We start from the raw sequence: 65,526 nt of genomic DNA, 5'->3' as shown, positions 1-65,526 counted from the left end.
CTCACCACATTGCCAGGGACTAATTTCACAATCTTCAAATAGCATCCAAAATAAGTCTTTTGGGGCGCCTGGGTGACTCAGTTGGCAAAGTATCTGCCTTCTGCTCAGGTCATGATCTCAGGGTTCTGGGATCAAGCCCCAAGTTGAGTCCGTGTCTGGTTCCCTGCTCAGCAGGGAGTCTGCTTCTGCCTCTCCCTCTGCCCCTACCCCTCACCCACCCCCCGCTGTGTTCTCTCCCTTTTTTTCTCTCTCTCAAATAAATAAATAAAATCTTTAAAAAAGTAAGTCTTTACGACAGTGCACATGTATTCTTTACACACAGCAGTAAAAGCAGAGAGCAAATTTTTATAACCAAAATCAGCCACAATAATGCAAGTTTAAAGATAAGGATTCCGACAGCTTCTTCCAGGGACCCCCATGCCCGCCTGAAAGAGTCGGGCAGACCAGAGCACCAGCAGGATTTACCTGGGAGCAGACGAGTTTCCGTACTTAGTAACTTTACCAAGGAATTGTTTCCAAGATACTTTCATAAAACCCCATGTAACACAATCAAGGAGAACAGAGTTACACATGGACACAGCCAAAAACAGCTTCAAATAGGACTTCTGATATTCAGATCCATCAGCATTGTTTCAACTGTACACACACGCATGTGCACACGCACACACACACGCGCACACACACACAACACCCTGGTTGAAGCAAAAGCATAACCAGATCATTTTCCTCTGTGTCCACATTTGAACAACTCACCATATAAGTGATTTTACCCACTGCTTCTCTGTGGCCCCTTCACCTCCAGTGACAAACCCAGCATTCCTGAGATGTAGGAAAAACGGCCGGCTTTGCAGGGCCTGCAGAGCAGGTGCAAGGGTCCTGCAATGGGGTCCAGCAGAGAGGGCTGGAGCTGTACGGATGGTGAGCCTTCCACTCTGACAAGGGCCCTTGCAGGCACATCCCGATCCCCTGACAGGGAAGTGCACACTCAGTATTTAGGCTGAGCCAACACAACTCCTGAAGCCACAGCCTCAGAACCCAGGTTTGAGTACAGAAAGCAAAACGTGGCCTCTCAGAAAGCTTTGTGCTCTGCCCAGAACGAGAAACAGAGGTGGCTGATAAACTTGTTCGCTCTGGTCCTTCCCTGCAAACAGCCTGGGCACACAGACCCAGCATCTCCGGGACCCCACCCCATCTTCGTAATCAGACAAACCCCTGAAAGATGAAGCCTGGGCTGAGAAAATCCCCCCATGTCTCCACCTCACCCTGTGCTGCATCTGGCTCAGCAGGGAGGAATCAGCCACATAGGCCCGCTCCAACCCAGGAACTGGAGCGGTGGGGACTCCAGCGACGACCGCACCTCCCCGCGCAGCCCAGAGAACTGGGCGGCCGGGGGACCAGGTGCTTCGCCGGCAGGGCCTGGCCAGGGTCACTGGGGCGCGATCAGTTCCGCACCCCTTCTCAGGCACACACCTCTCGGCCACCGACCTCCTCGAGACCGTGAATGGCATTGTCGGGGAGCGCTGCCCCTGCCAGCGACTTTTGGAGACGCGGTGCCCTCGACGGTGCCCGCCCCAGCTCGGCGCCTCTGGGCCACAGACTTGGGATCCCCGGAGGGAGTGACGCGCCCCGAGGATGCGCGGGAGCGGCTCACCGTGCTCTGGCTTACCTGCCCGCCCTGGCCTCGTCTCTGCGCTGGGGTCCCGCCGCCTGGTGCCGGCAAAATCTTTGGCTGGCTCCCTTCCCGCTGCGCTGGGCGGTCGCGGCCTCCGGGCTCTTATGGTGTCGCCAGCCCGCCCCGCCCCTCCCGCCGTCGGGGGCGCCCGCCCGCCCGCCCCGGCCCCGCCCCCGTACCGCCCCGGGTGGGCGGAGGACCAGCCCCGGCAGCGCCCGCGTCCCCGCCCGGAGACCCGACAGCCTGTCGGAGGCGGTGGCCAGCGGCCGGAGGCCGGCGCAACTCTTCACCCGCCTGGGGTCTCGAGCATCCCAGAGCCTCGCGCGCGAGGGAGCGGGGACATCTCCGGGGCCCAGGAGTTGCCGGTCCGAGACGGTGGTTTCCCGGCGGAACCAGCCTAGGTGTCCCTGCTATCTTCGCCCGCACCCCCAGGGCGGTCCGCTCCTCTGCGGCGTCTGCCTTGGGGCGCCCGGTAGCCCTGGGCGCTGGGCCACAGAGAAGCCCCGCAGGGGCAGCTGGCTGGGGAGGGAGCGGGGTGGCGGGCGCGCAGGGTACGGCGCTGGGGCGCGCGGGCTGAGCGGGGCCCGCCGACCGCCCCCCCCCGCCCCAGTCCCACTGCTGCGCGGACCCCTCTCCCCAGCCGTCCAGCTGCACCGGCCCCTCCCCCTAGGGCCGCCCTTCCCTTGTCGGCCGCCCTGGGGGCTTCTCCCGGCCGAGTCTAACGCGGAGCAGGGGCGGCCGGTGAGGAACCTCAAGTCAAACCCGTCCCCGCTGGGGCGATCCCTGTCCCTGCTCTACCTGGCGGGCTCCGGACCCTTCCCGGGGCTCCTCGGGCCCTGTGCCAGGGCCCCTGGGCCCCCAGGCACCTGATGGTCGCCCAGGTCCTTCTGTGGCCCCGTGCGCCGCCCCCTAGCTGGACGTGGTGTCCCGGCGGGGTCGCCCCACTTTGCCTGTAGCGCCCAAGCTATGATTGGAACCATAGAGCTGGAACGATGTGCGGAGGAAAAGGATTTCCCGGACCAGTCTGGAAAGCCAGGGCGGTGGATACCCACTCCGGGGCGGAACAGACTTGGAATCCTTGCGGAAATGCCGCCAACAAGATTTTACATTCACGGAGTCCACAGGCCACCAAACAAGGCCCAGGATCCCGAGGTGTGCAGAATGCTGTCAAGGTGAGTGGCCACACACTGGCTTTGCCCTCCGGGTGACCCAGTCCCTGGGTGTTAACCTTCGTCCTGTGTATGCTTTGATTTTCCCACCGTGCATTTGCGGTGGTGGGGCATGCACACCAGTCCCCCGCTCTCCAGCCCGTCTGGACCACTTGCTCTTGCTCCGCAGTATCACGGAAGATGTGTCCCTTTGTCAGGGGACCTCAGAGTGCCCTTGCTCCTCAGTGCCATTTCCCCACTCACTCCAGCCTCACTGCCATTTACACAGCCTCCTGCCAACCGCGCTGTTGCCCAAGACAGGACCCCTGCCCAGGGAGAGCCCAGGAACTGCTCTTCCAGGCTGAATTAGAATCAAGCAGAAAGAGCCCTTGACGCAGTGTCTGCAGTAATAAAAATAAGAAAGAATGGGAGGCCTATAAACAAAAGAAATTTGTCACTGTTCTGGAGGCTGGAAATTCAGGATCAAGGTGCTCAGTGGATTGACAATCTGATGAGGCCTCCTTCCAGGTTCACAGAGGTCTTGTCTGTGTCCTCACCTGGTGCAAGTGGGAGGGAGTTGTCTGGGGTCTCCAATCCCATTGTTGAGGGCTCCACCCTCATGACCTAACCACCTCCCGAAGGCCCCACCTCCAGTACCATTGCATTGAGGGGTAGGACTTCAACGTAGGAATTTTAGGGGAGACACAACTCAGTCCCTAGAGCTCAGGGAAATGACAGGGATTTCAGAAGATGGTGACATACACCTTGAATCTGTAACTCAGGGGCTGTGTCTCCCCACACTGGCTCCATAACTCAGGTTTTAAGAAAAAGGGGCAGGGACGCCTGGGTGGCTCAGCCATTAAGCGTCTGCCTTCCGCTCAGGTCATGATCCCAAGGTCCTGGGATTGAGTCCCACATCGGGCTCCTTGCTCAGTGAGGAGCCTGCTTCTCCCTCTCCCTCTGCTGCTCCCCTTGCTTGTGCTCTCTCTCTCTCTGACAAATAAATAAATAAAAATCTTTAAAAAAGAAAAAGTGGCAATCCAATGATAAAGCTTTAATCAACAAAGCCAAGGAAATAAATGGCCACCAAAGAAAGATTTTCTTTTAAATAAGGGAACCCAAGGTACAACTGATGAGTTCAGATCTATATATTAAACACACACACATTTATTTCTCTCAGTTCTGGAGGCTGGAAGTCTGAGATCTGGGTGCTGTTGTGGTTTGGGTCTGGTGGGCCTCTCCTGGCTTGTCTTTGCATGGTGGGGGAGGGGGGCTGGGTGGAGGACGTAGAGAAAGCACACTTGCTGGTCTCTGTTCTTAAGGGCACTAATCCTATCATGGGGGCCCCACCCACATGACTTATTCTAAACCAAATTGCCTTCCCAAACCCCACCTTCTAATACAGGCCACTTCGGGTTAAGGCTTCCACCAGGAATTTTGGAGGAATGCGTTCAATGTATAATAGTTCCATACTGAGGTGTTTGTGTTATTCAAACTGAGCTGTAGTGTTCTAGGATCTCATCTCCTTTCTTGGAATTTTTTTGTTGTCCCTTGAGTTAATTGTTGCCTATATTTTCATTGGTTAATTTTCCATGTTCCTATCATTAATTCAACTCCAAACTGTCCAACAAATGTATAAATCTCCTTTAGATTTGTTAAAACATGGGAGCAGTGGTGCTTTAGAGGTCCTGCCTCTACTCCCATAAGGATAGCTGGCTCTCCAGTCTCGCCACCCAGCCTTTGTCCTGGCATTTCCTATGACCATGACTCTGGGAACTCTTGCAAACGCTTTCCTGCACCGAACCCTGGTTTCTAGGATCCCATGTGTGCTGCATTATATTTTATCATCTGGGCCTCACCACCACCTGCTTCTTAGATCTCCTCTGCACCACAAAGGAGAAACTAGGAAGTCTATCTCCTAGAATCCCTGCCCCATACAGTACTAGGTTAGAATCTGCCAATAAGAGACACTCATACCTGATTAGGTAGTTGGGAGAGAAGAGGAAGCCATTATTTCACTATTCCCAGAGGCATGTTGTCGGCTCTGATGGGAGACGTGAAATTTTTAGCAGCCTCCCAGAGAGCTTTTCAGAACCACCTGCTTTGCCTGAGGCAGTTGCTGGTCAAGGCTCAGCTCCAACTTCAGCTGCTGATCTCTTTAACTGGAGTAACTCAACTCAAATCCTGGTCTATGCAGCTCTTGGTGCAGTGAATGCCTCCCCACCCCAATGATTACTGGGAAAGACTGTAAGACCAGTTTCCCTTCACATGGCAGGGACAACAGCACCCCTCCCCCCATCTTATCTCAGCACTATGTCAACTCTCCAGCTCACTGTCATGTCTAGTCCAGAGACATTTATTGTCTGCCAGTCCACACCATACGACATTGGTCTCCTACACCACTGATGTCATGCTGAATCAACCTGGTGAGCAAGAAATAAACAATACCAAGATGCCTTGGTAAGACACATGCTTGCTAGAGATTGGGAAAAATATATACATATAAATGTAAATACACACACACACACACACACACACACACTCCAAAGCTTGCCATCTTGGGGAAGTTTCTATGGGTCCGCAGAGATTTGAGACTGGGTCAAGATACACATCCAAAGTGAAAGATAGCTTGCTGCATCTGGCTATCCTACTCTTGAGGAAGAATCACCATACCTGGTGAGTGTCGTTGGGTTTTGGAGCTTCTAATTGGGAATGCTTCTAAGACCCATTTACTGAGTTATCCATAATGTGTTCAATTTTTTCCCAGAGCAAAAAAGGTTCTGCAACAGTCTGGATTATTCTCAAACTTTAGCATGCATCTAAATCACCTAAGTAAACTCTATTGTGCATTAAACACAGATCTCACAGATCTGAATCTCAGAGATTCAGACTCAGTAGGTCTAAGGTGGAACCTGAGAACTGTCATTTCTAAGGAGTTCCCAGGTGGTGCTAATGCTGCTGGTTCAGGCACCCCACCCTGAGAAATATGGATCTAGCATTATCAATGGGGTGTGAAAGATCTCTGGAAGATAGGGATGCTGTGTGTAGCCTCTGGCATGCCTCTGCAGGTGACCCACAGTGCAGAGACTTAGAGTTTTGGAGAATAGCCAAATATTCTTCTGAAAATACTTATTCTCCTTTTGAATAAGTATGCTCCTGAGCCATAGTAGAAACTCATGGAACTCCAGGTTAACCACATAACCTGAGCAGCCCATCATAAACTAACCCACAAACCCATAAAGCTTGGTATTGACAGCAACTTGCCATCATGAAATGGAAGCAATCTATACAAAACCAGGCTCGAGCAGGTGTTGAAGACACACTAGGCTGCATGAACAAGTGTCCACTCTTGTTGCACAATTACCACCCCTTAACCCCTACCTCTAGCTTCATGGCTGCCTGAGGAAGCATATGGATTCCATGTGTTGTGCACTATATACTGACCCCACCAGGAGGTAGCAGGCTGCAGCATTACAGGGGCACTCAGAAGGCATGAGTAGGGGAAATGTTCTCTGTGGGTAGATAATCAAGCAGTGCATCAGGCTGTTATTTTGCCAAGAGGGCGAGAGAGAGGTCTCAATTGACTCACGGGCATTGGCTAATGGTTTGGCTGTATAGTAAGAGACTTCAAAGAAAATTAAGAAACTGGTGACAAAATCTTAATTGGCAGACTGCATAATTATGCAGAAAATCTTAAGGAATCCTCAGAACAACTACTAGAATTAGTAAGTGACTTCAGCAAGGTCATAGGATATAACAAAGGTCAATTATATTTCTATAGACCAGCAGCAATCAATTGTAAAATACATTTAAAATAATTTCATTTACAGTACCACCAAAACCAAAATGGTTATGCATAAAATATGTGCAAGACATTTGTGTTGAAAACTAGAATACATTGCTGAGAAACTACAAAGGCCTAAATTAGTGGAGAGGTATACCATGTTCATGGTTGAAAGGCTCACTATTAAGATGTTATTTCTTCTCAAATTGATAGCAGATTCAACTCAATCCTCACCAGAATTTTAACTTGCTTTTTTAAAATTTATTTTTTATTTTTTGAGAGAGAGAGCATGCAGGAGCATGCATGCACCAGTGGGAGGGGCAGAAGGAGAGGGAGAGAGAATCTTAAGCAGGCTCCATCTCACAACCTTGAGATCATGACCTGAGCTGAAATCAAGAGGTGGATGCTTAACCGATTGAGCCACGCAGGTGCTCCAAAGTGTCCTCTTTTTAAAAACAGCTTTGTTGAGCTATAAATGACACATAACAAACATATTTCAAGTGTAGAGTTTGGTAAGTTATTTGTGTGGCTGTGGAAACATGAACACAATCAGAATGATGAATGTGTTCATCCTTCTCAAACTGCCCCCTGCCCCTTGGCGATCCATTTTTACCCCACCCCATCCCCAGGCAACTACTGATGTGCCAGCTGTAGATTAGTTTATTTTTCCTAGAATCTTATATATATGGAACTATATAGTATGTACGGTGTTTTGAATCTGTTCTCTTCCACTCAGCATATTTGAGATGACTCTGTGTCATGGTGTGAATCAATAGTTAATTCCTTTTATGGCTGAGTAGTATGCCATCGTATACTTAGAACATTGTCCATTTATCCTTCACCTGTTGATGGACATTTGGCTATTCCAAATACAACTAGTATGAACACTTGCGTGCAAGTCTTTGTATGGACATACGCTTTCATTTCTCTTGGGTGAGTACTTAGTTGTGGAATGGCTGAGTCATCCGGTAGATTCTGTTTAACTGTTTTTAAAAACTGTCAGACTGTTTTGCAAAGTGGTTATACCATTTTACATTTCCGTGCATAAGAGTTTCAGTTGCTCCACATCCTTGCAACACTTGGTATGGTCAGTCTTTTTAATTTTAGCCATTCTGACAGGTGTGTAATAGTATTTCATGTCATTTCTCTAGTGACGGAGATGTTTTAGCAATCTCCCTGGGTGTGGTTGCCATCAGGGTTCTTGTCCGTGTCTGTTCAAATATTTTGCACATTAGATTGTTACATTATTCTTGAGTTTTGAGAGTTCTTGACATGCTTCACATATGAGTCCTTTATCAGATAGGTACTTTGCACATACTTTCCCCATCTTGGATTGTGTTTTCATTCTCTTTGTAGTCTTCCAAAAAACAAGTCATTAGGTTTGATGAACCCTAAGTAATCATTTTTTTCTTTTCAGATCTTGCTCTTTAGTGCTGTATTTGAGAAATCTTTACCTAACCCAAGATCAGAACAATTTTCTACCAAGTTTTCCTTTAAAATGTTTAAAATTTCAGGTTGTACATTTATGTATACGACCCATTTTAAATTAACATGGTCTGAGATATGGACCAAAGTTCATGATTTTACAGGTGGACATCCAGCTGTAAGACATCTTTTCTCCATTAACTTGGTTTTGCACCTTTGTTGAAAAATCAGTTGGCCTATATATGTGTGGGTTTATTTCTGGGGTGTTTCCTTGACCTATTCCTCTATTTTGATGTCGGTTCCACTCTTGCTATGGATGAATGCCCTAACCCTAGGGCATTGGAGGTGGGGTCTTTAGGAGGCAAAGCTAAAAGAGGTTATCAGGGTGGGGCTCTAATCCAGTGGGACTGTGGCCTCATAAGAAGGGAATGATCTCTCTCCCTGCCTGCCTTGTGAAGACATGGCCAGATAGCAGCCCTCTGCAAGCCAGGAGGAAAGGTCTCACCAGGAATGAATTGCACAGCACCTTGGTCTTGGACGTTCCAGCCTCCAGAGCTGTGAGAAAATAAATTGCTGTGGTTTGACCCATGCAGTCTATGGTTATTTTTGTTATGGTGGCTGAGCTGACTAGTATAGCACTGTCTTGATTACTGTTGTTTTGTAATGCATTCTTAAGTCAGGTGATGTAAGTCATATAATTTTGTTGTTTTTCCAAAGTTGTTTTGACTATTCTAGGTTCTTTGCATTTTTATATGAATTTTAGAACCGACTTTCCAGTTTCTATAAAAAGCCTGCTGGGATTGTTTTAGGTGGAGGCTGTCATTGATTTGTGACCTTAATTCTTTTCAAATTTAGGCATTCAGTGCAATAAATTCCCTTCTAAGTTCCACTTTAGTTGAATTTCCTGAAGTTTGATAAGTTTTTATTTACATTCAGTTCAAAATATTTCCTAATTTCCCTTTTGATTTCCTTTTTGAACCATTATTTATATATAATATCAATTAGTTTCCAAATATTTGAGGATTATCTGTATATATTTTATTATTTTCTGGGTATATTTCTCATACTGGTTCCTAATTTACTTGCTTTCTTCATTGGAGAACACACTAGAATCCTTTTAAGTTTATTGGGGCTCATTTTATACTCCAGAATATGGTTGATCTTGGTGGGTGTTTCATATGCATTTGAAAAGAAGGTGTATTTTGCTATCACTGGGTGATACGTCAACATCAAATAGGTCAAGTTAGTTGTACTGTTTTCAGGCCGTCTGTATCCTTACACACTTTGGTGCCCTTGTCCAATCATGATTGGGAGACAGGTGCTGAGCTCCCCAGGTGTGATTGTGTGGACCAGCCCATTTCTCCTGTGGCTCCACGTGTCTTTGCCACATTGATTGTGAAGCTCTGTGTTAGGTGCACTCACCCGTAGGACCATTCCATTCTCCCGGGGAACTGAATCCTAATAACCTCTGCTCTGAAATTGACTTTGATGTTAGAACCACCACTCCACTTCCCCTTTTGAGTAGAGTCGGCATCCATCCTTTCCCTTTAACCTATTATTTCAAGGGTGTTTCTTGTAGGCATCATATGTTAGGTCTCACTTTTATACCCAGTCTGGCGGTTTCTGCTGTTACTGGGGTGGAGGGGGTGTTTAGATCATTTACATTTAATGTGAATGTTGATATGGTTGGGTTTAAATCTACCATTTGCTATTTGTTTTCTATTTTCCCAATGTGTTCTCTGTTCCCTATTTCCTCTTTTTCTGCCACCTTTTGGATTGAGTAGTTTTGTAAAATTCAATTTCCCCTCTTTGGTTGGATCATTAGCTACATCTTTGTTGTGTTACTTTAGTGGTTGCTTTGGTGCTTGTGGTATGCATCTTGCGCCTGACCCCGTCTGCCCTCAAGTGACTTGATGCCACCGGCCACATCCTGTGAGGACTTCTGTTTACCCCTCCACCTGTTGCGATGTTGTTGTTGCTGTTTTGCCTCTGCATGCTGTGAACCCAAGAATATGGAATCAATTTTGCTTTAGACAATCAATCATCTTTTAAAAAGATTTAAATAATAGAAACAGAAGTGTAATTCCCATTTCTGGTCCTCATTCTCTGTGTAGATCAGGTTTCAAAATGGTACCATTTTCCTTCTGCTTTAAGTATTTATTTTAACATTTCTTGTAGTTAGGGTCTGCCAGTGATGAATTCTTTCAGCTTTTGCAAATCTAAAAACATCTTTATTTCTGTTTTGAAGGATATTTTTGCTGAGTAAAGAATTCTGGGTTGGCAGTCTTCTGTTTCTTTCCTATTTTAAACATGTCGCCCCACTGTCTTTTAACAAAGTGTGTTGTTTCTAACGAGATATCTGCTCTTCTGCATATCTTTGCTCCTTTGTATGAAATATGTCTCTTTTTTCCTTCAGCTGCTGACTTTCTCTTTACCATTCGTTTTTAGCATTTGATTATGATGTGTCTGGTATAGTTTCCATCATGGTTCCTGTGCTTAGAGCTCATGAGCACATTGGATCCGTGGGTTTATGGCTTGTATCAAATTTAGGAAGTTATTTCTTTGAATATTTTTTCTTTGTCCGTTCCCTTTGGGGACCCCATCAGGCAACTTGAGGTCCCACTGCTCACTGATGTAAAGTTAAATTTTTTCTTCTTTTTTTCTATTTCATTTTGAATAGTTTGCATGGTTTTATCTTCAAGATCACTTGCCACGTCTTCTGCCATGTCAAATCCACCCTTAATCCCAACCCATGCATTTGCATCTCAAACACTATAGTTTTCATCTCTAGAATTCAGATTCGTGTCTTTAAAAGATATTTTTCATTTCTCTACTGAACACGTTGCACATTGGCTCCACAGTTTCTGAGCAGGTGATACAGTCGAGTCGTGAAACAAGCTGTCAACCCTGGTCTATGGATGACCTCACTCCAGTCACTGCCTGGGCTGGCTCTGCTGAATAAAGATCTTTCTGGTTTCTTGCATCTTGGTCACTTCTGATTGGATGCCAGGCATTGTGAATTTTGCCCTGTTGAGTGCTGGATAATTTTGCATTCCTGAGAATATTCTGGAACTTTGTTTGGGGCTACAGGTAAGTAACTTGTAAACCATCTGGTCATTCTTCCAGGTCTTGCTTTTAAGCTTTGTTTGGTTGGGTCAGAGCAGTGTTTTGTCCAGGTCTGACATTCCTCATTGCTGAGGCAAAACCCATCGGTGTTTTCTACCTGAAGGCTTGTTCCAGGAGGGAGGGTCAACCCAGTCTTGGTTTGTCCCTCCTGACTAGAAGCAAAATTGTGGACTCATTAACTTCCATTAAGTTTAAAAGAATTAATCTGAATCTAACCAGCTTTTGTTGTTAGGGAGGCCCTGCTTGTCAGGGAGGAGTTCCCGCTCTGCTCCTTGGTGGATGCCCGGTCCCTGGTGCAGTCTGGTGGGCTACAGAGCTCAGTTCTGCTCCTACAGTGCGGGCAGAATTCACATTGTGCAGCTTCGTTTTGAGGAGGGCACATACTGCATATGATTTAAATATTTTGAAGTTTACAGAGATGTACTCTGTAGCCGAGGGTGTAGTCTGTTTTGTCAACTGCTTCGTGGGCCCTTGAAAGAGCAATTAAGTCAATTTGGTAAATGGGGTTGTTCAAATTTTCTACATAATTATGTTTCTTCTCCTGCCGGTTCCATTGATTACTGAGAGAACTGTGTTAAAATCTCCACCTATATTTTTTGATTTGTTTATTTCTCCTTTTACTTCTGTCAGTGCTTGCTAAATATATTTTAAGCAGTGTCAGTAGGTACATATACATATACCTTTAGGACTCTTGTGTCTTCCCGCTGAACGGAGCCCTCGGTGGTCGTGCAGGGGAATCTCCTTGTCTCCACATTCACTTGGTGGTTGATGGACATCAGTCTCACCACGTTGACCTCTTCATGGTTATGTTTGCATGGTATGGATATATTCCATTTTAAAAAATTTTCAGTATGCCTTTAAATAGCATATAGTTAGTTTTCTGAAAAGAATTGGTCTACCAACTGATTTAGGAGTTTTTTAGTCTCTATTTGATGTAATTACTAGTATGGTTGGATTGAAATTTACCACGCGTTGTTTGTTTTCTATCTGTATTGTCTGTCCTTTGTTCCTTTTTCTCAGTTTCCTGCCTAGTTTGGATAAATTATTATTTAAAAAATATCCTATTTCCCTTCTTCCATTGGCTTCTTAGTTGTATGTTTTTGTTTTCTTTGGGGGGCTTACAATATACACTTACCATTGTCTATTTTCGTCTGTTTTCACATGCTCACGACCCTCATGCACAGCCACTTTCCACGTGCACGCCATTCTCTGGCTTTTCCTCTGGCTGCTTGTAAGATTGTCTCTTTATAAGTGGCTCTCAGAGTTTTGTTTTTTTTTTAATAATGTGCCTTGCTGTATTTTTCTTATCATTGTTTTGCTTGTGGCTTATTGAGTTTCTTGGATGTCTGAATATAGATTTGGAAACATTCTGGCCATTATTTTGTCAAGTCATTTTTTTTTGCCCTGACTTACGTTTTCTGGGACTCAGTCACATGTGATAGAACACTGAGTATCTCTTTCGGTCAGTTCTCCTGGCTTGTGCCCCACTGGGAACACACACCCCTGTTTCCTCGTGGGTGTCTGATCTCTGGACCCTGGTCCAGGGCACGACACATGGGCTGGATGTCAGCCGCCTCTTCTCCCAGCCAGCCCAGTGGGGGCTTAACGACACTGCACAGAGTGGGGCTGGAAGGGGGGTTGAGATGAAGCACGGGTCAACATCGCAAGAGCCCCGCAGGCTGAGGTGCTCACACTGGATTCCCCCTTGACAGAAGCAGGTCCAGGATGTAGCCCCGGGGTGGTGCCATTCCCTGGGTGTCAGGATGGTGAGGCTGGATCCTCCCTCACCGAAGGGGGATCTGTCCTCGTTTTAATACGCTTATTCAGGAAATGGATTTGTCTTCTCTGCCCTTGGCAATTCTGCCGGCACCATCTGCAGACTTAATGAGGGGCTTCCTTCCCCACTGTCCATCGTGTACGGCACTGCGGAGGGGTGTGCTTTACCAAGGGCGCCTGCACTTGAGTCCGCCACTGTGACCAAGCCCCCCCCCCGCCCAGAAGCAGCTGGCCTTGCTGGCTGGAGGAGGACCCGGTGATGCTGCGGCCCGGGGACGGCACCTTATTGTGGGGCGTGTCCTAAGGGGTGGTGCCCAAGACGGGCAAGCTCTGCTTTGGGCTGTGGACCAATACATGGGCGGTTTCATGCACAACACACGTCTGTGACGTGGGCAGGGATGGCTCTTCTGACACCCAGCGGTTACTGGGGGCGGCTGGTGCTTTGTCTCGAAAACGTTCCTCGGCTTTCTGTTCCTCCCTCCTCCACGGGACAGATCTCTGTTGAGTTCAGCTGCCATGTGTCAGTCTCCCGGTGGACCGGCAGGGAGCAGGGCTGACGGTTTTATTTCCGTGGAGACCCAGCACCTCACACGCGGCAGTCACTGCCCCCTCCCGGCGCCGCTCGCCTGGCAGAGTCCCAGAAGACTGTGCTCTCGGAGCGGCGAGTGGCCCGCCCTCGAAGAGGTGAGGAGCGGGTCTGCCTGCTGCCCCCGCACCTGAGCAGCTTGCCCTCCTTGCCAGAGCCAGTCTTGGCAGCTTGGGGCTCTTTCTCTTTAAGATCATGGTTCCTACGTGGGGACGCAACTGACCCCTTGCTCTGAAGCTCAGACCCACCAGGACGTGGAGTGTTAGGAAGCTGACGAATGCAGGGAACGGTGCTGTTCTCTCTCTGGAGCCCGGTGGTCCTTTGGGCATGCTCCACTAAGGTTGTGGCTAATAAAGGCTCCACATTTGTTGGAATGAGAATCCTCCACTAGGTACAGAACCTTCACTTTCCGAGGGACTGGCTGCAGCCAAGGCCACGTGCACTGGGGGTGGGGAAGGAAGTTGTAAGTATGGGTCCCAACCCCATAAGCAGGTACAGGGCCTGGCTGGTGACAGCCACGGGGACGACTTCCTGGCCTGCTATGTGTGTGCATGTGGTGTGCACACACGAGAGCACGCACACTAGGTTGTCGACTGTTCACCCATCTCCCTCACCTCTTGCCTCCCCTGTATTTTGTGTAGGAATATTAGCGGTGTGAGTGGTAAATCCTGTAACTCACTTTCCACGGTGGGAAACATTCAGAGGGGTGTGACTAGCAGCATTAACGCTGCCCAGGGATGGACGTGAAGATCGCGTGGCGGTACATTTTTGGGGAGAAGGTAAAAAAGCACCTGTTTGGTGCAGGGAGCGTTGCATCGCGTTAGGAGGAAGCACCCGCTGGATGGGAGTCCTGCGTAGTCAGGGGGCGGGAACCCGCAGAGAGGATGGCCAGTGCCAAGGGCTGGGGTCTGACTTGCCTCTGTGGGTGGCTCCTGGGGCCCCGGTTGGACTAGCACAGGCAGGGAGGGCAGCAGGGCCCTGGCGGGGAGGGCAGGGATGCCTGTGCTGCTTCCGGTCTCCGATGGAATCTCCAGGAGCTTCCTCGTCCCGCGTGCACACGTCCCCTTCAAGCCTGTTCCCACCTGGGACGTGGGCGAGCCCAGCACGCACAGAAGTCGCTGGGGTCAGGCCATGCACCCTCAGGACTGCCTGCTTCTCCACGTGCTACTGAGCAGGACCAGCAAGTAATATTCGGTTCTTGCAGCGAGCGGCTACCTAACTGTTATTTCCTTTAGTTTTGGGGACTGTAATACTTAGTGGCCCCATTTTTTCTAATTCTAGGCCTTTTACTGCCTTGATGAGAGAAATGAATGCAAGATCCTGTCTTGTTTTAGCTTCATGAAGTGTGTTTAAGGTGTATGTGTTTGATAGAGAAATTCTAGAACCAACCCAGCATGCAAACAGCCATCCAAGTCTGAATGCCTTAAAATGCCTTAAAATGTCGGCCACTGTCCCATGATGCCGAACTGCTCCAGACCTTCCCTCTGAGATCAAGAAAGGTTTTTCTACAGAATTTCAATTATTGTGTTTTCCAAATATGCTGGGCGAGTTGCTGAGAAACCCCATTTTGATTGGTTCTCTGTCACGGCCTAAGAGATGTCTGCTGTTGTTTTTCTCTCTTTTCTTTTTGATTTATTTATTTTATTTTTTTAAGCAGGCTCCACACCCAGCGTGGAGCCCAGCGTGGGGCTTGAGCTCAGGACCCTGAGATCAAGACCTGAGCTGAGACGAAGAGTCGGGTGCTCACCAGACTGAGCGCCGCCAGCGCCCCTGCTGTTATCTTTCTAATAAAAAGCCACGCATAACAAAATACATCCTCAGGTGGGTAAGACTATGTTTTATTCATTCCACTGAAAATCCAAAGCTGTTTCATGGCACCCACCCTGGACCCCAAGTCCTCGTGGGGCCCCTTCCGTGCCCACCTCACACAAAAGGGATTTACCTCCCAAACTATATACATTCACAGTTGGGAACACCACTGACACTAAGTCACTGTGCAGAAGAGGATCAGGAGTAAACATCCATTCCAAGTCTGTTTATCAGGGGTTTTTTCCTGAAAATGCCCAGTGGCACTTCATTCAAAAAGCCCTTCATCCACAGACGCCAAGGCCAGGAGCCGCGAGCCGGACCCTTCCCTCAGAATATCTTAGTTTATTTACCTCCTTCATTGGTCACTTGTATGTTTTCTCTCCTAAAAATGAATTTCTATGCATTCTGCAGCTAGAAGTTGATTACCGTGAGCTCCCAAGCCCGCATCTGGGCTGCATGCGTGCGGGCAGTGCCTCCCCGAGGGGCGGACAACAGTGCAGGAACGGAGGCCGGGGCCTTCCCTTCGCTCCGGGAGGTTGCTGGAAGCGCACACCGGGCACGCCTTGGGAAGTCTGTAAACATTTTTTCTGGCGGCCCTGGCGGTCGCTTTCTATGGAGATGCCCAAATACAAAATCCAATTCATTTAGAAATTCAAAAGAATTTTCTTCCCCAAGCAAACCAGAGGCTTTGCTTCAGACCCAACTAGAGGCTGTGGTCCTTGTGCTTGAAGAGCAGACCTCTAATTGTGTCCGAAGGATGCCGTGCCTCGGGCCGAGCTCCGGGCGTGGAGGGGCAACACCAGGGCTTCCCCTCCTGTGTGTGGAGGCTCTGCTCCTCACCTGACTCGGGCGGCGGCCCCAACGCCTTCCCTGAGGCCGGGCCGGTGCCGGCCTCGTGCTCGGTGGCGGGCAGGCCCCGGTGGGCAGCGGCAGAGTGTGGGGCGCCAGCCTCCCGCCAGGACCTGCCCGTCGCCCGGGTGCTGGCCTCCAGGAGGCTCAGCACACCAGCCAGGGCTGCCCACTGCGACCTCCTGCTAACTCACCCACCTCCCCGCCGCGCAACGCTTCGGCTGGATTTGCGAGGCTCTGAAGTACATTACCTTATGTGTAACAGAAATGCCAAGCTGGTAACGTTTATAAAAAAGACGGGGATTTGAAAAGGATTAAAGAAGCAGAAAAGGCGTCTGGGCTGCGTGTGTGTGGCGGACCCAGACGGAGGAATGTACCTGGTAGAGAGAGGCCAGAAAGAGATTGAAGTCAAAGCCCCATACAGCCTCGGATTCTATCAAAAAAGGGCCTATAAATAGATATCCTCTGGCCCTCAAAGGAAAAATGACGTAGAAAACAATTTTTTTTTTAAAAAAATGCTGAATGCTTCCTGAAGTATCTAAATGAAGTTTATAAAATACTCATGAGTTCCCACAAATATAGAAATGTTTAAAAGTCAGACAGGCCTCTGCCATGCTGTGACCCCCACACAGGCTGGCAGAGAACTTGTGCTGGAATCGAAACACACGTGACATGTCTTGGTCTCCCGCGTGTCGCGTGTGCATGTGGAGTCCCGTCCACGTGCGCAAGCCACCGGGCACGGACTCCAACAGGGACGCGAGGAAAGACTGCGGGAAGTGAACCCGGGACCGTCCCCCGGGGGCCCACGCAGCCCCGCGGCTGGCGAGGCCCCGCCCTCACACGGGCGCTCCACAAAGGGACAGGGGCAGAAGGACGGACCTTCTGAAGGTCTCCCGGGTGTCGCAGAACTCGGCCCGCGGCCGGTACACGCACACAACACGCGGGAGAGCGAGGCCGAGCCACGCCACCGCGAACAGGCTCACAGCCAGGCGGAGGCGGGTGGTGACAGGGCCGCAGAGAGGCCTCCTCTCTCCAGAACCTTCTCTCCTAGTCCAGTTTCTTACGGAAAGGTTTCCTTCCAATGTCCAAGTTCTCAGGGCTGAAGTCCGCACAGAAGCCGTTGGGGGTTGGAGCGAGGGGTGTCTGTGCACTGCTGTCCGGATGGGTCTGTTTGGGGTACAGGTACTCCTCTGCAAAGTTGGGGAACATTTCTGCAAACCTGCAGAAGTCAGCTGGAAAGACAGAAGAGGCACCTGGGTTGGCAGGGGGCAGACGTCTGGAAGCTGGGGGCTCCTGTCCCTGGGCCTGCAGGGGCCACTGTGATCTCACAGTGGGCTTCAGGTAGGGCTGGAATCCGGGCCCTCGGAGGAGGGGGGAGGGGAGGGCGGGGGAGGGCAGGGGGGAGGAGAGAGGGGAGGCGGAGGGAAGGGGCAGAGGGCAGGGGAGGGGAATGGGGAGGAGGAGAGGAAGGAGGGCAGGGCGGCAGAGGGGGAGGGGGACGGGGGACCCTCTCCTTTAGGCTGTTCTGTCCTTTCAGCTGTTCCCGTTTGGGGGAACAGCTACAGAAAACGTGAGTTTGAATTCAACGGTGTATTCTGGGTCCTGTGTGTACGGGAGATGCTGTTCCTCAGAGGATCTGGTTTGGGGGCAGGACGAAGCGTCCACGGGAGGACCTGATCTCTGCGAGGCAGGTGTTGTTGAGGGACACGGCCACGCTCTGGAGAGACCAGGCACGCGTGCACGGGAGACAGGGCCACCGTCCGAGCTGGTCACAGGGCCCGAGCGGCTCTGAGCCCGTGCGTCTCCCCACAGCCCCGGGACCCAGTCCTGGGGTGCAGAGCGCCCTCCAAGAGCTTGGTGGCACCCACAGGCCTGGGTGTGGGAGACGACAGAGCCCAGGGAAACCGCCCGTGCTCCTCTGGGGGACACAGAACGACTCACTGGAGAATGTCTGCAGTTGGTCAGTGCTCACTATGAGCGACCCCACCACCACCACCACCACCACCACTACCCAAGCGCACCAGGACGCATGCCCTACTCTTTGTGCAGGTGTACACACACACACACACACACACACACACACACACACACACTAAATCAACACACACACTCGTGCCTGACATTTGGATGCAATTTTAAAAACACGTCCAAACAAGACATGAACAATGACCTTTTCTGAGCAAATGTCTACTCTTTTTTAGCGAGAATACATTCATTACCGAATGTGCACACTGGCGGGCCCGCCAAGGGGGGCTGTCTTCCAGGGATCCTACTGCCCCAGACCCCTTCACCTCAGCCTGCAAGTGGGTTTTTCAGGTCTGAGTCCCTGAGGATCACAGCTGTCCCAATCTGTGTGGCTAAAAGTGATGAGCCACCGCCCCCCAGCCCACGAGGACATGCCCACAGCAGTCAGTCCCGATGGGGCAGGCTCCCTGCTTCCACAGGGGACCCGGATCATGGACCCCCGTGGGCTGCCACAGCCCGGCCTCAGCACAGTCTGCAGCCCCCAGGGACGGTGTGGATCTGGGGCTCCAAGCTTGGGCGTTGGATCTGGCTCTATTCATCCCCTGCACAAATCAGACTCAAAATCCCCTAACCCATCCCTGCCAGGCTTGGGGAAGAATCTTCCTTCTGGGAATTTTGTGTTGCACAAGACAACACGGTGCCCTGGTGAGCACGCACGGGCTCCGCTTCCACTGTGTCCCCGAGCCCCTCCTCCTGGGCACACCCCCCGTACAACGGGGCCCTCCTCCCCCTGCTCTCAGGCCACTCACCAAATGTGATCCGCCCTGTCCCCTCCTGGTCGATGGCCCGGAAAAGGTTGGTCACGCTGAGCTCTGCCACCCCTAAGGCAGTCTTGAGGATGCGGGACAGGGTGTCCTCATCAATGTCTCCGTCCCGTGACCCGTACATCTGCAGGCAGAGGCCAGCGTCACCCCATGAGGCCCCCAGCTGTGCGGGCTGTTTCTCCTGCTCACGGGGTTCCCAGCTCTCAAGCAGGCCCTGACCCCACTGGTTCAGAACAGCCAGAACTCCGCTCACAAACTGACCCCCACGGGGTACTGAGCTCTGAGCGCACGGCCCGCCCTCCCACACACGGCCTCCAGGTAGAGCGTGTCCCCCCGGGTCAGGGATGGAGCCGGCACCCTGGGCTTGCTGGCACATGTGGGGGCTCATGGGCTTTCGCTCAATGACACGAATGAGCCACCACCTGGCTTGATCTTCAGGAGGTGGCTAACCCACGGACCCTCTTTCCAACAGCTTCTGCTTTGGTTCTGGCAAGTGACCGAGAGAAAGGCATCGAAGGGCTGGTGTGCTGTGAACCACGGTGTGGGTCCCCTGTAGGGAAAGGATGTCCACCCCGCCAGCCAGGACGAGCAACGTGGCCTTTGGGGGGTGCCGCCTCCCCCGGATCCACCTCCTTCCGCAGCCAGTAAGCCTGCCCCTCAGGCAGGAGCCTCGGCAGGGCTGCCTGAAAAACGGTCTGCTCCATGTTCCAAGACACAAGCCAAGCACGGCCACTGTTCCCAGACCAGACTCTGCAAGCTGACAGCAGAGAAGTTGCCGGGCTGGGGTCCATCAGAATGGGGTGTGCTGAAGGCAGGAGTGCAGAGGGGCCATGAGCCAGGTGCAGGCCTAGCGCTCTCAGAGCTAGCTTGCTCAGGCTGGAGGAGGCAGGTCAGGCCTTCCTAGACAGGGCCCACCAAATATCAGTCACCCAGTTAATTCTCACGGTGTTATCCACGTGAGGCACTGTGCACTGAGGGGGTTTCCCGGTGATGCTATGGGGAGGGGCTGCTGGGGTCATAAACAAGAAAGGGGGCATTCTCCAAGCAGTGAGAGACAAGCATCCAGCTGGCTTATACCTCAGGTTCTCATGAATCTGGTTAACGTGAGGTGCACCTGCAAGAAGTACCCATTCTGAGACCCTGACAAAATGTGTTTCTAGGTGAGTAAAGCCAGCCCAGCTCTGTCCTAGCTGACGGTGTCCTGGTGAAGCCAGCCAGGTGAATCCGCAGGTGAGCAGGGACCCCATTATGGGTGTCTCCCAGACTCTGAGAATCCCTGCAGCAGGGGTGAATGGCTCGGCTCTGGACAGGCAGCTCCTTTGCACCCTAAGTCAAAGGGCTGATGAAGAGGTCGAGTTGGGAGAGCTGAGAGGTGTGGGGCCGCGCAGGATGGATGTGTAACACCACTTGGCGTGTGGGGCACTCATCGGCCCTATCCAGGCTGGAGCTCACGAAGACCCTCCTCCATGCCCTTCTCGTGAGTGTGGATTACGAACCGCAGGCGGAAATCGATTCGAGGAGGTTTGGGGGCATTTGTACAACAATGGCTGATAGAAGCTTCCGTGAAAATAGCGGTCAGGCACAGAGTACGTCTGCCCGTGTGATAAGGAGCTGTGAAAATGTAGGCGAGGCCTGCCGTGACCCTGTGTCTCACTGACCCTACAAATTAAACTCCCATAAATGCCACACTTGCCTTGAACGCGAGCTGGATGGTGTCCAGAGTCCGGGATGGCCGGCAGACGACAGACAGGGCGACCACGTACTCCCGAGGGTCCATCCTGCCGTCTCCGCTCTGGGAATGAGACACGCCCTCAGGGGACAGCTCAGCCCCTCCCACGGGTTGGGGGAGCTGGGTTTGAACGCTCACTCCTGGACCTTATCTGCCTCCATGAAAGGAATATTTTGGAAGAACATTCATAACCAACTGGCTTTTGCAAGGTGGCCACACCACACACCCTTTTTAGGTCATTACGGTCGATTTTCAGAGTCCAGGAGATTGGCGCAAGCAGCGTAAGGAAGTTCATGCCACCTGCTAAGGCTTTCCTTCGAGGAAAACCCCAGCGCGCAGCAAGGTGCACACTCACGTCCTGAGAACCTAGTCGCATGTGGCAGAGAGGTGAGCATGCAGAATGAAGGTGGTCCCGAGCTACGATGTGGTCGGTGCCCAGGCCTGGCCCGCTGGACGCTCACCGAGCTCCATGCAGAAGGTCCTCAGCGACCCAGGGGGTCACCACGGGACAGGCGCTGCTTCCAACAAACAGGCCACCGGAGTGAGTGGAACGAGCCAAGGGTGGACCCAGGGCAGAGGAGGCTCCCGGAGCACTGTCTCCCACCCCTATGCCCAGTAGGGCCACCCATGTCTGGACTGCACCGGTGAACATGGACTCCCCGTCCAGACACGATGGGTTTCTTGATTATGGGCGTGGCTGGTGGGGGGGTGTGGAGCGCCGCACGGGGACAGCCCTGATGCACTTCGCGGAAGGCCAGTGGTGACCCTCTACAGAGGCCCATCGTCGGGAAAGAGGCCCACTACCTAGAAATTCTGGATTTCTGGAGAAGGGAACACTCTTTTGATATTTTTAGGGTTTTCAGCGATTCCACTTAAAACCCCAAACTACAGGTTTATCAGCAAATGTCAACTTAAATGTCAAACTTCTATGTGCATTTAAAAACACGGGAGAAAATACCCAAGGGACAGGGGGCTGGTTGGGGCAAGGGGGGGCCGTTCTCCCTCTCTACTTCCCAAATCCCCAAACAATGCTTATTAGGAAACAATACACATCTGAAAGCCGGAGGTTTTGCACGAAACCCCTCCCAGGGTGACGGGCTCACCTCATCAAACAGGGAGAACATGTCCTCCAGCGTGTCTGAGGTAGGGACGCCCAGGTACTCCGCAAACTCAGGGAGACTCAACTTTCCTCCCCTCTGCCTCTTGGCGCTTTTGGAATATTTATCCAGATCCTTCTCAAGTGTTTCTGGTTTTAACCTACACACAAAAAGAGGAAAAGATATTTTTCATTAAAATTACAGAATGCCAAACACAGGAGATTTACTATAACGAGACTCAACAAAATATTAAAATTGCTTCTACAGCGAGCAGCAAGTTCATTTTCAACAAAAGGTGTTCTAATAATTTGAAGGCACACCATGTATTCTGCCTCAGCGTCTACAAAGGGGTGACGCCCTGTCCCCTCCGTGGAACCCCCTCACGCAGGTGGGTGTGACCGTTGGCTGGGACCGCTGTGCTGAGCACGGAGAGTTATGAGACACTTCTACGTGGACTGATGTGGACACGTGGACACATGGAAAGCTCCCACAAACCCTGAGCACAAGCACCTCTGTCGGCTTGAAGGCCCAGCTGGCCCTCAGCGCCCACCGTGATCTCCGGCTTGGTCACCAACAACGGCAGGGGTGGGGGCCCCTGGGAGGGTCTGACAGAAGTTTCTGGAAGCTTCCTGTCTTAGAAAAGGCATCTCGGCAGTGCTGTTCAGAACTCTCCCGTTCCTGAGCGAACCCCACGAGCGTGGCCAGATAAGCCACGGTGCGTGAGGGAGGGGTCTGAAAAGAAAAAGCGTCACACTCACCCCAGGCCCCGCACCAGCCTGGCAAATTCTAGAAGGCAAGTGTCCGCAGGGAGACGGAGCTGTCCTTCCGCCAGGGCCAGCTGGCAGTCCTCAAATGTGTAGTCGGTTACGGAGATGCCCAGGGCCCTGCAAAGAGGAGGGCATCCCGGTCAAGCGCCCCCGGGGCAGCAGAGCGAGGAGGACAGCTCGGGGTGACCACGGGAGAGGGAGCCACATCACAGTAATGCAGGCCCCACTTCCCAGGCCCCTCCCCAGTGGCTCCTGAGCCCGTCCACGCAGCGGTGGCACCTGTCCCACGTCCCACCGAGACCCCGTGCGTCTGAGGCAGGCCGTGGCTTGTGCGTGAGGACATGCACTTGGGGTCGGCGAGCCCTCCCTCTGGGGCCCATGAGGCTTATCTGCAAGTCATGCTTTTGCAGGGGTGTCCGTGTGCTAATTTTGTGGCCCCCACAAAACACGTTTTAGTTAAACAGGAAGAAATTGCTACAAATACAGGTGGTGTCCAGGGCAGCTGTGCAGGCCGTGGAAAGAACAAGCTTCCCGAGAACGTGGGAGGCCCACGTGGAGCCCCAGCTGGAGGTCGGCGGCTTCGCTCCAGAAAGCCCCAGGGAGTCGGCGGCGCTGGGGTGAGGAAAGAACTCCAGGAAAGCAGGAGGAAGCGTCCAGAATGAAGCCAACATTTAAGACTGGACTAAAGCACAGGAATCTGTGAAGGTGTCTGCCAGGCCGCTGAACCGCTCTCGAGCCTGCAGGGGCTCGTCAGGCGGCCGTGAGTAGTGCTCGGTCCCTTCGGCAGCTGGGGGCCCAGCGAGGCCAGCTCCCGCCATTCCAGCAGATGGCAGAAGCCCTCGCCGCAGCCTGTGCTCTGTGGGATAAAGCCAGGAAGGCCTCGTGGGAGGGGCACCCTGAAAACTTCCCTGGGTCTGGACACATGAAGGAGGACAGGTTTCGTCCCCCCCAGGCTGTCCACAGACAGGAAGAGCCATCCCTCCCGTCCGCTCCGTGTCCCTCCCCAAGAAGGGGCATCTGGACAGGGCCTGTGCAGGACAGAACCTGGGGGATGGAGGGGGGAGGCGATGGGGGTCCAAGCAGGGGTGCTATGGCCCCGACGGCTACAGCCCTGGCCCTGGGCGCTCGCCCCAGGGCCCTGCAGGACCAGAGTTCTCACACACGCCCACAGAAGCATCCTGCCACACAGATGTCTGTACTGGGAGCCACTGGGTGGCGAGCACTCTGAACGCCGACATGCACAGAAAGACAACGTTCCGAGTCCACATCTGGCACTAGACATGAATGCTTACTAGTGGACCCCAAAGTCCAATCACATAGAACCTGGGGCTCCCCCAAGCTTTGCGGTTGGCTGAGTATTACTCTGGTTTCCACCCTGCTAGGAAGCAAGCGTGTAGCTGGTGCTTCGAGGACACCACCCCACCGGGTGTCTAATTCGGAAGCTCAACTCGTCTTAGGGGTGGTCAAGGGTTGCTTTCATCAGGCTGGCGGTGCCCCGAAGTCAGAGCTCAGCCATTCTAAAGAACTGCATCAGATTTCATGAAAAATGCCCTTCTTCTATTAAAGGAAACAATGGTAGAAAACTTGCCAAGTATTTAAAACTAAGCCCCCTCCCCCAATAACCGAATGGGCTTTTAATCATCTCCACAGTAGTTCCTCACTGCCAGGACGGTACCGTGCAATTGTGGCTAGGAGACAGGGGATTCAAAGTCTTTCTTCCACAGCTAGTATAACCCCGCTTGGCAGACTCAGGTACCATCGGGTGGGGACAGAACCTAGGATTACCAGGAGCGTCTCAGGTTATCCCCACAAGGAGGCAGGAGGAGGTGCACCTGGGCTGCCCACGATGCTCACCAGGACTGGGCTGTTCTCAGTGGGTGCGAGGACGCACTTCCACATTTCTGGGTTCTCCCATGGCTGTGGGGGCAGGGGGATGCCCAGTGGCTAATCTGCCCTTTTCTATGTGATATTAAGATGCTTCTCTTCCATTAACACAGGGAATTTATGATATATACATTTTTCCAATATAATTAGCTAATTTATTTGAATGTGATCTAAAAAAATTCACACTTAACCCGTCAAACCTTTGATTCCATGGAGATTATTTCTTTACTGAGAGGCTGAACACCCTGACTTCCCCCAAATTGAGAGTCAAGTGCATCCTGACAGCCAACTGCTCTCCATGTGACTTGGTGTGGGATTCCGAGAGTGAGCAGGAGATGAATTCTGGCGAGTGGGTGCCCGAGGAGGCTGGGGGTGTCCCACTGGACTCTGTCCCTAGCACCTACCTTCCTGAGGGGCGTGCGGACGATGTCTGAATACCCCGCCAAGTTTTAATTTACGTATGCTGAGGTTATGATTTTGCTTAGTACAGTCTCACAAAACACGTGAATGTGGGGGGTCTGATGGGCACACGGTGAGGGGATGGGGCTGACTTCACCCCTCGGTCACACCAGCTCGGCCATAGCGCAGGGAAAACCCCTCCAGAGCCACATGAACCTCCCACGCGGGAGGGGCATGCCTGTGGAGCCGCTGAGACCCCCTCCCCGCCCCGCACAAACGCAGAGGCGGGCCCTGCTGCCCGGGAGCAGAAGAGAGGAGGAGAAGACAGGACAGGGCCCGCGAGGGGAGGAAGACATGCCGGGCGCAGGCTGCCGTCACCCCATCCAAGATAGCGGGGAACGGTGTGGAATCAGGAAGCAAGAACCTGCGAACGGCACGCTCGCTCGTCGTGGAATTCGCGCACGTTATCTTAGAGGTCAGCATCTAGTTCCCACACTGGATCTGGTAAGCTGGGTAAGGGCGCCGGCATAGACCACATGAGCCGGTGCAGAGTGTGAGGATCGTCCCGCGGGCTGCCAGGCGGTGCTGCCGTCGTCGCGTGCACAGACCGGCGCCCTGGTGACCGGTTCCTACCACACAGGTGGAATCTATGAAGTTAGGTGGTGATGACGCGGATCCAGAAGCAGGACCCGGCAGAGACTGGGGGTGCGGAGCGGCCGAGCACAGCCGCCTGCCCAAACGCACAGTCAGCACTTACTCATTCGCTTCTGCAAAGACCCATTTTCCGAATGCCACTATGTTTTGTGCCATGCTAAGGAGGAACCAGCCCATGAATGGGCACCCTAATACTCTGAGGGTTCCCAGGGGATGAGGGTGTTCGGAGGACGCCATGGACTCTGGCCCTGACACGGCAGGACGAGGGGCACTCACTCGGCCATGACGCGCCGCACGTTGCTGGCGTACAACGCGGGGTCCTTCTTCTCTTCCTCTGAAGGGCTGTACACGGGGAGGAACTGAGCACAAAGAAGGCTGCGTTACTCCCATGCGCATCACAAGCCCACCACAGTGCAGTTATGAGTCTAACACAATGAAGATCTGTCAAAGCAGTTTCCATCAGAACCACCTTCAACGTGGCCACGGTGTGCGTGTGCACGCACACGCAAACAGACACACATGCACATGTGTGTGAATATAGCCCACGATTCCTCAGGAGCGCTCGCTCCCCTGAGACAGAAGCTCGTGCTTGCCAGGGCACTCCGCATTTCTAATTTCACACGGAAGCCTTCTCTTGGGGTGCACAAGAATTACATGTGTGCTCCTCTTTCTAAAAGTCTCTGCTTGTGTTGGGGAGAACACAAGACATTGTTAAAAGTCCCACACTCTGCTGCCAACTCCACTGTGCAGAAAGGCAAACATCACTGCGCCCTTTTTCTTTAATACACACACACAACAATATGGGGACACCCCGAAGCCTTATCAGTTCCCACCATGTGGCTTCAGGTGTTCCCCCCCCACCATATACCACACACCATGGAAATCGCAGCAGGCGCTCACGTCAGCACTGGTACCTGTCAGCACAGCACGAGTGAAGACACTTAGAAGGGTTTCAGAAAGTCAGAGTTTCCTTTAAACTCTGAAAACTGTGGGGAAGCCTGGTGGCTCAGTCGGTGAAGCACCTGCCTTTGGCTCAGGTCATGGTCCCGGGGTCCTGGGATTGAGTCCTGCATTGGGCTCCCTGCTCCCACGGGGAGCCTGCTTCTCCCTCTGCTGCTCCCCGTTTGTGCTCGCTCTCTCTCTGACAAATAATTAAATCTTAAAAAATAAAAAACCAACTCTGAAAACTGCAACTGAGGCCTGAAATAGAGGAGTGCACACTGGAGGCGTCCTCCCGAGCCCCGCTGCACGGCTGCTTCCCGGCCACCCGCAGACAAGCCACATGTAATATTCTACGTGGATGGCTGCCACCCTTGGACTCGGGCCAGGGACCTTTCGGCTCAGTGTGTTGTAATTAAGTGGCTTATGTTGTACTTTAGTGAAAAATCTGGAACCTGGCTGAAATCCATGTAAATTCAGTGCAACTCTGCAACTTTTATCAGACGGTAGCAAACTGCCTCATTAAACCCTTTCCGTCGTGTTCGGGCTCCCTTTTCAGGGGCAGAGTAGCCGACTGATTCCCTTTTAAGAAAGAGACTCTATTCCTCATCCACTTGGATAAAATGTATAGACTACACGAATGTGGCTATTGAACTGAGCCGAGAGAATGGGCGTCATGACTTTGGGACATACAACGGGCTGAAAGCTGGAGGCAGGTTATGTGATCTGACCACGGACTAGACAGAGAATGACAGGATGACAGGTCTGCCATATGAATCCGACAGTGTCGGTATCATGTAAAAATGCCAAGACGTAATTCACATTTTAAATGCCTTCAAGCTATGCTAACCATAATAAAAGAAGGGTTTAACTTCCTTGTTGATTTTTAAAGACCTATCTGATTCTTGCAAAATCATGCAAGAGACACAAAGTGACTGATGAAAAACCACAGGGAAGTACCTCTGAGGAGCAAAGCAAAGAGAAGTGGAAAGATTTCAAAGCAAGACAGATGACACACAATGTTGTATCTCTACAGACAGCAACGTGACAAGTAGAACGTCCTGTCTGTGTAGATACCAACACTATCTCTAGAGATGCCCACATCACAGTGTATCTGCAGACACCAGTAAAACCTCACGTCCACAGATAACATCATGTTGTCTTTGTATAGACACCAACATGACACTGCATCCACAATGAAACCCTGTGTAACACTGTATCCACACAGACACCAATAAAATGCTGTGTAACACTGTGTCTGTATGGACAACATACAATTTCATCTGTGGATACCAGTGTAACACTGTATCCACACAGATGCAACATGATACTGCACATGTAGACAATGTAACTGTATCACTCTGTATGGGTGCAGATACCAGTAGACATTCTATAACACAGTAGGTGCACAGACTGTAACACCATGTAATGTTACAGGATATAGACCCCGACATAACATTGTATCACATTGCATCTAGACAGCTTAACACAGCACTCTGATACTGCATCTTCATAGACCCTTGCATAATGCTGTTTAACACCGCATCTGTACGAACCTCGATTTCCACTCGATTGTGAAACTGACACAGTGTGAGCCACAGGATTTTCAACCTTAAAAATGAACAAACAGATTGACAGCATTGGTTAAAAGATTCTCAATGTCTTTTAATTAAATTACTTCTGGAGCAAACTCCCCGGATGCCTGTCCCCTGCAGAGGGCACTACTGGGCAGTTAATTTGTTTAGGGGACGCTGTGCCTCCCTCAGCCTAAAGCAGAGCCTTACAACGCTGTGATGAGGATGGGGCTACTCTTACTAATCAGGGTTCCTCACGGTCCCAACGACTGCACCCACTCCTGCAGCTCTCCTTTGCCCTGCACGCCCCCATTTCCCAAGTGTGTCTTCTGGCTCAGGAAACCTCCTCTACGTGACACTGTCCCACACCTGTCCCCAGGCAATGCAGACTCAACAGGCCCTGAGCCATGCCACCCCCAAGGCCGGCCCCAGAGCTCCTGACCTCAGAACTGGCATCACCACCCTTTATTTGCAGAAGCTGGAAATGCGGAGCCATCTGGAGTCTCTTGTCCTTGGGCCATTGCTCCTCTCCGCAGTGGACAACTGTCCTCTTAACTCTTTCGTACATACCCGACTTCGGCCCTATCACTGCCAACCCCAAGCCTGGCTACCAGGGCCCAAAAGAGCCCTTCCCACCTTTCTCCCAGCATCCCCCTTGCTTCTCACCCTCCACCCTCCACACTCTGGCCTCAGCAATGCTAACACCAGTGCCCACATATGCTGCCCCTCAGTGTACCTCCCCAGCATCCGTTCCAAATGCCTTGCCCAGAGGCCTTGGGAGGGCTCGGCCTGGCCCCACCACCCACCCTTCTGCTGCACCAGGTCAAAGGCTGGCACCACGGAGGCCTGCTGTCCTAGAACCCGAGCCTCCCCCGTGCAGTTTTTTAAAAGGAGGACCGTCCCTGCAGCCCCCCTTTCTTTCCCAGGAGCTGCAGGGTGCGGTGTGGATGGGATGGTGCCCACTGAGCCGACAGGCACACGTGGGGACAAAAGAGCACTCCACAGTCACCTTCCCTCTGGAGTCGAAGACCATTAACTTAGGTCCTGGAGCCCAGGAGTGTGTGAACAGACCAGGCTTGCACACTTGGCTTTCACAGTGGGCAGACCCTAACTGCTGTCCGAGAGCAGTGGGTTATGTGTTCCGAGGATCCACATTTGCAGAAGTGCCCAGAATGCAGGGCAGTCGCTTGAGTGGCCCCTGTGCTTTCCCAGAAGGACAGGACACACGAGACACTACAGGGTCTGACTTACGCTCCGGGGCCTTGCCAGGTCCAAGTGATGGTGTCCTGGGGGCGAGAAAGGAGCAAAATGAATCACAGCTGGAAATCAGGCACCCGGAGTTCCCTCGGGAGCCCTTCCTTCCATGGTGTGCCCACCCTCTGTCCTGGCCCTCAACCTGGCCCACCTCCGACCTCAGAGATGCTGGTACCCCTCTTCCTCCCAAGCGCACTCTGGGACAAGGGAGCAGATGGGTGTCCATTGCCTCCAGGCCACCCAGACACACCCCTGCCCTCCCACGGCTCCAAGGTCCACAATTCCGACGTCCGCCTGAGACGCTGCCCCAGTTCCGTTTTCTGCCCTCCCCCGTGTTCAAGGCGTCCCTGCCAGGATCAGGCCCCAGCACAGGAACCTGCTTTTTGCGAGCAGCCCCCGGGACGCTTGCCCCGCCATCACCGTCCCATGAGGCTCATTCCAACCCACACCCACCTGGACCCCCAAGGCCCTGGCCTCCACCCTGGGCCAGAGATGCCCAGCAGATGAGCTGAGGCTTGGGAGGGAGAAGAAACCACTGCAGAGCCCCAGGCGTGCCCAGGACCTCGAGGGCTGTGGGCGCCCCCCACCTGCAGTTTTAGCTGCGGCACCAGCCACCTAGGTGGGGACGTGGGAAGACACACACCGTTTCTGCCCTGACACTGGGCTTCTTTCTTCTGAAGCCCCGACACCCCCCTGCTGGCTTCCCACAGACTCCTGAAAAGCCACCCACCACAGGGGCTTCCCCGGCCCCCAACCGCCCTCAGCCACCCGTCCCCCACACGGGCCTGCGTGCAAAGCTGTTAGTGGTGGTGCTCCCTGACGCTAGGCCGCTGAGGAATGCGACACAGACTGACGGGATGAGTGAGTAAAGCAGCTGCTCTGCTTCTCTGACAACTGAGAACCCAGGAGAGACAATCTGCTTAAAGTAAGTTGACGAAACAAGCTCAAAGAAACAGAAAATCTAGAATTCCACGCACGGATGATTCTCTTGGCCCCAGACGCTGGCTGGTGAATGCACCTCTTCAGAGCCTCTGGTGTGCGCTCTCCCAGTCATTGTAACTGTCAGTCCGCGCGGCTACGGGTTCTGACCGACACCTACTGACTGACCACTGGGAGAACCTCTTCTGCGCCGTGTGCACATGTAGGCACAGGGTCTGCTGTGCAAACCTGGGACCCTCTGGGTCTGGCCCAGAGGCGGGGGGGGGGGGGGGCAGCCCCTCATGACCACAGATGTCACACGTAATTCTGCCTCCATCTAGACTAGCAACTCCAGACCGCACCGTGCTGTGATTGCTGAGCTTCTTTTTTGTCCTCATGAAGATGCACCGTGATAGGGAGAAAGCTCAGTGCAGTGAACAAATCCACCTCGTGTGTCCTCCATCAAGAAACAGTCCAGAGCACCCGCACCCACGCAGGGCCCAGGGACATGAGTCCTGGCGGTGAGAGCCCGATGCCCATGTAGGTGCAAGGACATCCGCCAGGAGGGGGTCACGGCAGAAGTGAGATGCAGTGGGCACCGAACAGCACCCACCGGAGCTCAATGCCTGCCCTGGGGAGTGCAGCCCACTGAACCGGACGCGTGTGGCACGTCCACAGGGCCCCCGGGGGAAGGGACAGCTGAGGATGCCCACACAGGTACGTGGTGGGGCTCTGACCACAACCTGAGGAGGATTTTTCCAGCCTTCCTGCCTCCCCCAAGCTGGGGGTCCGTCAAGATCATCGAGGCACTCGGAGCCCCAAACACCCCCTCTTTTACTTTGCTCTGACATAACAAGCGAAGACCTCCGCACGGAGGCAGGTGCACACAGAGGCATATTCAATACAGAGTCACTTATGCCTTTCCCGCCCGCTGCCCCCAGCCTTTCCAGAACTTAGATTCTCTCAACGCTCTTGTTTTCCAGGTGAACAGGGAGCTAAGGCTGCTGAGGACGAGGGTGGATGGCTCACATCAACTCGGCAGGACCGATCAGCAGGGAGGAAGGGCCACCGCTCCACGACACAGCCCTTCCTGCATGAACACTGGAGCGGTCCTGGAATCGCGGATTGGCTAGAAAAGACCTGCTGAGGCACCGGGAATTCTCATTCCCAGGTAGGTCACTGTAATCCCAGGAAACACACTGACCAGTTTATTCGGGTACCGTAGAACCACAGGCTGCACAGGAACTCCAGGGATAAAGGCACCTGGGGGAAAAGGGGCATCATCTTATTTCGAGGGCAGAGCTCCTCCGCTGGGGGCCCGTCTCATGCTGGTCCCAGAGGAAAGCAGCGTTTCTGTCCCCCTTCCTGGTGAATGGTCACGGGGTGCCTGGAAGGCTCCCTTGGCATGGGCATTGGCCGTGTCACGTCAGGAAGACCGCAGGCTCGCAGCCATGCCCTGCAGGGAACGGGCCCAGGAGTGTCTCCCCCACTTTGCTCAAGGAGGAAAACAGAGAATATAAGAAAAATTACATACCAGGCTTGAAGGTAATTAGGCAGGTCCTGTTGGTACATGTTCCTTCTGGAAAAATCATTATCTTGGAATGAAAAGAAAAAAAGGTTAGCCTTAAAGGAATAGAACCCAGAATACGGTCTATTTTCTCCACTGCTGAGATGCTTTAATCACACTCAATCGAAACAGCTTAGATGCATGATGGAAGCATGCGTGGATTTCCTAAGGGTAAGTTCTATTAAGATCTGGAAGCAATGCAAACATGCAGACAGCACACGCCTCCTCAGAGCGTGCGTCGGGGTGCTCACCGCCACCGTGAGGCCCAGCTACCGCTGCCGGGACGCCCTGTCAGCGTGCAGCACCCCACCACACACACACCCGGGGCAAAGCAGGACAAAGGCACACAGAGGAGGGCTCAGCGAAGGGCCCTTGGCTGAAGGAATCGGGACCAGGGCTAGAACCGAGGCACAGCCGGGCCAGCAACCAGAAACACCACAAAACCAGCGGTTAAACCCCACTGGAACCCCAAATTACTCTGACTCATACTGACCTCCAGCCACACGATATAAACTAAACCGTCCCCCCTGCACTGGAAACTACAGCCCACGTGGCTGCTTCCAGAGGCGGGGAGCCAGGCACCCTGGACGTCGCGGCCCCGAGGGCCTGCCCCGTGAGTGAGGGTGCCCGGCACTCAGGCCTTCCAATGTTCTCTGAGCACCCAGAACCTGGACAGTCCTGGGGAGCTCCAGCTTCTCAGGCTCAGAGAAATACAGATGGCACAGGCTGAGGCCGCTGCCCCGCCGCCCGCGTCAGGCCTTCCTGACGCTCCCTCGGGTGCCGGGCACACGCGGGCAAGCTCCGCCCAGGGTTTTCAGGAGCAAACAGCGACGCCTCACGGCTGGCGCATTTGTCAGACGTGAGACTGTGCCAAGCGTGAGACTGTGCCAAGCAGAGCCATTTCAGTGAAGATGCTTTGGGAACTTGAGATATGCATGAGAATGGTCTTCTCGTTTGTTTCAATTTTCAAATTTTAGGACCCAAAAGTACCTGACACTTAGCACAGACTTCAATTCACACGCTCATCAAACAAAATGAAAGAAAAGGAACCTGGCCCCCAGGGAAGGCCCCCACCTCTAGGCTCACATCTTCCGGAATAAATCTGCTCAAAATGCAAGCAGGACTGCATTACCTGTGGCCACTTTCCATTCGACTGTGCCCGCCTCCTGATCTCCTCCACAGTCTTCCTTCGGGAATCCTGGTCGGACCGGGACACGAACACTGGCCGGATGTACTTTATCAGAGCTGGAGGGGGAGGAGGGGCATTCGTCGGGAAGCACGGCCCCTGCTGCCGCAGGACTGGAGGGACAAGGGCTACCCACGGCAAGCGGGTGCAGGCGAGCCCCCAGAGACGCCCCGAGGGCAGCACTGTCCCCGAGGGCGGGTGGGTGTTGGGTCAATGCCTGACCATGAGGGGATCAGGAAAATCACAGAAGCTCCCTCCCACGATGGCATGAAACCCCACGACCTGCGAAGTCCAGGGGAATGACGCCAGTATCCACAGGCTGTAAAGCAGGAGAAAGCAACAAGAAGAGGCTGACAGAGGAGGGCGTTGGGGGGCAAAGGCTCCAGAGTCAGAAGGGCCCGAGGCGCATGGCTTAAACCCCACCACCCCGTTACGTGTAGACCCGTCTCCCTCAAAGACACAGGCTGACGTGCTGACCCCAGGTACCTAGGACTGTGACTGTATTTGGAAATTGGGTGCTTGCAGATGCAACTGAGCTAAGGTGACGTGGCGTTGGAGCAGGGTGCGCCCTGACCCACGTCCAGCGTCCTCTCGAGGAGGGAGAGACATGAGTGTGCACGCAGGGAGAAGGCCATGGGACGGCAGAGGCCAAGACCGGAGTGATGTGACCAGAGCCACGGGACGCCGGGGATGGCGGGGAACCGCCAGAGGCTGCGGAGGCCTGGCACGGCCTCTCCCCAGAGGCTGCCCTCTCACACCTCGACTCTGGACTCCCGGCCCCCAGGACAGTGTGAGAATCAACATCTGCTGTCTTCAGCCGCGCAGCGTGCGGCCCTCTGTCAGGGGCGACCCAGGGCACCCACACAGCCGTGGTCCTAACTAGCTTGGCCCAGGGGGCCCACGGCCCTGCGGGGGTGGCAGGTCAGTGCCCTCGTGACCAGAGCTGACAGCAGCAACCAGCACACGGTTCTCGCACAAGAGGATCTGAAGGTGGGGAGACACTTCTTAGGAGAGAAACCCCAAACTGACAGGACCGTCATCCTTAGGGAGGGTGTCCACTCCCAGGAAGGACGAGCGGGTGGCCGTGGCAGCGGGGCATCCCCATGGGTGAGACACGTCCCCGCCGGGCCCAACATCAGCTCGGACTTCAGAGTGTTCTAACTACTCGTAAGAATAACACGTTGTGACTCTTCTTTCTGGGAGGTCTTCCAAAAGACAAAGAGAAAATTCATTAAAAAAAAAAAAGAACAATATTCTATCTCGTCAGGTCCATGGGACTCAAAATCTAAGCTGCACGTGGGTCTCAGTGATCTTTTCGTCTGACATCTGGAGACTTCTTTCCCCACTGCATCGTTCTTGCCAATTCCTCTAACTGTGCTGGGAGTGACACGCAGGGAAAGGGCCGAGGGGGTCGCCCACAGGACGAGACGATGGGAAGCCACCCAGCTTCCTATTGTCCACACCAGCTCTGCACAGTCCTCCCAGGGTGGGAGAGAAGGCTGCAGGCTGGCTGGTCTCCCTGAACAGGGTTCCCCTTCCCAGCAACGTGGAGGATGACTCTCCTCCATCATGGATGAGCTGAGGCTCCAGGCAGCGGTGGGGAGCAGCTCTCTGGGCTCCGAGGATGACGGGGCTTCCTCCTGACTGAAATCTCAGACTGCGCCTCTTTCTGGGAATCCCTAGGTGAACACCCACACTGGAGACCTCACAACTGAAGAGCTTGCTTCTGAGGACAGAGAGGAAATGTGGCTGCCTGCCGGGTAAGCCCCAGCGGTGTTGGCGACAAGGGGCCGGGCAACAAAACTGTGAGCTGGCTCTGTCACCTCTGATACTGAGCACCAAACCTCCTCAGGTCTGTAAACTCCCAGGTGCCCATATCAAGGACACTGAAAGTAAACTGACAATGTAACAATGGGAGAAATCCCTGGGCTGATTACTCTAACTGGTATTTACAAATCTGAAGGTGAAAATATTTTGAATATTTTTAACATTCATCTCTTCACCAAAGTTGGTAGCTGTCAAAGGGTGTCCAAAGCTTCGTGCTTTAAACAACAAGGATGAGAGGGACCGGAAGGAACAGCCGGTGAGACCCCCCCTGTGACACGGGAATCCAGACTTGCGTCACGGGGTGTGTTCTGGTCGCACACGATGGGAGAAGCCCTCAGCTGCATTCCTAGGGGAGAGTCCCTTTCAGGTGTATTTACCTTCAAAACCCGGAGAAAGGGAATACAATTTGGGATTTGCCATATACGGTCTACGGCCATACCACCGTAAACATGTCTGATCTCGTCTGGTCTCGGAAACTAAGCAGGGTCGGGCCTGGCTAGTACTTGGATGGGATGTGCCATATATGAGTTCTAATTAAAATCTATAATAAATGGGTCTATCACCACTCCTTCACTCTTATTGCTATGCTATCCCTGAAATGAGTGGGAATGTAAGTCTACATGAAGGACCCCCGCACACAGAGGACATGTTGGTGGCCCTCCCTTCTGACACCCCAAGGTTAAGGTCAGCGCCCTCCCTTCTGACACCCCAAGGTTAAGGTCAGCGGCGGGGGGCATGGAGCTCAGCTCTGACCTTGCAGCCCCCAGCACATTCAGCCAACGGAGTTGGCTTTTGAACCCTGACCTTGGGAGGTGGATGAGCAGGTCCAACTATGAGCCTCCATGATTCTAACTTGTGACTCAAGCCATAATTGAAGGCAAAGTTTTGAGAAGGCTTTGCATAATTTGTACGCGAATGAGGGGGGATGACATGCCCCCACAGATCCCAGCACTTCCCCAGAATGCTAACATTCCACAGCCTGAAGCTTAAAACTTAAAATAAGAAATCAGAACAAAATTGCAAAATTGAAAGAGCTTCCTGCGTCCTTTGCCAGGGACCACACTGCTTTATACTCAGGAGCCTGTGATGACCTTCTAGCATTATTAAAGTGAAACGCATATTTGCTAATTACCAGAGTCTCTGCCTGGCTTTCAGAAAATCCTCGGTTTAACCTGACTTTCCAGGCACATGACATATAAACCTTTATTTGGATAACCAGGCTCAAAATTACTGGCCCTATACGTCCATGGCCAGCGTCCCCGAGTATCTGCACACCTTCCTGCAGGAAGTTCCGCAAGGGGAGGGCTAGCCTGACGGCTCTGTAGGAGGGGTGCCTTCATTTTACTTTGGTTCTGTAACCGCCAGCCCTGAAACCACCTTGGCTGAGACCGTTAGGTCTGAATGGAGGACCTGTGTCACCATTCCCAGGGACAAGACCACGGAGGGTCCTAACTGCTCACCACCCCTCTCTGCTTTCCACTGTGTGAGCACAGAGCAAGAAGGTGGCTGTCTGCAGCACAGAAGAGGCTGTTGCCAGAACCCCACCCTGCTGGCCCCCCTGATCCCGACTCCCAGCTTCCAGGAGCGTGGGGCACGAAAGGCTGTTGTTTAAAAGCCACCCAGTGTGTGGTGCTTTATGACAGCTATCTGAGCAGACACCCTCTGATCCACAGTCAAGTAAATGCTGGTTAGCATCTCTTTTGCCAAAAGCACACAACATATTGGGCCCTCTCAGAATGTCCCACTTACTAGAAAGACAACATAAAATGTACACAATGTTCTCTCTTAACTGTCACCTGAACACTAACATGAGTTAGGGAACTCAGGAGAATTCAGAGAAGGTGGACAGAGTGAGGACCTTCTGCCCCTGTAGCTCTGCCCCAGCACCACGCGCCTCCCACCCACACCAGCCCTGCTCCAGAATCCATTGTGGACACGCTCTGCATGACATGCCCATGGTCTAAACAGTGAGGGGTGGGCAGAGGAGAGTGATGGTGGGGTGGGGCCCCCCCAGGAGCAGCCTGGAGGAACCAGGGCTGGGTGGCAACCCCTGGCGCAGAAACCAGGGGGATGAGAACCAGGAACAGGTGGGCCGGCCCTGCAGGGGAGGACAGCTCCGGCATGGGCCCGGCCGGGAGGAGGAAGGTGCTCTCATTGGTAGGCTGACTGCCCCGCATTCCCTGTAGTTCCCAAGGTAATGGTGCAGTACACCCCAAAATGATGTGTCCACATCCTAACTCCTAAGATCTGTGACTGAAAGCTTATTTCGGAAAGCAATCTTTGCAGATGTAATTAGTTATGCACCTGGAGATGAGGTTACTGTAAACTACCCAAGGACAAGTGTCCTTGTAAGAGACACACAGGGAGACACACGTGGGGGAGGCCTGTGAGGAGGGAGGCTGGGGCAGTAAGGGTGCGGCCACGAGCCCAGGACTACCTGGGGCGCCAGGAGCTGCACCAGGAGCTGGAAGAGGCAGGAAGGACCTTCCCCGAAAGCCTCCAGAAGAAGTCAGGCTTTGGACACTCTGGCCTTAGATTTTGGACTCCAGAATTGTGAGAGTATAAGTTTCTGCTTTTTTAAGCCACCAGCTGGGTAATTTGTCACGTGGCCGAGGGACACCCGCACACCTGGGCTTTTAGCCCCATAACCAGGGCACTGGGACACAGACACTTCTAGGACCGTGTGACACAGGCCCTGCATGCCAGGGACAAAATGTGAGCAGGCACTTTGACACAGGACGTTTGAGGGCACTTGTGTGTGAACCAAAAATAAAACCCACAACAACTAATGTTACAGAGAAAACCACAACAAAGGAAACAGAAGAGACTCCAGGACAAATGCCTACTTCACGTGGGTGTGACCTGCACGGACCAGCAGGATGTGGCGGGGGGGGGGGGCGCTTGCCCACTCCCAGCAGGAGGGGGCTCACTCACTTCCCCATATTGGGATGTCTCTGCTCTCTGCCTTCATCACGATGGAGGACATCGTCAGGGTGACAGCGATGGCATCGAAGTAGGAAGAGTGTGGAGCCAGGGTGAGGATGGTGGCCTCAGATGGAGGGGCCTGCTGCCCCTTCGTGATCACCCAGTGGAAGCCGCCGGAAAACCACATGGTGCGCATGATGGCCTTGAGCAGGAAGTCCACAACCCTGCAAAACAAGGTGCAGCAGTTACCCTGGGCCAGAGCAGGGCTGTCACGGGCGCCGGGCTCAGCTCGCTAGCACCAGGCTGACCCGTGGACACGGACACCAGAAGCTCGGCACTGACCTCGGGCGGGTCATCCAGGGTGCGCTCTGGACCCATCCAAGCCCCAGACAGCGGTTACTGCATCGTCCGGGTGCTGTGCTTCCCTCCCCTCCACTAAACGTGGGGTGGGATGCCTTTTTATTAATTTAGCCAAGAAAACAGAAGTGCTGTCTCTGCCCCAAGACACGGCGTCATGAAGACCGACACCGACTCCTGAAGAGAGTAAGCAGAGCAAGGACGCAGGTGGCGTTACAGCCACTGGGCCCTTAAGTGCTGGGAGGTGACTCATTAGCATAAGTGAAAAAAAACCCCACCAAGATATCTAAAACACCATTAAAATCAGGAGTGACGTTGGGGCTGAGACCAGGGGCAGAGGTCTGTGGCGAGCCACTCCCATCCCCTGCCCTCAGGCTCCTGAGGTGCCAGAATCAGATGCCATGTTATTAAAGCAAGCCTCTTCTTGATGAAATTAGATGGATAAATGTGGAAAATAAAATAACAATCAGCCTAGATTAACGGAACTTGCTTCCTATTTGTTTTTTAAACATATAAGAATTTTATTTATTTTTTAAAAGATTTTATTTACTTATTTGACAGAGACACAGTGAGACAGGGAACACAAACAGGGGGAGTGGGAGAGGGAGAAGCAGGGAGCCCGATGCGGGGCTCGATCCCAGGACCCTGGGACCATGACCTGAGCTGAAGGCAGACGCCCAACGACTGAGCCACCCAGGCGCCCCCAACATACGAGAATTTAATTAGGCATTTAAATCTGCACATCCCTCTGTGTCACCTGTGACCAACTGCAACTAGATGAAGATCCATGTCACTGAAACCACACGGAGGCAAAAGGCCCGGCACGTGAGTGACCACGGGCCCAGGAGAAGGGGTCACCTCTTGTGAGGAGCCGTGTCGCACTGGGCTGCTGGGTTATGCAGATGGTCAGACTGCACAACAGAAACATAGGAGCTTGAAACCTCACTGGATCGGTCCCCAAGGGGCTTAAAAACCCTCTCAAGAGAATCCTGGAAGATGAGGCCCCACAGCGCCGAGCAGTAGCCAATCCCCAGATGAGCACCGAGCCCCTGGTGGAGCCATGTCGAGAAGGCCCCTGTTTGGATGGAGAACAGTTATTGTGTGATTGTATGCCGAGATGCTGGGGTCAGGCTTTGATGCCCCATCTCCAGCACTGGGTGCAAGCAAAGGTATGCACTTTTCACTATTTGTCCAACTGCATAGTTTTGAACACACTTGTCTGCACGCACGCTACTTTTCATAAGAACACATTCAGAAATAAAAGCCAAGAGATATCCACTGGTACACGAGGAAGAAATGAGCCTTTGGGCAGGGGACCCAGAGCCAGTCCCAGGAAGTCGTATTCTGAGGAAGGCAGAGAGGGAGCTGCTCGGAAGTGGGGACCTCCGGATGTGTCTGTAAGAGACACACCCACCAGCCCTCAGGTCCGAAGGCCAAACGGCACTAAACAGAAATGCGGGGGGAGTATGGATGCACCACACCTAACAATTCTCTCGAGATCTCGGAGGAATTCCAGCCCCAGTGAGACCGTGCACCAGGCAGAGCCAGCCTGTGGGTGCGGATGCAGGCCCAGAGCAAGCCCCGCGCAACGCCCCCCGCCTGCCGCAGAGGCAGCCAGCGACAAGCCCGAGGTGCCTACAGGGTGATTCCCGGGACCAGCGAGTTGGGAGACAGAACTACAGGCACAAGGGCAGCGACCTCCAGCCTTTGCCGCATCCTCTGTTCATCGCCCCCGGGCGGGGGGAGGGTGCCCTAGAATCTGAGACGGGGCAGAACCAGCCACGGGGCACAGAAGAGACTCTGACGTGAGGAGACGTGGTGGCTGGCATCAGAAGAGAGGCTGGGAGTCCACACTCTCCTCAGGCTGTGACGGAATCCAGGACAGAGAACAAGAACGCACGCTCGGAAATCCAGTATCTCACTGCACGAAGAGCCAGTTCCTGGGGAGCTGGAGGGCGGGAAGGAAGTCTCTGGAACATGCCAGAGAAAAAGGACAGCACCTGGGCAGGAAGGGAGCAGTTTCTAGGGCTGAAGACAGACACAGATCTTCAGCACATCAAGAAGCAGAACGAACTTAAGACAAAACGACAGACTCCTACAATTTCCTTGAGAACTTCTCAAATGCCCAAGGACAGAGAGAAGAGTCCAAAACTCAGAGAGGAACATGCAGGCTCCCCAAGAGTCACCGCCGAAGGTGCCGGCAGCTACGTGGCTCTGGGGCCGTAAGATCTGGAACCTATAGTTCTCTGCCCGGACCAGCTACCCATCAACATTGAGGGGAGAATGAAGACATGTTCAGACACAAAATGCACCTGAGTTTCTCCTGCTTGTCCTCTTTCTGAGACAAAACCTATGCTCCAGGAAATCGAGGAGGGAAAAATGAGAAAAAAGAAAAACCCCAAACCAGGCCCAGGAGATAGATCATGCCCAGAAGATCTGCAGGAAGGCACTGCATCTGGCAGAAGAGTGACTTGTGGGGGATCGGGGGCTCTGGGACTCTCTGGGAAAAGAGCGTAATTCCAGCAAGGTGGCGAGACCACGAGGGAGCAGAACTGTAAGGCTACGCTCAGTGCTCATTATTCTGTAGCAACAGGCAAAACGTGAGTCTGACTGTGATGGGAAATAAGGTTAAATGCGGTCATAAGGGTGGGGCTCCGACGCCAGGGGGCTGGTATCCTGGTAGGAGGGAGAGCAGAGCTTTCCGCCAGGGGAGGACAGCAAGGGGGCACCGTCTGCGGGCCAGGAACCGGGTCTGCCGGCACACGGGTTCCCGACGCCCAGCTTCTGGAAACTTCTGTCATTTAGGCCCCCAGCCCGTGGCACGTGGTTACAGTGGCTGGAGTTATGACATCCTCTAACCATGTGAGTTGGCCACAGGGCAGCACCCAGAGGACACTTGGTCTGCCAGTCAGGTTTTGCAAGAAGATGCTCCGGTTTTGACGCTACTTTGTGGTTTGAAAGTAACCTTGAGTAAATGTCTTTGGGAAATTGTGTCATTCTTCCTTTCATTGAAAACCCAAGGCTTTTATTTTAAGAGGTTTGAATGACACTAACTTATATTCAGCAAAAACCCTCCCTGATGGAACATCAATCTATTCAAATCCACACAACTCTGCACAGCATGGAATGATGTGCCTCCCTGCTGACTCCCTGAGGATTCTTCGGTACAAGCCTGCGGACTCTGAAACCCGTTGTTTCGAAACCCACTTCTCCCTAACTCCTGAGTCCCCAGATCAGGCACTTTGTCGCCGTTCCCCTTTAAGGGGTTCAGTGCTGACTGTCCTTTGCTTCCCCTGGAGCACCAGCCAGAGAAGGGCTGTGCGTGGAGTTCCTGAAATACTGCTGCGTGGAGGCCCTGAGGGCTGTGCATGCACACATGCACACACGCATGTATCATATATATGTGCATGCGCACACGCACACATCATATATACGTGCGCACACACACGCCCCCAGGGCACATGTGCCCACGCATGATCGCACACACACAATGCACACATGTACGCGTGCACATGCTCACAACACACATGCATGCATGCACACACGCACACACACATGTACACATGCATACTCGCCCACATGCACATACATACGTATGCACACACATGCTCACACAAGGCATTACACACATGCACAAGCTCACACACCTGTACACACATGCGCATACTTACACAACATACACATGGTACACTCACGTGCGCATATACACATCCATACACACAGTGCTTGGACACACATATGCACACATGTACACATACTTGTACACCTGCACAGGCAGGTACACATGCTCGCACAGTATGCACATGTGAACACAGTGCTGAGCAGTCTCCATGCACGCAGAGACCCAGAGTTCTCATGAAACCTCAGACGTGTCTATATCTTGCCACGAGGGCCACCTCTCAGACACACGCTAGGGCACACGAGGCGCCCTGAAGCAGTGCTGTTGGCACTAGTCAGCTGAGGCCCCGTACCACCCGAGCCCAGCGGAGCGTGTGGAGCTGGTACGGGAAACGGAGAACAGCCCAGAGTCCCACACTCCAAAAAGTGAATCCACAGGGGGATGAGTGAAGAGGGGGGGAGGGAGCCCAGCCCCTACACTCCCTCCCTCCCTCCCCCTCCCCCTTACACTCACCCCTCCATTCCCTCCCTCCCTCTACCCCCCCCCCCACACTCAGGACCCACTTCCTAGCACCCTGGAGCCTGGTGCTGCACTGGGGCTGGAGTGGGAACGGATCCTGGCCTGCCTTCCAGTCTTTCAGGGAGGAAGACCATGGTTCACTTGACTCTTACATGGTCTAAGAACGTGAACACCGTGAGGAGCGCACAGCCACGTGAGGAGTTCCCCGGGCAGCTGGACCGTCCCCAAGCATGGCCAAGCCACACGTCTCGCCGGCCCAGGAAACCCGCGAATCGAAATTTGCTGTCCTTGCTATGCATGTCACTGTTGTGCGTGCCCATGGCAGGTGCACGTCGGGAAAGCCGACCTTGAGGACACGCGCCAGGTCCCACCTGCCTCTCGCGGGCATCGTGTTCCTGTTGGTCGGATGCTTCCTAGGGAAGGAGGACTGAGCCGATCTGCTAAGCCCTAAAGGGCAAGGAGCAAATATTTGAGGCTCTGTGGGCTGCACAGCCTCTGCCTCTGTGAAGGAGGTCCTGGTGTGGCTCAGTTCCAGAAAAACTGTACATGTAAAAACAGGCAGTGGCTGGATATGGCCCAGGTTTAGGGGACCCCTGTGCTAGGCTGATGATATTTCTGTTTCTGCATCAACTGTTTGAGGACCCCGAGGGGTTGATGAGAGGCACTAAGGTGTGGACAATCGGCAGCACTCTGGGTTTTCAACAGAAACGACAACTTCTAAGATGCTGGAAATATTTATCAAAGTCCTTCTATCTCTGCATCTTCATTACTAATGGTGTATACTTTAAGAACAGCTTTAGGGATAAACAAGAAAATATTCTGGTTTAATTTAATTTTCTGAGGTCCACGTTGAGTCTCTAGTTAAGATGTATTCAAAACATGGGATGCCTGGGTGACTCAGCTGAGCATGTGACACAGGATTTTGGCTCAGGTCATGGTCTCAGGGTCCTCGGACTGAGTCCCCAGCTCTGCATTCAGAGGGGAGTCTGCTTGGGATTCTTTCTCTCCCTCTGCCCCTCTCCCTGTTTGTGCTCACATGTGCACACGCTCACTCTCTCTCCCTCTAAAATAAATAAACCTTAAAAAAAAAGATGTATTCAAAACACGTCCATCTATAGATGGTCGTGCTTTATTAATATTCAACGCGTAAACACAAGGGAACTTCTGGGTCTATGAAGCAAGGGGGGGCACTCGACCCTGCAGAGACCAGACCAGCACACCGGACGGACGCTGGCCGACACGCAGCCTTCCAGGGCCGGGGATGTGGAAACGCGGCGGGGAGCCTCTGTGCTGAGGACACGCCAAGAGCAGCTGCGTGGCTGGCAGGACCCTGGAAGACACACCTCAGAGCAGGACTGAGGCAGCGGTGTGCCAGGGAACAGCACCAGCCACCCCCAGAGAGGAAGGAGGCATGTGGCTGGCAGTGTCCTAGATGGGAGAAGCTGCGGAAAGGAGGAAGGGGCACGGGACCCCGCGGGTCAGAGCACCTGCACACGAGTGACTTACTTCCGCCACGTGGCTGGGGGCTGTTCGGGTTCCCTGTCTGAGGACCCCAGCGTAGCGAAGAACGTGAAGGGCCAGGCGAGCAGCATCATGGTAACGATGAGTAGCAGCCGGATGGGGAAGAGCGTCAGCGTCATGAAGATGATCTGGAAAGACAGAGGTGAGGTCATTCCAGAACCATTCGCCGGAGAACTGGTCCTCTGGACTCCGCGTGCGAAGCCGGGCCCGGATCCGTATGGAAACGCGGCACCCGCCCCGGGCCCAGGGTGCTGCCCTCACACGATAGTGGGGCAGGTGGCCCAGGATATCCTGCCAAGCGTCTCCGATCATGCTGCTGCGCCCCATCCCGCTCCAGCCTCAAGTAGCCCCATGTGGCAACGGCAAATGGACCATAGAGCTCGCCCGGACCCTAGAGCCCCGCAGCCCCACACCCGAGACCCTCTCTAGCTGGGCCCAGCACACGCGCCCTGCTCTTCTTAGCTTCCCGAGTCCCAGCCCAACCCGGGATGCCTTTGCCGTGCTGAGCTGCCATGCAGGGGGCCAGCAGGTACGGAGCTGGCCAGACGGACTGTGGCCACGAGGAAGACCAGGGACCCCACGGGGCTCTCCAGCCCCAGGAAGTCACGGCAGGAGCCCAGCAGAGAACAGGGCTCAGCCAGCCCGCCTTCAAACAAGCAGCACTGGGGGCTTCACACGCCCCCACGGGTCTGGCTGGGAAGATGCCATGGGAGGGGCTCTGTGGGGATGGGCAGGCCCCACAGTGAGGGGGACAGCTGCAAACACGGGGTGGGGGCAAGGACGGACATGTTCGCCAGAGGGGCCAAGTCAGGGAGAGTCACGGTGGCTGGATGGCTGTGTCTAAAAGCAAGCACTCCGAGGCACAAAGCCATGCTCTGGTTCTCACCTGGGGTACACAGTCAGGAATGGTGCGTTTTGGGACAAACTTAATCTCAGGAGGTTAATTAGAAAACAGGGTGGGGGGAGGGATGACAAAACTTAAAACCTGCAAGGGATTTATGATCAATAGATGCAATTTATAATTATTTGCAATAATACACACTTCAGAAATGCAGGGTTTTGATGCAGAGAGGGTAGAAAAGAGGCCAAGAGAAGGTGCACAGTGACATCGCCCAGCCGCTTGGCTGACCCAGGCCGAAGGGCCCCACAGCGGCTCGCCTGGCTGGGTCCCTGTAATCTGCACCTGAGCTGTGCGGACTGGCCCCACAGACCCTCCGTAGATTCTCCTGGGGCCTCTATCAAGGCTGCACTGCCCAGTGGGCATACGATGCAAGCCACGTATGTAATTTTAGACTGTCTAGTGGCCACATATAGAACATAAAAGGGGATGAAATTAATGTAACATATTCATATATCTGACGCACTATCATTTCAGCACGGACTCAATACAAAAATTATGAATGAGGTATTTCACACTTTTTCATAACGTCTTGAAAATCCAGTGTTCACCTGATGCTCTAGCTCATCTTGAGTCCCAACCGCCCCACGTGGCCTGCAGCCACGCACGCCATCGTGCGGTCCTGCATCACCACACGACTGGCAGGGGATGGCAAGCCGGAGTGGCCTGGGCCTGTGCAGGCCTCCTCCCCGTCCGTCCGGGGCACCGCCTCCAGGCTGAGCAGGAGAGGCCGCTGATCGCATCTTGTGGGTGACGTTGGTGACAATGTTTCCTTTCAAGTGGGCGCTTACTGTAAGTTGTAGCAAATGTTCTTCCCTAATGAGAACGTACCTTCCCTCCCCTGGTCCCCTGGTTTTTTGAGAGTTGCGTTTGCTTCAGGTTGTGCTGTCCTCCCTGCATCCAGCGGGGAGACTACGGGGAGATTACGGTGCTCGAGCTCACTCAGCCCACGTACGCGACATGCCGCACCCACTGCGTTTCCAACGTGAAAGCCTCGGTCACAGTGCCGGCTGGCTACCCGCTAGGGCTTCTTTTTTCTCTGGAGCTGCTGAGTTTGCTTGCTAGCATGCGTCCGGGGGCAAGTCGGGGGCAAGGAGACGCACAACTTCCCCCTGGGTGGGCCCTGCAGGGACGTCCACACACCAGTGAGCCAGCTCTTCAGGGGAATTTCTACCAAGAGATATATCTATCTATCTCGCTGGTTTCTTCGCTTTTCTTTTCTTTTTTTTTTTGTTTATCTAGACTTTCTACTTTTGCTTGAATTCATTTCAGGGGTTTTGTCAGAGAAAAACCTCTCTGAAAGTCCCCAGCAGATTTTTTTCCTCCCCCGATTACTTCCCCATCGTGTGTTTTCAGGATAATCGAATGAAGCTGCCCACTGCATTCTTCCGTGTGTTTACAACAACCCGGCCCCGACCCATCGTGTACTTGCTATTATTTGGGCCTCTAAAACTTCTCAGCCTATGTTGACAGATATTCTTCTAGTTTATTAATGTTTGTTGAGCCAGTTTTGGATGCATTTACTGTCTCTACTGTGACCAGTTGGTCACATTAATTTTAGCTCCTACAGACTCTCTCTCACTCAACTCTAATGTCCCTTTTAACTTCTTGAGGCAAACGCCCCAGTGTTGTTTTCAGAAGTACCCTCTTTCTCAACAGTCACGCTGAGAACACACAGCGATGAGTGGGCAGGTGGACACGCGATGTGGTCCGAGAGTCACAGACCTACAGTGAACCGCGTGGACCCTGAAGGACGGGGCAGGAAGTAGCTCTACAGGCAGATTATGGAGTGCTGTGTCAACTGCCTGGGGAAGGCAAGCCCCCTCAGGAGCCCACAGGGTGCAGGGGGGACCTGCTTTCACCTGGCCCAGCCAGAGGGCCTGCGTGTTTCTGCCAGGCTCAGCCTTGCCCTGGAGGAGGGGAAACTGTCCCCAGAAGGGGTAGGACTTGGAAGGCATCATGCAGCCCCTTCCAGAACCTTCTGTGGGCTCTGACCACTCATCCTGAGCTCCAGGCTGCCCCCTGGTTGGACCCTCCTGTTTTCCTGCACCTCCTGGCCCACTTGTCTACACAGGCTCTGTGGCCCGTGTCCCCCCAGGCGCAGCCACTGGCCTCCCAGCATCCTCGCTGTCCACCACGCCCTGTGCAAACTGGCCCAGGGCTTGAGCCTGCCCGAGCACACTCAGTGTTTCCAGCCACAGGACAACAGCCAGGACAGCCGTGTCAGCCACGTGGACGTTCTCAAGTGTGCTGGGGCTGCGGAGAGACCACAATCACCAAAAAGACGTTGGTAGAAAGTCCTGCTGGACTGGAAAACAAAGGGCACGGGGCAGATGAAAGGGAGCGGTCGTGCCGTCTCCAGGCAGCTCGGCTGAGCACTCACAAGGCACTGTAATTAGCGGCAAGGCTGGCCTCGGTGCTTCCCTCCCCCAGGGCACCACGAGCACCTCTGTTCCTCGGCCGGCCTGGAGGGCAAGCCTGCGGAGTTACAGAGCCCTAGGATCATAGTCGCCAGGGAGAACGTGCAGGGAGGCAGGGGGTGTCCTGTGGAGAGGGCAGGGCTCCGTTTCCCACAACCCAAGTAAGAGCCAGCTCTGTGCCGGACACTGACTCAGACCCCCGGCCAGGGACAGCCCCTGGGATCCACTCCCAAAGAAGCCCCTCTCAGAGCCAGGAGGTGGGTCAGCAGATGCTACCTGTGCAGGCAGGGATGGATGGACAGCGGCGTGGGAGGGGGCAGGCGTGGGCGGGAGGGCAGGGGCCTCGGGGACAGAGTGCTGGCCTCGCTCCCAGGTGACGGCCCTGGGTGGGGGCGGAGGACGAAGCAGCAGCATCGGGGGAGAACGCTGCAGACCGAGCAGGCAACGCAGGACCTGCGTCTGCGTCCCCTCCACAAAGCTCCCACTGCCCCTCAGCAGCCCGGTCACCCTGAGAAGCACCAGGTCAAGTAAACCGTGTGCTCGCTCCTGCGAGCTGAGGGTTTGCAACCCTGTTCTAGAAGAACCTACATTCAGACTCCCTGGCTGAGCGAGGTTATGTGCCTTGGAGGCTGGCTGCGATACACTGTCCATCAGGAAGCGGATTACCGTGAACAGACGCGGACACACAAGCTCACGGTTCCTCTGTGTCATGGAGCAGCCGTTCTAACCTGGCATGCTCCATCAGGAGTCCCCAGTGAGCAGACCCCGGTGGGGACCCACCAAGGTGCAGGGGGAACATCACGGCTGCCTCCGGGCTCTGAACGCCATTCCCTGCCTGAAGGAGCCAGGACTCCTGAGCAAAGCCAATTCCAGGCCGGGGCAGAAAATGTGGAAGATGAACCAGGACAGCGGGGGACAGTGGGGTACAGCGGAAATCAGGAAGGTGGCCAAGGCCCCTGGACTCCGGAGACCCCCCCGGCAGAACCACTAAGATCAATGCACTGACGGGAACTTCACGTGTGCTTGCACCCTGCGTCCATCACCCCAGGCGCACATGCACGTCTGCACACACCCCACCTCGCTGGTCGCCTTTGGAGGGACGCAGGCTCCTGAGTGTGATGCTGGCCCACATGGTCTGTCCCATGAGACCGTCCCTCAGGGCAGCCACGGGGGGGATCCGGGAGCATTCCCCACGGGCTCCCCAGAACCTCACGGCTCACGCACACCGGTGTGAGGGAGGGGCCTGCGCACACGGGGACAGGCACGCACACACGGGCCGTATGTGGAAGGCCCACAGCACAACCCAACAGAAATGGCATCTCTTCAGTTCTGGATCAAGGACCACTTCCCAGAAAACATGGAAGATGAGGGGAGGCAATCGGCAGACCAGGAAACTCTCCAGGACAAATGCCCCAAATACGCTGGAAGGGGCCGTGCAGGTGAGCGTGTGTGAGGCCGTGGGGCTGGTGGGGCTGATGCATGCACCCGGCTCAGCGCCCGTGTGGGGATGCAGACTGGCTGCCTGCACCGTCACGTGTGGGGCTGGCGGTCCTCCTCCTTGGGATGCAGATACACCCCGGAGCATTCGTGGCTGAAATGGTGAAGTCTGGGCTTTGCTTCCCAGTCACTGTGGGTGGGAGGAGAGTCGGGTGTCCGTGAGACCAGAGCGGCCGTAGGCTGGTGACTGCCGCGGTGGGGACGGTGGGCACGGGGCTCATTACATTTTCTCTGCTTTGGTGTTAGGGGCTGAACTGTGTGCCCCCCTCCCCAGGACCTCAGAATGTGGCTGTATTTGCAGCCAGGGCCTTTAAAAGGTGATTAAGGTAAAACGAGGTCACTAGAGTGGACCCTAATTCCATATGACAGGTGTCCTTCTAAGAAGAGATCAGGCTACAGACACATGCAGAGGGAGGCCTGTGTGAGGGCTCCTGGAGACATGGTGTCTACACGCCGAGGAGGGAGGCCTGAGGAGGAACCTGGAGACTGGACTTCCAGCCTCCAGGACCGGGAGACAGAAACGCCTGTTGCTAAAGCTGCCCACCTGTGGCGTCATCCTGCCTGAGCAGATGCACCGGTGCATGTCTCCAATCTCCTGTGATAAGATGCAGAAAGGACAATTCTGGATCTAATGTAAAACATTCACCAATTCACAGTGAATTCACTTAACGTACCGTCTGGAACTCTCTACCAAGGGCACCTCTGGTCACAATGGCCAGCTCAGACGCACATGGCGGCCACTCCCTCCTCTCTGCCAAGACCAGTAACGTCGTCTTCATGCGAGCAAGTGCCTTGTGTTTCACAACCAACACGTAACCGCCGACGAGCTATTTAAGAGACAAAGGCCCCGGGAGCACACACAGGTCCCCAGTGTCTCCACCTACACTGTCCCTGTGCCCGGTGGGTCACTGTGGTGACATGCATCCTTGCTGGGAGTGGACATGGGTCCACGCTGTCCCCGTGCTCAGTGGGTGACTGTGGTGACATGTGACCTTGCCGGGAGTGGACATGGGTCCACGCTGTCTCCACCCACGCTGTCCCCGTGCCCGGCGGGTCACTACAGTGACATGTGTCCTTGACAGAAGTGGACAGGCCGGCCATGCACCCAGATGCCGTGCACCCCAGAGCGCACACGGGAGTGGCGCCATCCGAGGGCCCCCAGCCAGCTGTGAGAGATGCTGACACAGAATCTACAGGCAGGAGATGCCCAAGGGGAGCGCGAGGGGGGTCAGTGTGACCGCTCTGACAGGAAAGGTCAGCAGCCTGAAGGCACATGGCGAGCACCGGGCCGCGCGGCGGGTGCTGGCTTCATGGCACTCGGCTCGGTGGCGGTGGGGGTTCCAAAGCCGGTGTGCTTTCATCGTGGAAAAGAATAATTATCGCGGTTCCGAAGGAGAGGGAAACACACTGACGACCACGCTGAAGAGAAATGCATTCCCCACAGGGTCAGAGAAAACGGGAGCGCGGGCACAGAGGGGCGCCGGCTGGCTGCGGCCGGCCGGACAGGGTGCGCAGCCCAAGCCCAGGCCAGCGTCTGAAAACTCCGCTCACACGCGGTCAGTGCTCTGTCCACCCTCAGTCCCAGTGAACCACTCCCGGGGGCTGCTGGAGGACACGGAGGATCGGGAGCCAATGTGGACTGCCAGAGGTGCCGGCCCCTACGTGCTGGGTGGCCAGAGCTCTGCAGCGTCGCCACGGGGAGGCCGGGTGCTCCTGAGGTTCTGGGGATGGCCTCGGGGCCAGTCCTCCCCCACAAAGCCATGCGTCAGGGTGCTGGACCCTCCACACCGCAGGGGACGACTCGGGTACAGCCTGCGTGTGTCACCCTGGCCAGCCAGCAGGCCCGGTCCAGCTCCCCGCGGAGCGGCTTGCGTGGGTGTTGCTGGTAGCAGCAGGGCTGGGTGTCGCCCAGGGGTGCCACCAGGGGACAGTGAGCCCAAGGTCACCTGTGACAGATGTTAGCAGCCAGAGGGAGGACCTTCAAGGTCCTTGGGGCACAAGGATAGATCCCGAGGTGACCACGACGCAGGGACAGAAGAGACAAAACAGGGCTCCTATCTTCACATCACGTAGATGACAACATTTGAAAGGCAGGATTTTCCAGGATGGCCGGTGGCCTGAGTGAATGCCCGGAAGGTGGACAATCACTAGCAGGGGTGGGTCCTGAGGAGGCGGGGGAATGGAGCGATCAGTGGGGGTGCTGCACGCACAGTGAACATGGGGGGCCCTGGCGGGACCGCAGGCACCCTGAGCTGGCACTGAGGGTGCTCAGACTCCAAGTGGGAAGGACAATCGGTACCCTGACCTGCGGGTCCGCCCACACCCACCAGGATGGGTTCCCAGGGCCGAGGAGGGGAAGCTGCAGACTCCTGGGCCCTCGGTGGCGCTCCCAGCCCAGATGCGCACAGCAGGTGGAGTGGACCCACTGTGCACAGCTGAAGGAATGCCTTAGAATCAAAGTCCCCGCAGGGCTGTGGTTCTGGGGGTAATACGACAGAGAATCCACTACCCCCGATCAGTTAAGCCACCCAGACAGTGTGTGCGCCCCGTGGCAGAGCAAGATGCAGACGGGCAGCCCGGCAGCTCAGCTGGGGTCCGGGTCCGTGCAGCAGGACAGGCTCATCTTCCGAAACAAGCCGCACTGGGGCTCAGGGGTGGAGGGAAGACACCCTGGTTCCTGGGGCTGGGTCTCATGACTGCCTCAAACGGCCCCCAGGAAGGTCAGTCTGGGTACCCCAGGCTCTTCCCGTGAGGAGATGTGGGACGAGCCTCATGGGTTCTGCGGAAAGACGGCCACGTGAGATACACACAGGGGAACTGTACCTGCGGGATCCATCTTTCTCTCTGGCTGTTGCATATTTAAAAAATCTAAAGCAAGTTGTTTTTCAAAATCCTGACTTAGAACAGACAGAATATTCTGAAACTGGGAAGCCACAGCCCAACGCCCCTCACTCAGCCTGGCTTGGGCAGGGAGCAGCTCCAAAGAGCCTCGGGGCGCTAGTTTCTTCCTCCTGGGGCCACGCTCTGCTGACACAATGACAAAACAGACACAGGACTTGTCTTCTTTCTAAAGAGCTTGGGAACAGCACGGCAACGGTCAGAGGAGTGCCATTGGTGGCTGGCACAATCCAGCACTTTCCCGCACAAACTCCCGGCCGCAGAGCCTGGGAAGGAGCTCCAAGAGCATCAGCTCCGGACCCAACACCTCCCGGTGCAAACCCAGCAAACCAGCCTTAGAAGACCCATCCCACCGCTCCCCCAACTCCAATCCGCAAAACACCTCTCCTAAACGTAGGGTACACTGGGACGCGAACCCTTGCACAGGTTTGTCTGGGATACGGAATAGCTTCCTATCTCAAAAGCAAAGAGAAAGAGCCTCGTTCTCAACAGTGGCTGTAAGCTCTGCCATATCGTCACACACGGCTGCCCGCGAAGAGACGAACCAGAGCAAGGCTGGAAATCCGAGGTGCTGACAGCGCGGGGAGGTGGGGACGGCTGCCAGGAGCAAGGCCCCGGGTGCGGGACAGGTCCGTCTTCGCTGGGCACCCCATTTCCGGGGCAGCCGGCCTTCTGCGTGTTCGGTCATCCTATTTAATCCTGTGTCCACTTCACACTGGACTCCCTCATCTTTTTCTCGCTAACATGTGAACGTTGGTCTTCTTGCCCCTGGTCTTCAGCTGTCCCACACTCTGACGTCGTGTGTCCACCTGTGTGACTGAGGACCCTCTCCTGCCAGGACCACAGTCACTGCTACGCACAAGCTATTTCTTCTCAGCTCTCCCACTCAAATCTAAAATTAAATAGAGTGTTGCTAAAACAGCTATTTTTTCTTTGAACCTGCAAGCAACCCCGACTTTCCCCGCATGCACGCGGTCTCTGTGTTCAGGAGCTTTCAAATCCCATCTGGGCACATGCGGCCAGCCTGGAGTCTGGTGCAGGAGAGTGTCCCTCAGAAACTCACTCTGAACGTACAGATCTGCCGCACGGCCCGAGCACAGCCATGTTCCTAGACCAGCGCACCTACCACCCGTCACACAGCTGATGGCATGGTCCACACAGGAAGCAACACCTATGCAGCTCCTTATGGGATCAGAACTGCCCTGCAATCAGGAGACCCTACACACGCACCCTTATCACCAAGGGAGACACACCAGGAACCCCACTGAAACCACACAGTCCTTCCTCACCTGCCCCTTGGCCAGAGTCTGAGGGCCCAGGGGTGGAGGTCTGTGCCTTCCAGGGGCTCGGGCCCAAGGCCAGCTCTGTCCCCCAGCACCGAGGGTTTCCCGGGGTCATGCCTGCAGGCCCCCAGCACAGGGGAACCAGGGCCCACAGTCACAGGGTCACAACCACACAGTGATCAGCGCGGAGGGCAGCTCAGGCCCCCCAGGCAAACAGAGCAGGGACCTCGGGGCGGGGGGCCAGAGGGGCCTGGGCAGGGCACTTGGTCCACACTTAAGGGCAGACGAGCTATGGAACCTCCACATGAGGGCCAGGGAGGTGCACCCTTGGGGACGTCAGGAGACACCTGCCATGTAGACAGCCTCAGGGTCTCCAGGGAGGACCAGCAAGACACTGAACGGCGAGGCTGGGCCCCAAGGCAGGGGAGGGACAGGGGTGTGAGGCAGCCAGGAGGTGCGGTGGGCCAGGTGGAGGACAGGCCCAGGAAAGCCCCCGGCCTGCTGAGCGCTGCGTCCCCGCGGCACAGGTGAGTGGGTGAGGGGTGGACAGGCTTGGGGGCTGAGAGGAGGCCTCCCAAGTCCCCGCTGCACCCCCCACTGTCACCACGGCCTCTGCCGCGGCCGCCCTGGTCCCCCGGTAGGAGCTCAGCCCTCGGAGCCCTGGCTGGCATGGGGGGGGGAGCGCAATGCGCCCTCTGCTAAAGACCCCGCTCCACCCGAGCACCCAGAGCCCTGGTGCTCCTAATACTACTACAAACGCAGATTCCTGCCCCGCCCCCGCCAGTCTGGGCATCCCCAAGGTCTTGGCCCCTTGCCACATGAGGGTTCAGGCTACCTGCACTGTAGCCAGCAGCTCGGGGCTCTCACCCAGGGCTGTGTGCAAGCGGCGGCAGCGAACAAGTTCACTAGGTCAGCGAGCACGTGCCAAGTGCCGACCACAGGCCAGAGCCAGCGCGGCTCCTGATGACCAACCGGGGCCTGCAGCTGGCCTGGCCCAGAGCCCCGTGGGCAGGGCAACAGATGCAGCCGCCGGCTGGCCTGGGGGCAGAGCTGTGTGGGGAGCACCTTTCCTTCAGGGAATTGAGAAAGATCCCTAACAGCTGCTGGGGTTGAAGCGAAGAGGAAGTGCCCGGAGCAGGGCCCTGGGGGGCAGTGGGGGGGAGCTGCTGACGCCCCTCCCTGCCACCAGCTGGCCTCTGGGCTCCCCTCGCCCCTCCTCCTATACCCACTTGTTCCCTATAAAATCACATTTCCTCAGGGTTTTCAGGACTCTTCAGCTGGAGACCCTGTGGTCTCTGATTCCAAGCGGCTGCTCCCGCAGGCTCCAGATGTGAAATCCCACAATAAGCCAAACTGCAGGCCAAAGGCCCTTCCCTGGCTGCCCACTCACCCCTGAGAGCTTAGCACCCAGCAGGGCCCGCCTCTCTTGGCAGGTGCTGAGAACGGATGGGACAGAAGCAGAAACACAGCCAAGAGCAGGAGTTCCGGGCCGGCTGCCCCACTCCAGGGACGAGGCTCAGATCCAACGCAGAAATGGGCTCCAAATCCCTGCTTAGAGATTGCAGGCACCTGACCCGTTCCCATAGGCATCTCGCCTGGGGGCCCCGGACACCCAGGAAGCACAGCTGCTCAGAAAGGGAGCTTTCTAGGCACAGACCTCCCACCTGCAGAGACCAGGAACTGCAGAGTCCCAAAGATGGGCAGAGAAGCTCAGGCTCTGAGCAGGGCTGGACGGGCCGCTCTGGGGGGGGGGGGGCAGGTGCAGGGCCCACACCACAGGCAACCTGGTGAGTGGAACAGAAAGGCCATCCCAGGGGGCACAGGCTTTTTCTTGAGAACACCCCCACCCGAGGGGATGGGAAACACGGAGGGAGCGGGAACAGGGAGGGAGAGGTGCACAGACCACGTACAGAGAAGGACCTGCCTGGTCCACTGAGCAGATGATCCCCACACACAGGCTCAGAATGGCCCCGGTGGAGGGACCACCCGAGTTCCCGCGCTCAGGCGAGCTCCACGGGGCCATGAGCTCATCTGTTTACTAACAGTCAGTGCTTCTCCCGGGCTGCTAGGAGCCGCTCGGAGCCGCTGGCTGTGGTCCAGGACAGAGCAGGTCTCTGCTCGGGGCTCACGGTCTGAGAAAGTGAGGCACTCCCTCCTCCTAACCGCACATCCTCCCAGGTTTCAACCCTCTCAGCTTGGGGTGGTCCCCGCACACAGTAGGGTGCGCGGTTAGCGGGCAGCTGTTTACCTTCGCTGGTGCTTCAGTCAGCAGGGGAAGGGAATGGGGGGGTGCAGAGGTGCCTGGTGGGGCCCCTGGGGTCGGCCCTTGGGGCAGGGATCGAGGAGACTGAGAGAACCCCACCAAGAACTCCCCCCTTCCCCGGACAGACCCTGCCCCCCACAGACCCGCTCACGCTGACAGACGCAGCCAGGCTGTGTGGCCCTAGGAAATCCCTTATCTCCAGGGCCTTTGGCACAGTCTGAATAAAAGAATCTTGAAATTCAAGCGCTGTGGCATTCCCAGCTGCTTCCATTTGTTCAGCAAATACCAGCAGAGTGCCTGTGGGGCCCAGGAGAACAGCATCTTGAGTTGCTCGCCAAGGGGGCCCCTCCAGGAGCAGTCCTGCCATGTCCAGACCAGCTGCAGGTGCTCCCACCTGGGCACCTCCTGCCCACTCTGCTCTCCGACAGCGCACCCCCAGCACGTCCTGGCTCAACCTCACCCCCAACTGCTGGCTTCACCCAAATGCTGGCTCCAGGCCCCCATCTGCGGGAAGCTCCTAGGGAACATCCAGGCCCTGCCCCCCAACTGTAGGGAGCCCCCTAACCACATCCTGCCCCTAGGCCCCAGCTGTAAGTACCCCTCCAGCCGCAGGGAGCTCCCCAGGGCACCCTGGCTCTGACCCCCAGCCGCGGAGAGCTCCCCAGGGCACCCTGGCTCTGACCCCCAGCCGCGGGGAGCTCCCCAGGGCACCCTGGCTCTGACCCCCAGCCGCGGGGAGCTCCCCAGGGCACCCTGGCTCTGACCCCCAGCCGCGGGGAGCTCCCCAGGGCACCCTGGCTCTGACCCCCAGCCGCGGGGAGCTCCCCAGGGCACCCTGGCTCTGACCCCCAGCCGCGGGGAGCTCCCCAGGGCACCCTGGCTCTGACCCCCAGCCGCGGGGAGCTCCCCAGGGCACCCTGGCTCTGACCCCCAGCCGCGGGGAGCTCCCCAGGGCACCCTGGCTCTGACCCCCAGCCGCGGGGAGCTCCCCAGGGCACCCTGGCTCTGACCCCCAGCCGCGGGGAGCTCCCCAGGGCACCCTGGCTCTGACCCCCAGCCGCGGGGAGCTCCCCAGGGCACCCTGGCTCTGACCCCCAGCCGCGGGGAGCTCCCCAGGGCACCCTGGCTCTGACCCCCAGCCGCGGGGAGCTCCCCAGGGCACCCTGGCTCTGACCCCGCGGGGAAGTTCTTGGCCCACCAGTAACATCTGTGCGGTGAGAATGGGCCTGACACTAAGCCTGTGGTAGGAGCCTGAGTAGTCAGCCCCGGCCAGGGTGGTCACTCTTCCAAGTACACCGGGGATGTGCGGAGCAGACTGATCCAAATGCTCCTCAGCACAACGCAGAAGCACAATTAGGGTGGAATGGGAGGGCATGGGGTGGCGGCTGCTGACCGGTGCACCTGGGTGGGGGCAGGAGGCGAAAGTGGTCCTGAGTGCTCGGGGTGAGGGAGCAGGAGGGCTCCGGGCTTGGGATGTGCTGAGCTGCAGTGGCCCGGGAGCCCCCTCGAGGATGTGGAGCTAATGAGTCCCATGGCACAGGGATTCCTTCCTACTGACGATTCCTTCCTACCGGTGAAAAGACCCACGTATACAGGGAGGGGGTTCTGCTCGGCTGTTGGCCCTGCACGCAGGACCATTCAGGGCCTGGTCCAAACCAGCCCCTCAGCCTTGGACCCCTGGCTGCGGGGCCCCAGGCTCACTTCTGGGGGTGCCGGGCATGGAGCAGAGACCCTGCTGGGTGGGCACACTGGTCCCCACCCCCCAGACCTCAGGGACCCTGTGAAAGCCAGCTCTGCATCCGTATCCTAGGGGTTTGGAATATCAAAATCGTGAAAGACGTTTTAAGAAAAGATTTCACGTGGCAAGGAGCATTTTAGAGAAAAGAAATCAGTCCTCTGGCCCTCAGATGGAAATGCGACTTCTGGGGGTAGAGGCCAGGTCTCCAGCACCTGCGGCAGCTCCTGCACACGAGCAGGGGACGAAGCCAGGGGCTCTGCGCAGGGCAGTCCACGGCAGCTGTGTGGCACATCGGAGACACTGGGAGCCGCAGCCGGGTGCACGTTTAGGGACAGCGTTTAACGAGCTTGGCAACACCTCAGCTCGCGAGGCTGGAACGTGGAGCAAAACCGGGAACGTGCCGATTAGTTAGCCACCGTAAGACGTGGCTCGAAGGGCTGCTTGGTGGCCGGGCTTGAGAAGGTCAACACTGCAATCCCACAGACACACACTGTCTTCTGGGCTAATTTTCATAAGAACAACCTCACTCAAGGCTTACGGGACACTAGAAACATGAGAAACACCAGTTTGGGAAAGGTTAAGGTCACCCTGACACATCAGAGCAAGCGCGTGAGGACTGGGCGAGGGGCGAGCTCAGCCCCGCCGCTCTGGGGACCGCAGCACTGTGTCCTGGCTGTGCCGGCTGAAGGCCCCAGGGGCACGAAGGGGCACGAAGCAGCAGGAAGGGGCAAGGGCAGAGCGGTTGGCAAGGCACTGGTCTCTGGTCGGGCGGCGCAGAGGCAAGGCTTTGTGAAACATGATTCGTGGGAGCCGTGCTCAGATTCACAGGAGCAGAAGGAGCCCGGGGCACCTCCTTGGACCTCCTCCAGCATCTGGGGCTCGGATGCCCACGGGGATCGGAGCAGGGCAAGCTCCCTCCTCCTGCAACTGGGCGCTTGAGTGGCCGCTTTCAGGGACAAAATCCTGATTTTCTAAAATGAGAGATAAGACTGATAGTACTTTATACTCAGTACTAATAAATTTAAAAAAATGTAAAACACAATTGTGTGTGTGTCTACACTTTTGTGCGTGTGCACAAACACGCACACAAGACCTGTGTATAGACGTTAAAGACCTGTATTCCAGGACACAAGAGCATGGAGTATGGAAAGTCAAGTCTTTCCAACCCTGGGCCTCCCCCCGCCCCCTCCACACTAGCCACAGTTAAGTTTACAGGTACACCCTTCTAGAACATTAGAACCAGATGTCAGGAAGCTCTTGGTGTGTTAGAAGAAAAAGCCAGTCCCCTAAGAGCTCACCTGTCCTGAGCCCTGAGCCTGCCTGGGGGCTCTGGGGACTGCATTCCCTGGACCTAAGTCTCCCTACCTGGGACTCAGGGACATGACACACGACCCTGCACCCACCTGCCTCCAGGGCTGCCACTGAGCGACTAGCACGGCAAGGACACGGGAGAAATGCCCCTGCACCTCACTGGGCTACACGCGCACCAAGAGAGGCGGTACCATCAGGCTCCCAGGTTGTCAGAAGGAGGCAGGGCACCTGAGGCCTGGCACCTGCCCTGCTGCAGCCAGCCCTCTCTGTCTTCCCATGGGACACACGCTCTCCTGGAAGCGTGATCCCCCCTGGTTTCTACTGCCATCAGCCCCTTCAGAACACCAGCTTGGAGTCAGGTCATCTCCCCGCATGCCCCTCCCTCCACACTCTTGGCAGAGTGCTGGGGTTGATAGAGAGCTGTCATCATGAATGGACACAGGGGCAGCAGGAGGGCTGGGGTGGGTGCCTGGGAGCCTGGCAGGTCAGAGAAGCACGTGGAAACCAGCGGGCCTGGAAGTCTGCGGGGCATGGGACTCCCTGCCCGAGAGGGGCCACACCTGCTCAGGATGCAGGCTGAAACCGGAGCACCTGCTGCTGCTTTCTTTCTTTTAATCAAAACTCACACATTTGGACAGGAACTCAGAGAAAAAGATCATCCACTTCTGGGTAATTAAACTGCACTCAGGCCACCTTGCAGGGCTGCTGGGCTGGAGTCTGTCCCTGCATTCAACCTTCATGATAATCCTCTCTGTGGATTTAACTGGGAAGGGGGGGCACGCAGCAGCATCCTCCCACAGAGGACTCACTTCCAATGTGTACAGGAAGCTAGACCGCTTTCCAGGAAGTAAATTCTCCCTGGCACTCGTCACTGGGAGTTCAGAGATGGGGCAACATCAGAGCTGGAGTTGGGATGCACTCACACCCGGGGGTTCCAACAAAAGTACCCGAAAAACCCCGGGGATAGAAACTACTTTATGACCCCCAAAACAGCAGATCACCACACGACTACCCAATATGATACTATAAGTTTTTCCTATCTTAACGAGTTATTTTCTGTCCAAAGAGATGCTTAAGCTCCTTGCTAAATCTGCAGTTAAATGACAGATGGACTGGTCATTAATCTGCAGACAGCGGCAGCCCCTCCCCAGCAGCAGGTGAACACAGGCACCCTTGCTGGTTTAGCCTAACTCAGAATTTAGGGGAGTTTCCGAGCAGCCCTTAGGTGTCTCAGTCATTGCAGGATTCATTTATTTATTGTTTTTGGAGGCCGACTTTCTTCGCTTGGGCAGGCTAGTTTCCTCTGTGGAAACCTTAGCATAGTGTATTACGTAAAGGTAAAAAGCTTGCAGAGCCCTGCTTGCGAAAAGCAAAATGTTTCTGTGGAGCAGAACTGGAACTTAGCAGTTAAAAGCTCTATACCCTGGACCACACACTGCGGATAACTGAGCAGTAACCACAGCTCTGTTATGAACACATAAAATACACCACGATTATTCTGATGAGTATCTGACATGGCCTCTGAAACACTGCAACAAGGTGTATGCAAAGTATCCCTCCCTTTCCAGGAGGCTAAAACATTCCACCCACCTGTTCTTTTTTCTGAATGTCTCCAGAAGCTGCCCGCCAACATCTAAAACCAGAATCTCCGCCTCACGCTGAAGAAGAGCCCATTAGAAGCTGCTCTAAACCCCCAATTTACAATCCTGTGCCCCTTGCCTGAGGGGTGCGGGGGATTTCTGGCTCTGCTCAGACATCCATCCCTTCTGCATGTTTATTCGCTCAACAACTAGCCGAGTCTCTACAGTGGACCCCATTCAGACAACGAGCAGTTTGTGGCAGGATGGACCTGGTCCCTGTCCATCCCCAGTAATGGGGGAGGGGCTGTAAGCATGACAGGGATGCAGGGGCAGCTCCCAGGGAGGAGGGGGCTTCCTCCTGCAGGTGATATGTCACCCAAGACCTGCAGGAGGAGCAGAGAGGCCAAGACAGAGAAGGCAAAGGCAGGAAGACACGGGGGAGGCGGGGCTTGGAAGCCACCTGGAAGAGTCAGGGTCCCAGGGTCACCCTCAGAGGGTTCAGAGCAGTGCGGGAAGAAAGGCCTGTGGACCACAGGAGTGATGGGGGTGGGGGCTGGTGGGGGCACCATTCAGGAGCCCAGAAGAAGCGGCTGTGCTCCTAACCCCTCCACAGCTGGGTACAGCGGCGGGCAGGTGATGAGTTCAAGTCTGCAAGCAAAGGAACGCGGGGAGGGGGGTGTGTGTCGGCAACACCAGGGGCGGGCAGATACGGTGTCTGTCTCCAGACACACAGAGACACAGGGGACAAGGCCCAAGAGAGCTGACTGGTACAACCTTGCTTGTTCATGTCACTAGACGGGATGCCACCCTCCCCTCCCTCCCCTGTCCCCAATCTTGTGCCTACCCTTTCCCTCTCCCAGGAGGGTAACCAAGCCCACCTAGAGGATGCTTCAAGAAAAGCACACAACCCAGGACAACAACACCAAACTTCAAGAACTTTTCACTTTAGTATGATTTCAGAAAAATAACTTTATGCATTAAAGAAGAATTTCAATGTCACCCCCAAAATGTCTGGCTACTCTCCATCAACTGCACAACTGTTAAAATCCTAAAGTTGTGCCTGCTTCTATTACAGTTTTGGAGTTAAAAGAAAGGCAGTGTTGTGAGCAACATCTTACAGAAATGCAAACATAATGCACAACCAGAGAGCAGGAATGTCAACGCTGAGGCCCAACACTGCCCGGGAATTACCCCACCAGGTGTGGGAATGTTTCCCACCAGCTCAGGGAATAACCCAACCATGTAGGTCAGGGAATGGACCCTACCAAGTCAGGAACGACCCCACCAGGTCAGGGAATGTTCCCACCAGGTGTGGGAATGTTTCCCACCAGCTCAGGGAATAACCCAACCATGTAGGTCAGGGAATGGACCCTACCAAGTCAGGAATGACCCCACCAGGTCGGGAAATGACCCCACCAGGTCGGCGGAATGGATTCCCCCCCCTCCCCCAGAAGCCCTGTAAGAAAAAGTACAAGTGTGGGGCCCCACCGCTTCCCGCAGGCGTCCATCCCTCAGCCAGGACCAGGGGACTCCACACATAACACGTGATGGAAACTGCACACCGTTGCCTCCCTCGCTGGAACCGGGGATGCATAAAATCGATTCCGTTACAGACGAACCCCCAAGGGAGCCTCCCCTGCACCCTCCCCAGAACACAACTTGCAAACGCAGAGGCGGAAATCCTGCCGAAGGAAAACCTTCACACGGCTCGCACCCCCGTCTCCGGCCTGGACTCAAATGACCAATGAGGTCCCACACATGGAGCTCATCAAGTGACCAAGTCACATCCAGGGGGAGCCGCGCCGGTCCCTCGAGGGGCCTGAACGCGGCGGGAACGGACGCGGGACCCGGGGACCGCTCGGCGCGGAACGCCAAGGGAAGCGGGTGTGGCGATCCGGGGATCCGGGAAAGGGGGTGTGGGGCCGGGAAGCACGGTGAGGGCCCCGGGGATGGGGTGAGGGCAGCCGGCCGCAGGGCTGGGGTCGCAGGCCGCTGGAAGCGGCGGAGCGGCCGCGGGGCCGGGCCCGCGAGACCCCTCCCCAGCCGCGCATCCCCGTCCCCGGCGGCCCGGCCTGGGGCGGGCACCCACCTGGGCCTTCCGCAGGGCGCTGAGGCGCAGCTCGTGTACGAAGGGGTTCCGCCCCGGGGGCGCCAGCCGCGGCGCGTCGCCGGCCCCCACGCTGGAGGCGGCGCTGGAGGCGGGGGCGGCCCGGGGACCGCGCGCCCGCAGCCTCATGGCCGCCGCCCGCCGCAGGGAGCGGGGCGCGGGGCGCAGAGCGGATGCGGAGCCGGGCGCGGGCCGAGGATGCGCGGCGGCCGCGGCTGGAGGGCGGGAGGCGGGCGGGCGGGCGGGCGGCCGCGCAGGCGCAGGCGGGCGGCGGCGTGACGCGAGGGGCGGGGCGGGCGGGCGGGGGGCGCCGGCGGGGCGAGGCCTGGGCGGGCGGGGGCGGGGTGTCCTGAGAGCCCCGCCCCGGGAGGCGGCCCCGCCCGCGCCTGGCGCCTGACCTCAGCTCCTGGGGGCCCGCAGGCGGTGGCGGGGGTCCTGCACCTCGCGTCCAGAGGGGCGCCCGGGCTGTGGCGGCGCGCCTCCCGCAGTGGCCGGACCGCGGGGACCCTCAGGCCGGGCCTGTCCCCGGCGCAGCGAGGCCCGCCAAGTCCCCCTCTCCAGCAGCTCAGGAGGTCTCTGCACAAGACCCCCCACCTGCCCGAATCCCAGGGGACACGAGGAGCCAGGCCTCACGTGTGAGAGGCCAGCGCGGACTCTGTCGAGGCTCCACTAGCAATGGGCCCAGACAGCTGCTGCCTTTTTCCTCCTTGCCTGTCCGCGCTGGGACCTCACGTGGAAGGCGGAGGGAAGGAGGTTCTCCCTGTGCTGCCCCTGGTCCAGTCTGGGCCAGCCCCGGCTGCGAGCTGTACCAGGAGCCCCTGAGAGCAGCCTCTTCCCAGACGCAGTGTGCAGTCTATCTCGGCCCCCCCCCAGATGGTGGGACCAGGCACGAGGGGTGCACAGAGGCATTTGCTGACTGGCACCCAGCGTTTTGATGGGGTGTGAATCAAATGATTCTTTCTCGTGGCCTTATTACCCTAGTTCATGGAATTACTCCCTTGCATGAAGGGGAGACATTTGGGGATCCCTAATTTGTGGCACAGTATTATTAACTAGGGCAAAAGTGAAATAGTTCCTTCATCAAAATTTATAAGTTTCAAACATTTACCACAAACTGTATGTAGTGAGAGCAGCTAAATTTCTGTCCTTGCCTCTCCTTGTGACCCTGACTGGCAGGAGGTGGGGCTGACGCAGCCATGGGTGAGGAAGGACAGCTTGGACACAATCCAGCAGCCCCTTGGTTCACACCCGGGTGCCTGAAATCATGAGGAAGTAGTCCACACTTTTCGTGCATTGCCGTGGGACCCTTGCTGTGGGACTGCCTGGTCCTGGCGTCCTGAGGACACCTGTGCCCTGTGAGGCTCCCCAGCTGTGCCCCTGCTCGGGCAGCAGGTCAGAAAGTGATCAGCCCTCTGATAACCTGGCTGATCCCCTTGCCAGCTGAAATGGTCAAGTGTCACCTTGCTGAGGGCCCTTCTGTGTTTTGACGGAGAGAGAACAGCTGGGGAACCAGAAGAGAGGCCCGTGGTTCAGCAGTACTCCAGGCCCTCTTACACAGCCTCGTCCATACAGAAAAAGGGAGAGAGCAGGGTTAGGTCCCACAGCCCTTTCTAAGCCTCACGCTGGACTGGGGCAGGTGACCTCTCCTCCGAGCCTCGGTTGTCAATTCTATACGAGGCAAGTTGGGAAGTGCCTACCTTCTCTGCTGGGCATGATGACGGCACAGCCCTGGGGACTACGGTGGTGCCTGTGTGTCCATCAGCACACTGCTGACCTCTGAGCGTTCAGTTGCCACGTGCTCTGGTCACAGACACAAGAGCCCAGCTGGGAGCTGGTGGGACAGTGTGAAGAGCTATTCAGAGCGAGAGCAAAGAAGGATGGGCAGCAGGGAGAGGAGTTCTCCACTCCTCCACAAGCAGAGCCCTGGAGAAACCCAAAAGGCTGACAAAGGCAGAAAGCAGCCAGGAGAGCAGGGGTGAGAATGGAAGGTTCAGAAGTTTGGGTCTGTGGAGAGCAGGGGTGAGGAGTGCAGGGCCTGGAAGGGTGAGTCCAGGGAAGTTGGTTGCCTTGCAGTGCTTCACACTTTCTTTGCTTCAATTTTAATCCTGTGATGGAATATTCTAGAAGTCATAGAGTGTTCTGGAAGCTTGACTAGGAGGTTGGTCTTGGGCAAGGGGTTATAAGGAGTTGTCTCTCTTGTTTTGGAGAAACTACCAACGGGGCCCTTGAACCTCTCAGGCAAATCCCCCATGGTTCTCCAGGAACCTTCCAGAATACAGACCCTGGCTCACAGAGCAGCTGGCCGGGCTCTGGGAAACCTTAGTGGGGTCCCTGCAGCTCCTTATTCTTGCCCTGCTTCTGCCTTAGGAAGGAGGAGCATCCCGTTCTCCAGACGGACGGACAACACGAGGTGCCTGCTTGCTGGCGTGGGGCTGTAGGTTCTGGTCTGTCTGTTGAATTTTAGAGTTACCTACAGATTCTCAGAGAAGATGAGTTCTGCATTTTCTTTGGATACTTATTTTTCATTCTGCCTTTCATGGTGTTTTTAATCCGTCGACGCATTTTTCTCCTCAGCACCGTGACCCCGTATTATCAACACCATCTAACGACTCCCCTCCCCAGCTTGTGGCCCCCCTTCAGGCATGAACACAAGGTTTTATAAAGCTATTTCTGGATGCTCTATTTTATTCCATTGGTTTATTTGTTCCTGGTGGACCCACACTGTTCTAACTGTTGTACCTTTGGAATCATGTGCCTTAGTAACCAGTAGGGCAAATTCCTGTTGCTGCTTCTTTTTAAGAATTGTCTTAGAGATTCATAGAAGTTTATTTGTCCATCCAAATTATAGAATGGTTTGTCCTATTGCTAAAAATTCCACTGGAAGTGTTGTTTTGGAGCGCGTAAAATGTATACTTCCATAAGACTGTGTTGGAAGGGGACCTGGGATTTGTTTCAGCGTGGTGTGGTGAGACACACAGACAAGGGCACAAAGCGTGAAATTTTGCTCAGTGGTCTAGCAGGCATGCAAGCCGTGGGGGTTGGGAAGCACAGGGTCTGTCTGGAGGTTGTGGGAGTAGGTGGAAAATGTGTCAAGACCCTTCACTATGGTTTCCACAGGAGGCACAGAGGAAGCAGGGTAACCAGGCTTAGAACTGGCTACTGTATTTTCAGTGGCTGATGGGTGTGGGGCGGTCCCTGGTTGTCTGGCACCTGCCCTGGGGGTGATTAGGGCTGGAGGGTAGTGGCCACAGAGAGGAGGGGTGGGAGTGAGTTCTGGATGGGCTGCTTTTCCCGTGAAAGGTGAGTTAGCTACTCTGGGAAGGGCCGTCCCTCCAGGGTCAGCAGGCCCCAGGTTTCAAAGCTCAGAATAAAAAGACCTCCAGAGCACTGCAGCCAGGGGTACCCTCCCACAGGTCAGCAGGCTCCTGGCGCACTGGCAACACCCACCCCATCAGCGAGAAAGCTGGAGCCCCTCATTCCAGCCCCTCTAGCTTGTCTTCCCCAGGGGGCCTCCCAACCCTGTGGGCAGGTGTCCTTAGGTCTCTATCATCGGCTATTCCTTCTGCCTGGACATCTGCATTTCTGCCTCCTCACTTTCTTCAAGTTTGACCCAAAATTCAGGCTGGTAAGAAGTAGGGGTCCTCTTACCCTCACCCCCTGGTGTGTGTATGGCTCTCAGGGCACTGGTGTGTTCCACGTGTATCTGACCTGAAGTTTAATTTGTTTGGAACAGAATAGTTTCCAAGACACCTTCTGTGAGTGAAATAGGGGCCATTTTATAAATAGGGAAATTGAGGCACAAGAAACTGACTGACCGACCAAGATCACCGC

General features: G+C 55.2%; 1 protein-coding gene across 1 annotated transcript; it reads right to left on the bottom strand.

The window, feature by feature from the left end:
- Nucleotides 1–15,333: 15,333 nt before the first annotated feature.
- Nucleotides 15,334–61,885, bottom strand: LPCAT1 (lysophosphatidylcholine acyltransferase 1). The gene is made up of 14 exons (XM_028090004.2): nucleotides 61,678–61,885; nucleotides 43,686–43,828; nucleotides 37,694–37,908; nucleotides 32,879–32,991; nucleotides 31,714–31,774; nucleotides 31,384–31,442; nucleotides 29,259–29,293; nucleotides 27,990–28,044; nucleotides 25,771–25,853; nucleotides 22,549–22,674; nucleotides 21,797–21,950; nucleotides 20,658–20,756; nucleotides 18,950–19,088; nucleotides 15,334–17,407 (listed from the first exon to the last, which is right to left on the bottom strand). The coding sequence occupies exons 1-14, from the start codon at nucleotides 61,822–61,824 to the stop codon at nucleotides 17,223–17,225; spliced, it is 1,614 nt and encodes a 537-aa protein (XP_027945805.1). The 5' UTR covers nucleotides 61,825–61,885; the 3' UTR covers nucleotides 15,334–17,222.
- Nucleotides 61,886–65,526: the final 3,641 nt, after the last annotated feature.

The sequence above is a fragment of the Eumetopias jubatus genome, unplaced genomic scaffold (assembly GCF_037043125.1).
Source record: "Eumetopias jubatus isolate StellerSeaLion01/CBP00866 unplaced genomic scaffold, mEumJub1_p1.0 scaffold_5, whole genome shotgun sequence".
NCBI lineage: Eukaryota > Metazoa > Chordata > Mammalia > Carnivora > Otariidae > Eumetopias > Eumetopias jubatus.
The sequence above is the reverse complement of the archived record's forward strand: the minus strand, read 5'-3'. Positions and strand labels throughout refer to the sequence as shown.

Excerpts from the sequence above, each read along its gene's own strand:
- LPCAT1 (XM_028090004.2), bottom strand. The coding sequence starts at position 61,824 with ATGAGGCTGCGGGCGCGCGGTCCCCGGGCCGCCCCCGCCTCCAGCGCC. Across the intron at positions 37,909-43,685 it reads CCCCCAGCCACGTGGCGGAA|GGTTGTGGACTTCCTGCTCA; the intron begins GTAAGTCACTCG and ends CTTGTTTTGCAG. Across the intron at positions 28,045-29,258 it reads ACCTGGCAAGGCCCCGGAGC|GTTGAAAATCCTGTGGCTCA; the intron begins GTAAGTCAGACC and ends TTCATTTTTAAG.